The following is a 72,089-nucleotide window of genomic DNA, read 5'->3' as shown; positions in this document are numbered from 1 at the left end:
TGGTGAAAACTGTAAACGTTAACTAAGCGGTATACTTTTGTGCCAGGGTATTAATTTACACGGAGCCTGTGAAGGTAATTCTAACACCCTTTCATGCCACCAGCTTGTCACACCTGCAACGCAGATAGAGCCCTTCTTTATGCAACTCGCGAATGGGAGTTACATTCTAAGAACGGATCACGGATGTTGTGGCCTTTTGCCAGGAAAAGCGTATCTCGTAAGCGTAACTTCCATGGTCAAATGCTGTATGCAAGCATTGTTCCCGAGCGGGCCTGGAGACATAGAGACTCCCATCTGGCCTCGTCTGCATTTCTATTCTATACGAATTGATACTTTAAGCAAAATGAAGTCTGTGCTTTTGCAGACAACAGTGCCCATAACGTCATCAAAAGAGACGTATGATCTCCTAGTTGCAAGGACAGCTACGGAGGTTCATGACCTTTTATCAACAAATTGCCCGTGGCATTTCGTAGAAATGTTGAGCCAACTCCTTAACATGTCTAGTGCCACAGGCATCCCAGGCATATTTAAGAAGATTTTTACGGGACTGCTAACACCATTTCAAGCAATTCTGGGAATCGTTCCAAATTTTGTCCACTCTGTTTTTGGCGGCATACCCCTATTTTTGGGACTTGTAGCAGGGATTTTATTTTTGACCCTCCTGCTTCGTTATGGCAAGCCACAACTCAGACATGACTCCTATGGGAATGGAAGAAACAATCCTAGCAGTGCGCTACCGGGACAGAATAACTAGAGTCCTTGGATTGGGTGGCTGAGAGATCTAAACATGACCTGGTTCCTTTCATTCAGACCGATATGGCAAAACTGCATCATACCTGTACTTCGATGTATGCTATGCGGAGATGAGTGCGTGTTGGACACCTGTCTTTCACTTCCATCAGCAGTACCAATGGATATCGATACTTTGCTCAGTCCGATAACGGCTCACGCATTGTGTTGTCCCCAACGGCTACCAATCCTGATGACGGCATTCATTGAGACTCCTGTGCTACGACTAGGTGGTAACAGTGGAGCGAGTGACAAAAGCAACATCACCCAGGTACGACCTTCTGTGAGCATTGCTGATCCAGCCTTTGATGACAGCAATCATTCTCACACCTGCCAAGTTACAGCACTATCGAATTTGGTCGAACTGTCACCTGATTTTGTAGACCAATTCTTTAGGAGCCTGTCTGATATGATGTTCTCACCCGAACAGAAACAATAACTTTAGAGAAGCATTCCGACACACAGCGTTCCCATGAACTCTGAATTCGGCCTTCAGTTTTGAACAACAAAAACTGCTAAAAGCGTTGGAACTCCATTTTCCCCGTTCAGCAAGAATTCTTTTGAATTGAACACTTTTTAATATTCACCTTTTTTCTGGCACGAAAAATTCCTTGCTTAAAGTAAAACTATTCATAAAGAACAGAAGCTTATAATTCTATTTCTAAATACATCTAGAGACATAGCAACTTTACACCAGCCTCTAGCACATTTTATTGCAATGCATTTATATGTGATGAAATTATCTCGCCCTTCTTCTGTATTCAGAGATATTTCATGTGTAATTCTTTTTGCATAATCGTTCATTGATTTCATATGCTATAATTTTTGAATGATTTCTATGCTTCAAAAACGTACAGTACCTAAATTTTCACGTATTACAATATACGCCTATTTCAAATGCATATATGTATTTTGGGGTGGGCAATGTTACACATGCATCTTATTGCTCTACTTTTAGTAATTTGATGGACATGAATTCGTGGAGTGGGTGTAGTGTTCTAATCTAGGACCCTGATCGATATTGTGACCTTATGCCCCTATTCGGCTATAAATCCATTTATTCCCTATATTGGCATAACAGTTCAAGTGCAATATTCAGAAACTCGTCTCTGGCCTCACACGAACAGAGCCACATTTCAGAATCGCTTTCTCTGCCACTTCCTTTCCAACCAATTAGTGCAATGACATAGCAGAAGTTACTATCTAAGATTCCTAGATTAACACTCCGAGTTCTTCAACAAGATAAAAACTCATCAACCTGGAAATCCCCGCTTGCTGTGTTTTGATTAGTAATAGAACTCTAATGAGCACTGATAGACGATCACTTCCTAGTGACATCTTTATTGACGTCTTATGTCCAAAAACGTACGTCAAACAAGGCACCTTTCAGGTATAAATATTACCAACGTTGCCTTAAGCAAATGCTGAAGCTGTCTCTCTGCTGCTGAAGTTGCTGTTATGCTGATGATACCATAGCTGCTATCGCTACTGCTATCGCTGCTAACTAGCGAACGATGGTGTGGTGAACTTAGGAGCTGAACAGCCGTCCCCTCCGAGAGCCCAGCAGATGCAAGCTGCCCGCGGACGCTGCCCCTCCTCCTCGACGCGCTGAGAGAGATGCTGTCTTTTCTCCTGCAGAGAAATCCAGCTCCGGCGTTTCCGGCCTACCCTTGCGGGTGACTGGGATATCGACCCCCTGAAGGAGATACCAGACCTCCATCATTCTATTCCAGAGGTATGGTGTTGACTAAACGCTTAGAAAGAATTCTTGAAGCAAACCTTTGCAAAACCAACTTAACTTAAAGCTACTTACTTACTCCCCTCCCAAGTATTAGGCTTAGGTCAGGTACACTGGGGTAGGCGTAGTTAGAAGCACCAGTTGAGTATTTTAGCCTAATGTATATATGAATGTATATATGTTTTATTCATTTTAAACCATTGTATGGCTAAGAAACCATATCAATGCTTTTACAGTATTATTTCGCAATACTCATCTTACTGTACGTACTTTTTATAATAACAAGTCTTGCAATTGTGGCAATTCATTTCTCTTGTACGAGAAGAAAGACTGTTCAATAAATGTTACCCTTTATTGAAAACGCCCGTCTCTCTAATCTCTACATATTGTGAAAGTAAACTGCACAACCACTAACAGTAAAATATCTGTCTATTGTTTCACACGACCCTAGAGATTGACTCTTGATCTGAGGAGCAAAGTTGTCATGTTGCACGGTTGTTGGAAAACTGAATCCCTTCTTGGCTGTGCCAGGGAAGCTCATCACTTCCTATTCAGTCAAGAAAGTTTCCAGTGATCTCTGAGCTAGTTGGTAACAAACCCAATTAAGTTTAGCATAGTCAGTGGAGGCCTGGAAGATCCGCACTTCTACGTCGATACTACTGTTTATGTTATTCCAATGCGCAGGGCCTATTGGGAAAATAGGAACTACACTACAAGAGCAGAGCTTTGTTTCTTTTTCACAAAAGCACATGGCTCCCACTCAGGGGGTCAAGAACATGTCTTGAAGTGGCAGGCTGATGCATACCAGTCAGCTTCACACCAGAGAGTTGGTAATTTTTCAGGGGGCATCTCTAAGATGACCTCTAAGTGAATTTTACAATAAATCCAAGAGTGGCATCATGGTGGGTTTAATATTCTGAGAGGTTTCATATCAAACATCCTAGCATTCAGTAAAGCCATCATGGAGCTGTGGAGTTCGAAATGACAAACTCCCAGACCATGTAATGTCTAAAAATGAACTTAGACACTGTAGGGGAATATTGCTCATGCAGCCATGCCCTCGCCTGCCATATAGTGCACAATGCCTTAGAACTGTGAGGCTTTCTAGAAGGGTGACTTTCCTATGCAACAGGCAGTGGTTCACAGACATGGCACACAGAGATGAGTTGCATGTCAACTCTGTCTGTAATAGAAGTGTGTATGTGTTAGGTGAGGGGTCCCTTAGGGTGGCATAATATATGCTGCAGTCCTTAGAGACCCTCAATGGTCACAATGCTCTTGGTACAACTGGTACCTTTTACAAGGGACATGTATGTGAGCCAGAGGTGTGCCAATTGTAGAAACAATGGTACAGTTTAGGAAAAAGAACACAGGTACTGGGGCCTGGTTAGCAGGGACACAGTACTCACTCAGTAAACGTTGCTTCGGATATCAGGCAAAAAGTTGGGGGTAATGCAAAAGAATCCCCTTTTTTTACACCCAGTGAAGATGCTAAGTTTTGTTAGGAAGCCCAGAGTGGGAGAAATTCAAATGTTACACATAGGGAATGTCTCAGATCCTTTTCAAACCTTCATCCAGTCAAGCTTTCTCCATCGGGACTTATCATGTTTTTTAGACCTTGAATTCCTCCTGCAGGACACAGCTGCAGATTGGAGCCTGGTAGACTAGTGGAATTAAGAATGGGCTTGTCCAAATGTCAGCTGACATCCACCAATGACAGGGGAGGCCCCTTTGAAGATAAATAAGATCCTGAGTGCAGCCCAAATTACCATTCTGCCAGAGGAACAGAAACACCTCCCACACCCAAGCCTTTGTCTCCAACTTTGGAAGCAGGTTTAACACCTGATTCAGGGTTAAGCATTCAGAGGGCTGCAGCTGAAGACTAATTTTATTTTATCTCGGAGAGGCTTTAGGCAGGGAAAATGTAACTTTCTAAAAATACCTTTCACTTAACATTTATTAACCATCTTACTTCACCAGAGATATGGGGGTTTATTAAATATTACAATTATTCCAAAAATGACAGCCATAGGTATGCCGTAGCCGGAGATAGAATTATTAAATTCCATATTGCATTCCTAGTGTTTGCCTATGAAACAGCTATCCTTGATACAATAACAATAGATTTTAGGCCTTTGTTACTGTAAGTATATGTGTAGCATAAAACCTATACATTTCCTACTTTTAAATAACACACACACAGCCTTACAGGCAGTAAGGCCTTCTTAGGAGTCAGTTACTAATTTTTAAATGGAAGGTTTGGAGCTGTCAAAATTGTTTATTTATTAACAGGTTGTATTTCAGTTTAACTGGTTTGCTGCGGCAGACATTCCACCGTGGTGCAGAAAAAAATTACGCCTGTGCAGTTCGGACAGCCCGCAGCCATCCGACACACACACCCACCGTGACGACAGATGGCCGAGGGCCATCCGACGCATCAAAGTGGTTATAATATGCTTACATCAGGATACCATAGTAAGCATGAAGCCATGTTTTACATCATGATAGTAGTTGGTGACACAATGGGTCCTGGAACACCCTCATCAAACATGTCCTCATTTTTGGACCCGGGCCTTTTTGGCTGGTTCACCCCTGAACTTTTTGCTTTTCATGGCGACCTGGCGTTTGTAATTTCTGGTTTGGCGCACTTTTTCCCTGTGTCCCAGGGTAAAGTGCGTGCCTGTAGTGAGGTTGGCCTACCCTCCCATAGGAATGCATGGGGAATGTATGGGACCATGTTAGTTCCTGATGTGTGGGGAGTGCAGGATCGAGTTTGGTATGTGCGGACTCATGAGATTGAATGCTGGGCAATGATGTGTGCGGCGTGAATGTGTCCAGTGTGGAAGTGCCACTTCTAGACATGGATGTGCGTGTGCAGTGATTGTGCTGGCGTGTGATTGGCTGGAGCTGGCTGGCGAGCCTGGCTCCAGGAGTCTGGATGGGTCTGCCTCGGTGGTGAGTGGGGAAATTAGCATGCTGATGTGAGGGAGGGGTGCACCTGGGACCTGAATAGGGCTGGGCTTTGCCCACACAATGCTGGCTCCGCACCCTGTGGTACGTCTTATGACCCTAGCCTGGCCACTGAATAGGAAGGGTGGCTGAGCACATCACAGTACTCCAAAACAAGCTGCAACTGGTTTTCCCCCCATCCTGCACCTAATGACAAAGGATTTACCTGTATAAAAAGGGGCTGTGTCCCCAGAAATGTTGTTCTCTTCTTGGATCCTTTCTTGAGGGGGGCTGCTGCTTCTGCCCACCAGGAGGACCGCCACTGGGGAATTGCCTCCCTGCCTAGGAGGACCCTGTGAGCTGGATCATGGGCCCAGCCTTGCCCACCCCTTTGCCTTGCTAAAAAGACTTTTGATGGACTCTGGGGCATCCTTTTGCTGGGGAGCGCTGTGCCCTTTACTCCTTATTGTTGTAGCACCTGGGGGCGCTCTGAAGGCAGGCCTGCGTGATTCCCAGCCTGCCTCAGGGGATTCCCCGGCGTGGGGATCCCCCTCCATGTGGTAATTTCCAGCACAGGTGCCAACCCGGCTGACCCTGCCGCGTATTGCCCCTTTCTTTTGCACGGTGTATACTGCCTCTTCACGGGAGCCTACCCCGTGTTATTTAAGGATTTACTGCCAGGGGAAAATCCCCGCTGCGGCCCGAGGCAGAGTTTTCCCTTGTGAGAAGGCAGCCACCGGCATCACCCAAAGGCCGCGCTGGGATTGGCCCAGCCAGCCAAGCCTCCAGCCGCGTCATCGGGGAAGGAGCAGAAGAAGCAGGAAGCTGACGGGAGCCCACCCCATGCTCCTGCACTGCCGAGTGAATGCTGCCGTCCCCCCCTCGGGGCTCCCAAGAGTGAGGGAGAGCCCCGGAGAGCCGAGGAGAGACCGCGAGCACAACTGTGCATTTTCGGTGCCTTCCCCTTGTGCGGAGTTTCCTTTGTGGGGGGCCTTGGATGTTGTTGCTGGGTGTGCGTGCAAACACTTTACACATTGCCTCTGATATAAGCCTGACTGCTCGTGCCAAGCTACCAAGGGGGTGAGCCGGGGTTATCTTTGCGGGTAACTTCCTTGCCCTGACTAGAGTGGTGGTTTCTGCCTGGCTTCGGCGCAAGCCTCAGCCAACCAGAAATTCCCATTTCTAACCCTCATGTTTTATCAAAAAAGAAGAAGGGTCTGGAGACGGATGTGGCGTCACTCCGCGTGGTGACTTAGACACAGTTAATACCATGAGGTGGACGTGGAAGGGTCTAAAGAAAAGAGCAAATAATTCTGTCCTCTATGCCCCGTCTATATCTTTGGCACAAAATCCGCTGTTGCCGACTGTGGAAGATGGAGCCAGAAGTGCGTTGGCACTAAAAATGGGGATCCGCACGTTTGCGGATTTATATCCAGAAGGTACGTTTAGACCCCCATCAGAAGTTGTGGACGATTTGGCGGTGCCGTTCTCAGAACTGTTCTTGTATCGTAAGCGCAAGGCCACATGTAGAGCACTACAAGACACTTTCCTCAGTCTGCCATCCACATTGTCTGCTTTAGAAAATGTCCTTAAGTCTGAATCCCCACGCGGATTAATTGCACGCATTTACAATAACATGCAACATTCAGCCCCACTGACGCAACCAAGGGCACTATAGGCATGGAATCAGGAGCTGCCGGAACCGGTCATAAAAGACCAGTGGGTTTACTACTGTGGCCAGCTTACTGCCCTGTCGCTCAACTATAAACTTCACTTAATACATTTTAAATACCTGCACCGGTTTAATAGAACCCCTGTTAATTTACACCGCATGGGTCTGAAGGAGGATTATGGTTGTTGGAGATGTGGTTCTGCTTCTGCCTCTTTTCACACATGGCATGGAGCTGTCTACAGCTTGAGACATTCTGGGTTTATATCTTTACAAAAATACACGAGAACATAGGCACATAGTATGCTCATGACCCCATTCAGGGATTGCTGGGCTATGTAAAAGATACACCAGCAAAAAGAAGGAAGCTACATGCTTTGCTGCTTTTATTTACTAAAAAGATGCGTGGGAATACACTGGGGGGGGGGGGCGGAAAACCAGCATAATAGAATGGTTCAGAGATGTAACATTCAGACTCTCACAACTGACCACGTTTTGGGAATTAATGCCATCAGCATCCAGACCTAAAGATATATGGGAAGCATTTGTGACATTGGATCGTCAACACCATGGGGAGAATGGTGAGATACAGGAGACAGCAGGAAATACGCTGACAGACACTGTGGGCTCCACAGAACATGTGGGCAACGAGATGGGGAGCACTACAAGCGGGGCAACCTAGACAACTGAAACCGGACTAAAGGCAAGAATAAGATGGGATGGGAGTGTTAATTCGAGCACCCCAGCTACGCCCATTTCTGTATATATTGTCTTTTGATTGTATTGATTTTTAAGGCTGTACATTGTGTGAACAACCTATAACTTGTTTATAATTCGAGGTGGAATAAGCACGTATTTACTACTCACTGTTATGATGATACACATGAATGTAAAAACGTGATGTATTAATTAGCAACTGGCACGTTGTTTGTAATGTTTATGACTTTGTTTGAAAAATACCAATAAACAAAAATTAAACAAAAACAAGAAGGGTCAAGGCTAAGTATGGGCGGAAAATCCGTTTCGCTCGCGGATTTTGCGGATTTTCGGTAAATTCGCAATCCGCGAGATTCGCGAATCTCCCGCAAAATCCGCAAATCCGCGAGCAGCGGATTTTATGGCTTGCTCGCACTGTTCGCGTGAGTTCGCGGCTTCCCAGTACAACTTCGCGCCCCGCGAATAAGCGCTAAATTGCAGAAATACGATCTTAGCAAAACTGAAACTACTTACCAGGTTCAAAAGTTCAGGCTCATCATTAGTAGCCATTTCCTGTAGTGCTTCCTGAGGGGCCCCTCCAGAGTTCAGTTGCCTACTTGCAACTATTATGTGACCCTGCTCTGAACCTCAGAATAGTTACACATATGCCACAAAGGTCCTGAATTACAGCTAAGGGAGACAAGCAGGAGCCAGGCTGGAAGTTCAAATCCATTAATCAGCCCCTAATTCATTATTGTCAGTTGGGGCAGGGCAGGTGTTGTAACTAATTTTGCAACAATGAAAGCACTTAGCAAGTGCAAAAGATCACTAATCAGGAAGCACTAAGGAAGCAGGTGCCAGCTAAAAAAATATTCTGTGACACATTAATCAGCCCCAAATTAATTCAGGTCACTTGAGGCAGGGAAGGTGTGCTTTGCTTTGCCACAATAATGTACACTGACTGGACAACCAGAGGGTGCTGTGATGAAACAGAGGGTGGCATGGGTGGGCCAGAGGGTGGCATGAGTAGTCAGAGAGTGGCAGTGGTGACAGAGAGTGGCAGGGATGAAGAAGAGTGTCCCAAACAGGCTGGACACGTAGAAACAACAAGTTCGCAAAACTTGCGACCCGACAGGTAAGTTCGCGTTTGCGAAATTGTACAAAACCCTCGCGAACTGGCAGAAACCGGCGCGAACACACAAAAAAAAAAAATCCGCAAATTCGCGAGAATTCGCGGATTTTGCGGATTGCGAGTTCGCAAATCCGCAAAATTCGCGAACGCGAGATTTGCAAAATTCGCCCATGCTTAGTCAAGGCACACAAATCCTGCACTCATCAACACAGAGTAGTAAGAGTAAAAATGGAATACGCAGTGGTGCAACGAACCAGAGATGTGACCTTCCTACACCTCTTAAAGGAACTTGCTTCCCAAAACATACATCCACGAGAGTAGTTCAGCACTCATAATAAAGATCAATTGTGTGTACACCACAAGTCTTCAGTCCACAAAGCACAATTACGAATGGTAAGACATTGTCATCTCAATGAACAAATGTGAAAGTCGTTCCTACTTCCAAAAAATCTTTATTCGTCATCTTTTCTGAAAATCACAGCACACAATTAGTATCTGCAGGTTTTCTCACGCGCAACATAACATCATTGTAAAACAATATTTTGTGCGAATAGAATGATGTCGGAGTACAAGTTTAACTTTTCTTAAGGTCTTGCACCTATTGACCAGCCAATTTATCAACTGTACGCAATAATGTATTTTTGGATTGAACAGCTGTTTCTTTTCAAATTACGCTAATTTGTGCTTAGAATTGCAAGTTGGAATCAGGGCCAGCGCCAGGCATGGGCAGTGTGGACAGTTGCCCAGGGCCTCGTGCTCAGCTGAAAAACAGGAGGCATGCTTTACTGTGAAATTCCACACTTTCACAGTCAGCCCACCTTCTCCTCCAGGGCCCCCTGCCCACACAATCACAAATCAAATGCAAGATGTCCTGAGTGGGGAAGGCACTGCAATATGACCAGCAATTATGTTGACTCACAGTGTCAGGGGCAGGGTAGCACCTCTGTTAAGTATGGGCCATTCCCTTTATGAATTTTGTTTCTAGGCAACAGAAGGCCCCTTTGTTTTCAGGACCAGCTACACCAAGGAAAGAAGAAGTGGGTGAGGGGAGGAGGGAGCAGCCAGGTCAAATGGCTTTTGTTACCTTTTGCTTCACCAATAGCAAAGATTTGCTTTGATGGAAAAATGCATTCAAAATGTATGTAGAACTGCAGTGGTAGGGCAGTGTTTTTAGGAAATACATTGTTACTGCCTTGAGGCCCAGAGGAGGGGGTCACCATTTCCCATGGCATGTGGGCATTACAGCAAGCTTGCAAGGTTCAGGTGTGGGGGCTCCCATCCCTGGGCCTCATAGCCATTACTCCCTTTTTCCTTTCCTTTACTTGTTCCCTTGTGAAATGGACATTTTTCACTTCCAAAGTGCAACCTCGGAACGGAAATAAATAAAAGGTTAACAATTTGAAAAATTACTAAATAAAGCAAGACAGAGTGGGTCGAAAAGGGGACAGATTGATTTTATTCACCCCCAAAACACATTAGCGCCACTTTACCTAGTTTACTAGTGAAGCGCTATTTTTGTTTTCTTGTCTTTCGCTGAACTGCATTGTTTTCCCTAGGTGGGGAAATGCACCATTCCTGGATGTACTGCAATGCCTGCTTGATGTGTGTATTGGAGAACAAACTGCATACAGCACCTCTGTATTCACAAATGTTGCCTTTTTAAACCATACTGCTTATGATTTGTTAGGATATAAGCAATGTACAAAGAAACGTGTTCCTTCTTACATTTCACATGTGTTACTTATTCTTGCATTCCCTATGAGTGTTTGCTTTTTCCAGAATGTAGTCCCTTTTTTTATGCAGAATATTGCTTTTTTCTAGTGCATATTTTGAATTGAGTCGCATTCAGGTGTTTATAGCAGGGCGCAATTGGGTCGTAGTTGAAGGCAGAGTGAACTTCTCCCAGTGGGGCAGTATTGTGTTCAATGGGGGAGAGGATGTGGCACTATAGTCAGAGATGTCGAATTTGGATCTGGGGATCCAGGTTTAGCCTTCATGACCAGTCCCCCAGACCGCTGTCATGAGGCAGCACAATCCCATGGTAGGCTTTAGAAGGCCCAGCAAGACCTTAGAAGCCCTGATGTCTTAGCTTCAGCAGGTGGACCCTAGCGGTGGCAAGTGTAGGTAAACCTTGAAGGCCTGTCCACCACAACCCCAATTTAAGCTCACCTGAAGTCTTGTGTGCAGGCCTATAAAGCAGCACACTCTAAAGCAATAGTGACTTTGTCACTGAGCTCACAGGACCCTTAAACAGGGAGGATCTAAGGCAGTGTGACTGGTGAGATCGCTCCGAGCATTGACTTCGGGTGCTGGCATCATGTTTGCAAGTATATTATGTTTTTAGAATTAAATCATTTTTTATTAGCAGAACACTCAGCATGAAAATGCACGACAGTGTCGCTTACAACCCAGCGGGCAGGCATAGTCACAGTCAAGGTAAGGAGGCAAGCAGGAAGATCAAAACTCACTCAATCAGGTAAGTACACAGCATGTCGCCTGCATCCCATGCAGGGCTGGCCACATCGGTAAAGGGATGAGTGGTAGGTCTAGTGTCCACAATAAATGGGTAACAGCATAGTCCAGAGTGCTGCGGGATGTGGAAACAGCAGCCTTCCGAAGCCTGAAACAAGCCATTAAGTGCTAGTGGGTCTGCTTTCAATGGGAGGAACAAAAAAAAAACAACATCCACACCCCAGCCCTTCTCTCTCCAGTGAGCAAAAATCAAAAAAAGAAAGAAAGCTAGCCTGCAGTTAATGCTCGTGGTACTCTACAGCCCTGAATTGGACCTTAAAGCCTGCCAACGTTAGCTGCACTACTCTGCAACGCTATCTCCTGGAATCAATTGCAAAATCCAGAGATAATTAGGACATGTCAGTTCTCGGAATTCAGTGGATAGAATGGAGATGAAGTGGGCCCAGAGCTTAGCATATTCTGTTTTATGTCCAAGGGTAGTCATTGACAGCCGCTCCATGCCTCAAAGGTACCATAGTTGGTGCAGCCATTGTGAATGCATTGGGATCCTGTCTGTTTTCCACCCGGCTAACAGTACCCCCAAAAGGGTGTATGAAGGTATGGTAAGGTTGGTGTGATATGTGGGTGGTGGGATGGGTAGAGTGAGCGTGAGTATCAAAATGGGTGTATGCACGAATGGTGGTGTTGAAGGGCCCTATCTATATTGTCAACTATGTTTTCCCAGTATCGTGTGAGCTTCGGACAGTTCCATAACTAGTGAAGGAGGGTGCCAGGGCTACCGCAGCCATGCCAGTAGAAGCCGTCACATTGAGAGTTCCACCTGGCTAGGCAGGCTGAGGTGTGATACCTGTAGGATACAATTTTAAATGCCGTTTCAGCGAGTCCCATGGAGTGTGTGGTGTGGTGGGCTGTGTAGAAAACATCCTCCCATTCCTTGTCTGATAATGTGCGCCCCAGCTCTGCTTCCCAGCTCCTCTGACCCACTGAGCGAGCCTCCTCTGATCTATGGGAGAGGGGCGTGTAGATTTTGGAGATGAGTTTGTGATCTTCTTTTTTGTAAAGGAGCCATTTCTCAAACGGTCTCATTGGCCTAATGGCCAAAGGGCACGTTGTGGTGGTCAAACAGGTATCATAGGCGCTTACACTCAACCTCTAGCGAGCGCTGACCAACCCCCCTATACTTCCCAGGCGGGAAGTCAGGATTAAAATAAAACGGGGTCATCGGTGATGGGAAGGAGGTAAGAGTAGCCCTCTCGGAAACCCTGTCCCAAGCAAGCATGGTAGAGCAGGTAACTGGTGAGAGTACAGTCCCCAAGCATGGTCAGGGCATGGGCAGGCATGGGCAGTGGATTGGGCATGGGCAGACCGCGGAAGCCAACCCTCCCACCAGATATGATGGCCTGCTACCATCTGGCCCATGAAGACCCAATACTTCTCCGTCATGGGACGGTTCCACTCCACAAGGTATCTCAACAGAGAGACCTGAAAATAGCGAGAGATGTTGGGCATTGCGAGGCCACCCTCCTTTTTAGGGCGATGCAGCAGGGAATTCTGTAGGCAGGAAGGAATTGGGCCCTGGACGAAACAATCAATCTCGATTTGTATGTGGTGAAGCATGTGCTTTGGGTGCTGCAAGGAAAGTGTTTGTAAAAGACATAGGCCGGAGGAAGTACGTTTATTTTAACTGCAGCCAGCCTCCCGAACCACGTCAGAGGTAAGTGTCGCCAATGGGTCAGGTCTTTGTGGATACGCAAGAGGAGGGTCGTATAGTTCGCCTCAGGCTTTTATAAAGAACCAGCACAAGATACCTAATACCCTCAGTCACCCAATCAAGCGGGCTTGCAAGGTATCGACTGTCACCAGAGCAGCAGTAAGATTGAGAACCTGGGACTTTTACATGTTTATTTTAAAACGGAGACCTGGCTAAAAGCCTGTAGGTCATCCATTATCACCGGCAATAAAACAAGGGGTGGGCTATCAAGATGGTCTGACCCAAACGGGACCCCGTGTGCTAACGGGTTGTCTCTGAGTCTTTGAGCAAAAGGCTCCATGTATAAGGCGAAAAGTGAGGGGGAGAGAAGGCAGCCCTGCCTGGTCCCTCTCCCCACCGAAAAAGCACTTGAAAACAAGCTGTTGGCCCAGACTGCTGCAGAAGACGCACTATATATGCTTGCCTTTAAACGAACCCCTAGTCCAAAGCGTTTGAGAGTGGCAAAGAAGTAAGGCCAGTGCACGCGGTCGAATGCCTTCTCTGGGTCGACCATCAGGAGTAAGGCTTCTTCCTTGGAGCGCTGCACCTTGTCAATCAAGTGACATATCCATTTAGTATGTTCCCCATATTGCCGGCCCGGGATGAAGCCGGACTGGTCCAGGTCTATTAAACCAGGCATGAGGGTGTTCAGCCGATGGGCCAGAATGCTGGAGAATGGCTTTACATCGATATTCAGCAGAGTTCCGGATCTTTTACCGGCTTAGGGATGACTGAAATAGTCGCCAGCAGCATGGAGGCCTTAAGGGAGCCCGCCTCTGCAAAGGAGTTGAATAAGCGAGTGAGCAGCGGGGCCAGTTCAACACAAAAGGTCTTATAAAAAAGGGCGCTGAAGCCATCGGGGCTTGGCACCTTTAGAGGCTTCAGAAGGGCGATAGCAGGGACCACCTCCTCGATACGAATGGGAGCCTCAATCCCCTCCGCCTCACCGGGTGGAAGAGGAGTGATTGCTGCTTCCCGGAGATCCGGCTAAGTTAGGGGAAGCATCACAATATAGGGACTCGTGGAACGATCAAAATGCCAGCACGATCTAGGCATCATCTGTGACCAAGGGCCTGTTTTTACATCACATCGCTGTGATAGTCTGTGCGGCGCAATGGCTGCGGAGGCAGTGGGCGAATATAAGACCCCCTTTATTAGAACCCACATAGTATTTGTGCTTCAGCGGGATCCCGGCATGTTCAGCTTTGTCAAGATCTAAATGCTTCAGTTGGATGTGCTCCTTCTCCATCTGTCACCACATTCTGGGGAGCCCAGTACACATGTGAATGGTTTCCAAGTCCCGTCCCTTAGCCTCTATCTCCGCACGCTTGGTCCACCGAATCTTGTTTTCATAAGCTGTTTTAGCGATGAAGGCCCCCCTCACAACAAGTTTAAGTGACTCCCAGACCGAAGACAATGGTGTGGGGCCGCCATCATTAACCGTCAGATAATCAGTCAGGCGACGTTGGATCTCACCCACCACCACCGGCGACAAAGCAGTGAGTCCTGCAGGCGCTTTTGCGAGGTAGGTGTCTGCGTCGGTGAGAGGCATAGCGTCAAGGTAATGTGTGAGTGGTCCGAGAGGGAGCGTGCTTTGATGGTAGAGGCCGTAGTACAAGCCCAGGCAGCTTGAGTGACAGGGAAATGATCCAGCCAGGCGTAGGTCTTATGGGCTACTGAATAGTATGAAAGATACTGTGTCTGGGTGTAAGCCCCGCCAGGCATCTGTGATCACCATCACTCAGCCATTCACTCCACCACACAGGCATGGCTCCTGCATCCCCAGACCTCAAGTCGGAACGGTCCCGCTCTGCGTCCATGACTAGGTTGAGATCCCCACCCACCACCACCATAGAGTCAGGTGTATGAAGTACTTCAGCCAGCGCTTCTAGCAGGAATTCCTCTTGGCGCGCATTTGGGGAGTAGATAGAGGCAATAGTGATGTGTGTGGACCCAATACAGAACTGCAACGCTAGGAGGCGCCCCTTGACTTCTGCAACAGGACCCACCAGCGACCCCTTAAAGTGTTTTGAGTGTAAGATAGCCACTCCACCCCGTTTGCTCCTCCCAGATGACCAGAACTGCTGGGGTAACTCCCTATGATGCATGCGGGCGGTGCCGCAGGGAAGAAGGTGGGTTTCCTGAAGAAGGCGCACATCACTCCCGAGTGTTCGAGTAGCGATAGGACTGCCCTCCGCTAAGTAGGGTTATTCAGGCCTCGGGCATTAAAGCTAACTATCTTGACCTCCATCCATGAAAGACACCCCTACTGCAGCCAGAGCTAAGGCTACTGGGGATGTACTGGAAGACTAGGCTCGGGGAATAGCTTGACAAAACAGTATTAAGGAAAAAAACAACTGGAGAGAGAACCCCAACCACCCATGAAAGAAAAAAGCAAACCATGAAATCAGAGAACAATACCCTGAACAAGGTTGTAAAGTCCATCCGAAGATCGTTCAGGAAGAGTCGGAGTCAACTAGAGGAAGAGAAGTAAAGGGAGGTTACCCCACTACCACCGGGCCAGAGTCGAATAACCAAATCCTTTAAGCTTTAACAGTCTATTGTTAGTGTCCAGGCTGTCCCCTGCGGCATCAGCCAACGTCTGCAAGACAGCTCACCACTCCCTGTGGATGTGGCGGGGTCGTGCGAAGACGGCCCACATCCCAGGCCCGCAGGGACCCTCGTCCCTGGGATCTCTGTGAGCCGGACCTTTGGGCATCCAGTTGAGAGGGAAGGTCATTGATGTCGAGGTGTAGTGTTTTGCAAGCGTCAGCCAGGGAGGCAGCCTGGTGTAGGCTCCCATCAATGCAGAAAATGAGACGGAATGGGTGGCCCCTTGCATAAGAAATAACATGAGAGTGCAAGTGAGTAGTGATGGGGCGAAAGTCCCTTCTCTTTTGCAGGTTGGTAGTGGCCAGATCTTGGTACAACTGGGAAAAGTGGTCTCGAAAGTGAAGACGCTAGCTAGAACAGGCCGCTTATGAACGCAGAGCAAGATGTCTGAGGAGGGACGGTTCGACCGCCGCGAAGAGCCCACACGATGACAGTGATCGATCTTGATGACAGAATCCGCTGGTGCATTCAGGATTGTGCGGGAGAGGTCTTGGACGTATCCCATGGGGTCCTCCCCCTCCGCCCCGTGGGGAACCACACGAATGCGTATGTTATTCCTCCGTGATCTGTTCTACAGGTCTTAGGCATGCCCCTGAAGGTCCAATTGCTGGTCGCAGAGCCGTAGCACCTTCTGTTGGAGTGCGGCCACCTCCTCCTCCCTGGCGGTGGCGTAGTCTTCCAGGGATGCCACCTGCTCCCCTACATCGTCAACATTCCTGCAAACCTCTTGCAAGTCGGCCTGCAGATCTGTCTTGATAGGCAGAATATCTACCCCCTGGGAGGCAAACAGTGACTCCAGGAACTCCCTGGTGACCGCAGAGTCCAAGCCATCGCCACCTGATGTCGAAGCTGAGCCTGAGGCATCTTCGGCCGATTTAATGAGAAGGTCTCGGACAGACCGCTCCTTCCTGGTTTTGGCAGTGGCCATGGTGAGATTCCAAGCTGAGGAATAGCCAAGGGGGGTAGACCGCACAGGCTAGGCGAAGGGGGGGGCTGAACGGTGGGTAAGGGCACAAGGTCTGGCAGATGCATCACAGAGCCCCAGGGTGTCCGCCTGAAGTCCCCAAGACTGGTGAGGATGCAAGAAGGCACGGCCTCAGAGATGGCCATGGGCGCTGGCCATACAGTGAGTCACAGGAAACCAAGTCCCAGTCCTGTGTAGCGTCCCGAGGAAAGCCCTTTTATAGGGATGCGCTGGGCATGCAGAGTAGGTAGTCCAAAAAGCAAGGGTTCCAGACGTGTCCCTGAGCTTCCAAGGACCCCCAGCACAGTACCAGGGGAATAGAAAACAAGTCCTCTAGACTCCACATGGATGCCCCCACCAGCAGGTCCTCTCAGTGCGCACCCTTATACCTGCACACTACACCCTCCATCTCTCCATGCACCACAAGGCGGGGGGCAGCACCAAGTCACTTCGGGCACCAACCGCTGGATCAGGCCCGCAGGCAGAAAATGGAGGCAGTCCAGAGGGCTCCGCAGAAGGGGAGCCCGGCTCCTGCGCGCCCCCAAGCGAGGGCCCAGCCAAATCTCCTGGATGCATGGAGCGCGCAACACCTTCCACTCCCCCGCCTGGGATCCACTGCTTCACAGCATGGGGCAGCAGGTCGGAGCTGTCGCAGCAGACCAATCCTCCGCAGGCCGGGCACAGCAGGACCTCCTCCAGCCCAAGACATCTACGGGTCGCGCGGAAATGCTAATGGGGTCGCCAAACTCCTCTCTGGACGGAATCAGCTGTTGTTTCCGAGCTCGCTGGCTCGTGCAAGAGCTCCAGTCGGGACCCCACCACCGGTCCGAGGCCTCAGCAGAGCGCTCTGGCCAGGAGTAGGCCATCGCCCTTCGTCGGTTCCCCGGGCAGCACCCAGTAGCGCAGGAGACCGGGACAGCATGGATTCTCCCGGTGGGGAGGTGCGCCGCTGATCTCATCACTGCCAGAGGTCTGCTGTCAGGCCGCGTGCCAGGCCCAGCATGGCCTCGACCTCCACTCCACAGCCCAGCGGCCGGTGCAGCAAGGCGCTCAGTGGGCAAAGGGTCTCAGCACCAACATCACTCGGTTACAGTCCCACAGGGGTGCCAGAAGCAGGGGAGCCAGAAGCAGTGGGATGCTGTGGTAAGTGCTGCTAGGCCCGGCGGGAGCAGAGCACAAGGACAACACGTCTGCTCACTCCGCCATCTTGGCCACGTCCCCTATTATGTTTTTAAAAACACTTGCTACCTCCTTCCTGGCCTCCAGCAATTTTTGGCAACAATAAAAATGTGTCATGATAACTCCGGTGATTAATGTTCTTCCAAGACAGAGATGGAGTGTACCGCAGCGGATTAATGTGGGTGCTGCAAAGGACATGTACCATGCAGATCACAAAGTGTACATAATGTACATAGGTCAGTGGATTACTGCTTTTGTCAGTGAGATCTTTTTGTTACTCGCAGTCTATAAGTCCAAATCCTAACATAGGACAATGAAATATTTACTGTCATCAAAGAGCTGCATGCGAACTACAAGGTATAAATTAGAGCATTATCAATTCAAATAATCTTTATTTCGATCATAAAAGATCATAAAAGATGTACAAGTGATTTTCATCAGTAAAAAACATTATAAAGTGTGCTATACATTTTAAAAACAATTCCCCAAACTCATGGTTGCTATCTAGTTGCTAAAATGCATTTTAGTTAAAAAGAGGACGAATCTGTAACAAGACTAATATGCAAGGCAATAGTAAGGAAAAGTAATCATGCAGCTATAGTGTCCTTGATCATTTTTGTGCGTAATCGCCACATTGCCGTCAGGAATTTTGCTATTACGAACACTGTTGGTGCCGATAGGTCTGTCTTGAGGACTCTTGAGGCCGGAGCATAAGTTCGGAAGCCCAAGTTCTTTAAATAAGGGACCAACAAATAACTCCTAATTCTGCTGTAGGCTCTGCAGAACAGGACCACGTGAAGATCACTTTCCAGTTTATAGTTGCAGGCTGGGCAAACCCCTGAGTCCAGATTACCTGCCCAGGATTTAGTAAGGGACCTCAAGGGGAGAGATCCATACCTCCACTGCATATAGATCTTCCGTACGAACACAGCTGTCATGCCATCTAGTACATATTCAGGGCTGTAAGAATCTTTTGCCTTAATGAATGTGTCGGTTAGGGATCCTTCCTGGATAGAATTCAAGGATTTCTGAAGCATAACGCTATAGAATAGATTTGAAAGTTCTTTTCTAGAGAGCCTTACGGACACTATTTCTGGCTTGGACCATAGCTCTGGGACTCCGAGGGTCGTACACATGTCCCTGATGTACATTATCCACGGGATTTTGGTGGCATAGGTTGATCTAAGAAGTTCCTCCAGTTCATTTCTGTAGTGTACCAGATCCTGGCTGCTCCACAAGCGCCTCCAGTAGGTCAAGGGTTTAAGGCCCAATTCCTCCGTGATTGGTCGTAATGCCAAGTCCATTCTTAGGGGGAGAAGAGGAGTGCTCGGGGGAAGTGCAGCTAATTGTCTTATAAAGTTATTTCCTGCAACCTGTATGGTATGTAGCGGAATGTGTCCCCAGAGCTCACGCCCATAAGTGATACCCCCCCCCGGGCTTGAGCTTTGTAAATATGGATGGCGGTGCCAGTGGACGAAGAGGAGATTTTTTGGCAATTCTTGTAATGGCACTTGCCCTCTGGACTAATTTTGTGGTTGCTTTTGTTTTATGTGGCAACCATGTCAGGTTCTGGTTGAGGGTTATGCCAAGGTATTCTATTACATGAACTTTTTCCAAGGTTGTAGTTCCTAGGCGAGGATTTGGGCAGCTTTTGGGTTTGGGGTTGAGAATCATACATTTTGTCTTAGAGGGGTTTATTTCCAGGCCCCTTTCGTTACAGAACCCCACAAACCCATTCAGAACCCTCTGAAGCCCCATTGGCATTTTTGACAGCAGCAGGGTGTCGTCCGCAAACATAATCGCTGGCACCCTGCTGCTGTTCAATTGTGGCGCATCGATGTTATGGATCCAGCTCAGGTGCTCTATCACCCCGTTCACGAATAAGCAAAACAGGGTCGGCGCCAATACGCAACCCTGCCTTACCCCTCTACGAACGGGGAATCTGTTATCTCAGCCTGCCGCCCTTTCCATATCTAACTCGGGCATAGTTGTCAGTATGCAGCCTGATTAAGATATGGAGAATATCTCCTGGGACACCCAACTCAGCCAACACCACCCACAGTTTAGCCCGTGGGACTAAATCGAAGGCGGCACGGAGGTCTACAAAGACCGCATACAGTGTCCCGCCTTCGATGAGCACCGTCTTCCAGTAGATAACATTCAATCTGAGTATTTGGTCGACTGTGGAGACTCCTTTTCTGAATCCCGCATGGAGAGGGCTTAGGATGTCAGTCTCCTCTATCCAACTTTGCTGCCTGTTGAGTATTAGTCCGCCAAATAGCTTCTGGAAGACATCAATGAGGCTGATTGGGCGATAGTTGGCTGGGAGCAGGGGCGACCCCTTTTTAAAAATCGGGACCACCTCCGCCCCCAGTCAAGTATCTGGTATTTTCATTCCCCCCAGCACTGCATTGAATAACACCATGAGGTAGGGTGCCCAGATTCCAGGTTCATGCTTGAATAGGTCACCCGGCACCCCGTCCAGGCCTGGTGCCTTTCCAGAGGACAGCCCTGCTATCGCCAATCTAATCTCTTTTACAGTAAAGGGATCAGAGGTCTGTCTATCAGGGATGGTGGGTAATGATGGTTCTGTCCCCCATTCTCTAGCGAGTATAACAGCTGGAAGTGTTTTTGCCAGTCACTTGCGGCAATGTTAGGTTCAATTGCCGTGGGAAGATCTCCACATCCGTGATTAATTATTCTCCAGAATCTACGGGAGTCTCTTATTGCTAAGGACTCCGATAGATTCTCCCAGTGCTGCACATCCCACTCTATCTTAGCGTTGGCTATAAGTATTTTATAAGCCCTCCTTCTGGAGCAGATCTCTTCCCTCGGTCCTCCTGCTTTTATAATGTATAGGAGGTCACGTTTTGCAGATCGGCAAGCAGTGTTAAACCAAGTGCCTTTGTTCAATCCCTGGGTTCTAGGAGGTCTGGTGCAGAAAAGGTCAGCTTCGAGCTTTCTGATTAATTGCTCGTGTACCTGTGCGAGATCCTCGCTAATTTCCTTCATGGAGTCTAGGTTCCATAAATCAAAAGCCTCCTCTAGGATTGGATTGATTCCAGCGTAGAGGGTAGCTCGCTTGTCTTTGTTGGAGGCAAAATTTTCCCATCTTATCCTCTTCCTATTATATCTAGGAGGTGTCCTTCTCTAGGCTTTTGCTCATTTAACACCCTCTCCTCCAAGCAGTGGATGACATAATCTAGTTCTAAGGCATTGTGATCACTGTCCTCTCTAGGTGTTACTCTAAAATCCACAACCCTTTTCCAGGCATGCAACTGTACCAAGAAGTAATCTAATCTAGATTCCCTCCCGACTTTATTGTACGTACATTTGCTCGGGATGTCAGACCTAGTGCGGCCGTTACAGGCTCTCAGACTGAGGTTCCGTGACGATTTGAACCCGTGTTTTCAACATTGTCGTAAACTCATAATTTTGGTATCAGTGAACCGCAAATTATCCATTTAGCATATCCTGGTGTTTTCGCTATGCTACGAGCAAGAGCACTCCTGTTATAAACACATTTCTGATTCACCCATGGCATCCATCTTAGAGTATGGCAGACATTTTGTATTCTTGCCCTCACATAGTCAATGGACACGCAATGACCTCTGATCAACCCATTTCACTTAAGGACACGTAAGCCTTAGCCGGCGATTCACCTTGCTAGTGACACGTGCACCTTAGGACAGAAACCCTGTGGCCGCATGACTCGGCAGAAGCTGCCTCCCCAGCCTGAGGCCAGTCCTGCTATACTGGTTCTCGTGTTCGTTGGCCTGATCATGATTAGGCGGCCGAAGCTGGTAGCCTTGCCCATTTACGACCCACAAACATCTCTTATCCTGCTTTTCTATCTTCTGCACCTGGCTCTGCTCCTTTCCTTCTGGGCCTTTATTAGGGGGAGGTAACGAAATTTACGATGAGGCCGTCCGGCTCTTGAATGAAAAGTTGACATGGGATTATGATGGAACAGTGGGAACCCCTCGTTCGTAATGTTTTGACATCAGATAATGTTGACGATTCTTGTGTAACGCCAAATATTTATTGTTTAGGACATGAAGGTTTAGAAATGTACTAGCATGTGAAGAATGTTGCCCCAAGCTGAAAATTTAGTATTTAAGGAGCAACCCACTTTGTACAAATCGAACAGGCTCCTAGATTCTGCCCGTGTATAGTTTCTGTGACTTCTGTGTCCCTGCAGTAATAAACCTTTGGTCTTTGACGCCACCATCAAGAAGCCCGTGTTTCTGTTTATTTGTGCACCGAGACAGGTAGAACTCAGGGGTCTTCGGGTGTTGTCCCTGACACCTCTGGACAGAACCAAAAAGTCCAGAACTCCAAGACCGTGAGTGAGATTAAGTGTATTTATTTGAACGGCCAGCGGTGTCCATGCTCTAGGAGGCGGAGCCTCTGTTGGAGGAACCTGCCAACTTGAATCCTCCTCTAGGGAGTGTCCATCAAGTAATCCAGGTAACGGTTCAAAGTGTGAATTAAAGTCCCCCCCTATTAGGTGTGGTATGCCTTCTGGGATGGTTTCTAGAAGTCAGGACAGTGCCTCAATGGTTTTGGAGGTGGCAGCTATTAAGAATGGCCTGGAGTAAACATTTATTACAAGTAATTTGTAAAGTCCCGGCCATTCGAGGAGAACAGCCAGTATGTCTTCCGAATCCACGGTGTATCGTGAAGCTGAACAGCCTAGATCCGAAGCCACCCAGATTGCCAAGCCTCTCCCTCCCCATGTAGCTTGTATCGAGAATGTCTCAAATCCCCTATACATGAGCTCCTCCCTTGCCCAGGTCTCTTGGAAGAGACAGGCACTTTTGGAATTGATTATTTTGGCCCATGAGTCCGAGTCTATTTTATTGGCCAGGCCTGCCAGATTCCATGAAAGCAGTTTTAATGTTTGAGGGACATGGTGCCCAATCCCCTTCGTGGTTTGATTAGCCATTTGGTTTATGTGGACTGGTCGGGATAACCTCTGTATCAGCCCTTGTCCAATGGAGGAACCCTCTAAATTAGTTTCCCTTTCTTCTCTCTGTTGAAAAAGACCTGAATTTCTAGTAGCAGAGTTCTCCTCCCCGTGGATAGAGTTTGGGGGGATTTTAAGCACCATCATCATGCCCTGTTGTTTGCCTAGGTGCCCTTTCTTCAAAGGCCAACTGTCAGTCCACCATTTCAAGGCAGTCATATCGGTTAAAGGTCGGTAGAAACGGTGGCTGGTAGTATCTAGGGGGCCAAGGTACTTCTCTTTCGAATCCACCCCTTCCCATTCCTCTTCTATTTACAGTCTCCCAACCTTGGGGGTCATCATAGGTTGGCGGGTAGTCAAAAGGTGTTTGCGTTTGGTTATAGGGAATTCTCCTCCCTCCCTGATTGCCCCCCCCAATTTCCCAGTGAGTCGTGGTGGTGTCCCCGTCTCTGGTCATTGGGTATATGAGTGTTTGTTGGGTAGAAGAACGAAAGAGGGAGTGGGTGGATGTTATTTCCCTCATCCTCTAGAAAGGAACCACAGATATATGAGACTGTTCCTGGTTCTTTAAAGCTCACCAGTATACAGTCGCCACTGATTGTTTTAGGTCTCTTTCCTACCCACGAGACTCTTCTTACCATGCGAATATCGCTGGTCAAACCTCTGGGAAGTGGTCTGTGTGTGGATAACCAGTTGATTACTTTATTTTTTAATGAGGCCCCTGTCTCGCTTGCAGCCGGTTTTAGTTTGGGTGCCCCAGCTAAAATAACGGTATATGGAGCTACCTCTGGCGGTAGATTAACAGTAACTGTTTTTTGTGATTTTGGCACTGTGTTATTGAAATCCTGGGAATTTTGATTGGTAGTTGATGAAGATTTTGGTGCACTTGTGTGTTGTAGCTGGTAATGCGTGGTATCAGTGACTGCAGATGTTTGCTGTGCACTAGGGGGTTGCTTGTGGGAGACACCTACTGGGGTCGCTGGTATAGGTGGTTTGACTTTTAGGTTTGGTGGTTGGTGACTGACTGGTTTAGAGTTTTTGGTACCAGTTAATGTTGTTGCGGCCTCATTGCTTTTGGCAAGTTTCTGAAGGTCAGGGTTCTTTTTATGTTTCGGGTCTGTGTTGGAGGCTATAGGATAAGGAACCCCAGGTTTCTAGCTATCCATAAGCTGTGAGGAAGTTTTCTCAATTTTGATTAGTCTCGCTTCTATTTTAATCAGGCGAGCTTCTAGGGGACTTAAGATTGACTTAAGCAGATTTCCTATGTCTGCTAGTGTTATGTCCTCTTCAGCTGACTCGGTGTTGTGTTTTAGTGCAGGAGGTGGCAGTTCAGTGGTAGCGTTACTGGCTAATTCCAGGGGAGGGCCCTTCATTGTCACTGGTGGAGATCTATCCTGTATGGTATTGTCGATGCTGGATGTATTGTGTGTTACCCCTGACTTTGTTTTTTTTGCCTTCCTTTCCTTATTGCTCTGTTTCCCCATTTTCATTTTTTGTATTGCACCCTCCCTTAGACCCCGATCTGTGTTTAACAACCCTGTTAAGTTTGCGGTGTTTGTTATAGGTGGAGATTCTTCCCTCGGTGGAATAGGGCTTTGTACAGTTAATTCAATGTCTTCTCCCATATTTGTAGAGTTTGGCGGTTGCGTTATTTGTGTCAATGGGAGTGAGAGACGACTCATATCTTCGAGGTCACTTAGGGTTCCCTCTGAGAGATCTATGCTGATAGGGGGCTGGACCCCTCCACAAGCTCCAAGCTGCGAGCTGTCTATATTCTGCCTATCCTCTGGGGTTTTTGCCATCGCTAGGATGCCCATCGACGATCTCCGGACCCACTCGATTTCTTGAGAAATGCGTCTTTCTAAGAGAGTGATATCATCGATCAACAGAGATCCCGCCTTTAAAAAATAATTATCAATTTTACCTTGGGCAGGAGCGGGCGTCGTAGGTCCAGTGACAGCCAAATTGGCTTTGCTCCTCGTCTCCATTTTGCTCATAGTAAGCAATATGTCTTGAGGATGCAGGAAGGGGCCAAATGGTGGGATGAGGGGGGAGAGGCAGAGAAGGACAATCAAGATTTAAAGGGGTGGCCCGGTCCGGTCTCTTACGTTCTCGAACGGCCCCCGAGCTCCGCCCGCGTCGCGGTGGTGTTCTGGTCGCTTATGACCGTGTAGGCAGTGGGCGTGGCCGCCGGGGGAAGAGGCACCAGCTGCGCTAGCTGAGGAATTCTGGTCCTCGCAGTCCCCCGGTCGGTAGCCTGCTCCTATGGATCCCCGCTGACCTCTAGGCTCTCAGCCGGGAGCGGTGACTGCTTCTGCCGATTGCAGAAGACGCTCACACCAGCGAGTGCGGTTTGGTGGGGAGGCGTGCTGTTCCTTGATACGGCGGTCAAAGGTCTGTAACAGTCCCAGGGCTCAGTGGCAAAAGCAGCGTGTGAGCGGCACCAGTCATTGACTGGCCACCTTGACACAGACTACCGAGGCACTGACCACCGCTGTACTCGAGGCGCCCTGCTGCCAACTACTGCCAGGTCCGGCCAGCCGTCTAGCAGTTGATCAGCAGCATGTGTCCTGTGGCAGTAGAGAGTCACCGATGACAAGCTCCCTGTGCATACCACTGCCTGGTCACGCCTGGAGTTAGTGCCAGTGATTAATGTCCCCCCTGCCTCCTACCGCCTCCTGCTGCCGCCGCCGCCGCCGCCTCCAACGCCTACACTGCTTCAGCGGTAACCAATCCCGGAAGCTCCCGTTGGCCCCCAGCAGTGGCAGCGGCAACGCGGTTAAAAGCAGGGCCTCTATGGACTCTGCGACTTCGGCCTCCCGATGCGCCAGCAAGAGGCAAGTGGCACAGGGCTAGAAAACGGCAGAGCAAGGTAGCTGGCCGGCTGGAAGAGCCGCTAGAACGGCAGTGGACAGACCGCAACCCACGCCGCTGCTGCTGCTCGTCTGCTCAGGTGCAGTCTGCTCGAGTCTGTGCAATCTCGAAAACCCGGAGAGCATTATGGTTTTTTCCCCTGTCTTTGATTTTCCTAATGTTGTAAAAAGGGTTCATTTGGATCGAACTCAATTCTTGTTATTAAAGAGAACCCCCAATCGTGGTATTACATTCTAAATTCAGAACTTGTGTTTCTCCAACCAATCACTAATTAACTATACTGCCTACTAGAATGCCTGTCATGTGACTCCTACACCTTGTAGTTTTTGCCTTATGTAACATTTCCTATACAGTAATTTAGACACGTATGATCGTTTGTCTCTGTGTAATGTGAGTGATATGAAGTTCTCTGATACCCTAGACTGGTATCAGTGGCGCAATAAATCAAATTACATTGATCTGAGCGAGAATGTGGTCATGGAGACATGAGGGGCACTGTAAGAGTTTGGTAGTGAGGGAATCCGTGGCAGAGAGAGTCATTGGTGGGCACCAACAAACATAGTCGCAGAGGTCTCCACCAGCGCTAAAGCTGGCCACTTCCATTTCCTACAGGTCTAACACCAAATCAAAAACATTGATCTTAAAACCCCTTGAATCTGCAGCATACCTTCAAGTCAATGTATGATTTAGCAGTGGTCTCGGTTGTTCTAAGTCTTTTTGTAATTTATGTACAATCTTTATTTGTTTGCAGTGGTGTCTTTTTTATTATATGTGTTGAGTTTTTGCTCTTATCATAAGTCTGGCCAGTAAACAGCCCGCACACAAAAAAGATTGTCCTATGACTCTTTGCATGTGCTTGTGGGATACAGGTGAGAGGAGTTAAGTTAAACAAATTATTATGTATTAACGTCATCCTAAGGTAGCACAATAAAGGCACGGAAAGATGAGGGAGCCTTTTGAAATTTGCGATTATATCCATGGTGTGAGCGGTTTTCTGTTGTGTCATTTTATATTTTGAATGATCCCGCCCCTCATTACCTCTACAGGATCTCTCCCCATTGTGGATAGAACTGGAATTGTTATAATGCACTCATCTAGCAACAATCAGTTAACTTGGAGTAAAAAATATCCATCTTTGTGAGACCTACACCTAGGTTTTCCATCCAATGTGACAAATGTAATCCATGTAATACAGTTTTAAATATATGGACTTATTTCATCAGTATATTTATCTTTTTGTCCAGGTTACTGATATCCACCTTAGGTCTCTTCAGTGATGCCAAATCAGATCAATAATCCTGGGATGTCACTTTCTGTGATGTCATTTCTTGTGATGTTACATGCACAGTAGGGGGGGGGCCAGGAGTGCTAGGACCGGCCCTGGTTCCAATATCTTTTTATGACCATGACCTTCATCACGCATCTGAGACACCGAGAGCTGTGCCACCTCTCAGATTCTGTTGAGCTGTTCGCAGTGGGCTCTTCGGCTATTGCATGCTGCTCAAAACGATGCTACGGTGCTATAAACACCGCTTGTTTTGCCGACTGACAACCTTTCCGTTAGCGTTAAGCCTGTCTGTTCTCAGCCCCTCGGGCTGAGTGCTTCAGCGACGCATCTTTATTAGTCATCAAACAGAGGGGCACTGGGGGATGAGAAGAGCTCCCGGGGAGCGCGCGCAGCCCTCGACTCTCCCAGCCCTTGCCTCAGCAGTATGAAGCCTGATGGATAGATAGATAGCCCGGAGCAATCATTTCCAAAACCAGGACCTATGCTGTTACAGCTTGCTGCCAACAGTGAGAGAATACCTTAGCAGAAAAGAAGGAGGGAGGGGACCCCGTTTGATGTTACATCAGAGAGCGCGAGAGAGTCTAAGAGAAAGAGAGATGAATAGAAATATGGCGGCAAAACGGGAGTCATCGTTAATTAGATGAGGTATACATACAATTAGGGATTTAGATATGTTAGATCATCGTTTTGCATACATTTAACATTTAATATAAAAGTTATAGTTTTCTTTATGCATCAAAAATAATGTCAAATCGAGGAACAACATTTGTTTATTGACGAAAATATCACTTTCGAATGTTATAAAATACCACTCACACCCATGGGCAGAAACACATTTTGTGTTCAATTACTAAAACACTCAAGGGCCATGAGACAGGCCTTAGCTAACTTTACATCCATAAGTCATCCCTGTGCCTAGTCCTATTACGACTAGTAAACTAGAGACAGGCAACTTGTGGCCACACCATATAATATAATTTAACATGAAATCTCCAGTGGGCGACAAGTATAGGACGGGCACAGTAAACAGACATCTCCTGAGGGTCATAAAACGATGTACTCACCCGCCCAAGCTCCCAAAAGATCCTTCGGGTGTCGAACAAACTGTGACGTAACTGCAGCTATCCAATATCAGTGGGAGATGCTCTACACAGAAGCAAGAAGCACACGTGTACCAGCTGGAATATCGGCGAATGGCACAGGAGCACCCCCCCCCCCCCCCCCCCTACACAGGACAAAAGCAGCTTTATGCTCTGCAAACTGGCAGCGGGCAGAATGTCAGCAAGTACAGCAGCAGGAACAAGGGCAGTAGGTCCTATGAGCAATAAAGGAAGGAGAAGCAGACGTCCCTTAAGGTTCTAATAGTCTGAGCATCTTTTTCTTAACTCATCCTTGTTTTGAAACCTACAAGAACCAGCTCACGCACGTTGGCTCCTTCCCAACCTTTTACCCTTTAAAAATTATAGCACTCACGCAGAAGAATGTCATAAAAAGGAAATACCCATACCTCCAATTTAAAACTCTCCAGTGTGTCTTAAATTACCATACACATGCAGGCAGATCTGAGGCGTCAAAATCTAATGGCAAATAGTGGCCCACGGCTTCCTGAATTTCGTCACTCCAGAAAATATTTTCCAATTTGTTTTCGGCCTGCAGTCAACCCACAACTCCTTACTCTTGTTCTGAACATCTTCGATCCTTGCTCACATTTAGGTACAGAAGAGGAGGAGATGTGGAGTGCCTAAACTGGTTGCATAGTTTGACTAGAACTTACTGTTCTCTCTTGCATAATGTTGATGTTATTGAAACTTGTAGAGCCCACTGTCACCCTAGGGTGTCCTGACGCTAGCTCCCTGATCGTGAATTACTTTATTGCTTAGTTGCAAAAAAGCCATGTTGTTAATGCCTTTCTGAAGGCCAGCACGCTCGGGGCAGCCCGAATGGTAATGGGTAACTCATTCCAGGCCTTGACTGTACCCGTGAAAAAAACGTCTTCATCCCCAGTTGGCTCTTTCAAATCGGGGGACCACTATGGTCCTGTCACTTGCTGACAGAAGGGCCCTGTTAGGTACATACCAGTCAAACTTCTGTGCGAGATAGTACGGGCCTATATTGTGAAGTACCTTATAGACAACAGTGATTTAAATGTTATCCTATTTCTCACTGGTAGCAAATGCAGTTTCTGAATTACAGAATTAACTGAGCAAAATGTGGGAGCAGAAACAGAAGTCTTGCAGCCGGATTTTGCAATGCCTGAAACTTCTACATATGTTGTTGCTGCATGTTCATATACAGCCTGTTGCAATTATCCAACCGTGACAAAATCAAGGCAGACATTAATGTTTTTTGAGAATCTGGAGGAACAAAAGATAAGATCTTTTTGATGATTCTTTGAATGTAAAAAGTAGACGTTGTCAGGGAATTGACCTGATTGCTGACGGAATAGTTATTATCTATGATCACTCCCAGATTTTTTTCTTTCTCTACTGGAGTGGGCAGTGATCCCAATTCATCTGGCCACCACCCGGAGACCAAAAGAATGGACTATTTCAAAAAGTACAACCTCTGTTTTATTAGAGTTAAGATTTAGGCAATTACTACTCATCCAAAAACTAACAGCTAGCATGCAGTCATGGAGAAAGATTCCAGTATTATTGTGTTAGTTACAGACAGCTTACAAAAGTCCTATAGTCAACAGGGTACCAGAACGCACCACAGGTACCTCCAGACCTAAAATACAGTTGTTTTCTGTATGGGGTTGGGTACCTAGGTATTGGCAGAATAGATCCTGCTTGTACGGCCTCCTTATGAAGACAGATTATTATTTAAAACGGGTAAGGGATCACCTGAAAGCATAAGGCCACCACCTTCTAGAGGTTGCACAAACTAAATCAAATAAGCCTGTAAACATTCCCTGGCAACAGGACACAAAGCAGGCTTAAATCAAAGGTGAAATGCAATGTATTTAAGCAGTGCAAAAACAGTACAAAAAGCAACACACAATCCAATAAAACCCCACAACCAAATTTAAAATGAAAAAAAAAGAAATTGTATAGACAAAACAAGTTCAATACACGATATATCAAATTTGCACCTAATTGTACATTTAAGGTACTTTCTGTCTCTCAGCCAGAACTACCGTTTATGGGTATTAGGTGTCAGTAAATTTGTAAGTTACATACTCATCCCACATGGTACCTCGTGGTATAGTATACCACAACAATGATGAGATTGTTCCCTGAAGCAGTCTTTGACTCCAGGGGAATGACAATGTCAATTCCCACCCTCTCCAAAAAAAAGTTCCCACCAGTGGAAGTAGTATTTAGGGATATTTGCATACCTGTCTTAAAACCATCTTGATAAGTGACAAAGAGGTGACAAACTCCTTTATATGCATAAAGGACCAGTAGAAATGGTTGATAAACTTCTCACATCTTGTTCTGCCCCAGATACCCAGCCAAGGTGATATTGTGCCCTAACTTTAGCAAGGAGTCCTGAAAGCATTGTGGAACTACAACTTTCTGGCTAATCCCTTGTTAGGGCCCGACCCTTACTATATAGGACATCATCCTCCCAGTAGGTCATGCAGGACTCACTGGTATCTCCCTCGTCCTTTGCTTCACCTTAGTGCCTAAGGGCTTCAAGTATTGGTCATCCTCTCTGAGCTTTTCGGAATTCCCCCTGAGAGGATGCATGTTAGAAATTAGGTCTCTAGTTAGCCGAGGTTTGCACACTGTGCAAGTAGGGAACACAATCCTAGTCAAGGTAAGTCAGATGTACAACCTAAATTAACCTGTGCTCACCCTCAGGCAGCTTGGCATTGAGTAGTCAGGTTTAACTTAAGAGGCAATGAGTAAAGCATTTGTGCAATCATAGTAACTCAGTGTAAACACCACAAAAAGACTTCACACCCTTTTGAAAAATAAGAGAATATTTATCTGAGTAAAACAAGATCAAAATAACAAAGAGCCAATATGTGAAAGTCAGGGTATGAGTTTTTAAAGATGATATCCTAAAACTGTGCTTTAAATCAATAGCGGTAAAAGGTTACTTGAGGTTGCGCTAGACCAGGACAAGTCCAAAGTTCAGTCCCACCACGATGAAGGGCATGTCGGCTACAGGCTCCTTTCTGGTATGTTCATCACTCTGAGGGCTCAGGGCACGCGCCCCCATCACATGTAAGCATGCAAAACACACTTTATAGTATTGAGTTTCAACACTCTTGGATTATTATTGGCAAAAATTTAGGTGTGCAGACCCACCTTCTCAGCAATAGGCTCCAGGACTCAGGCATGTCCAGTGGACAAAGTACATTGTATGGAGCAAGGGTCGATGTCAAGAGCCCAATGCTTTCCCGGCAGGTCCGGCAGAGGGTTCCCGCGTCATCGTCAAACCCTGTTGCAGGTGCTGCGTTGATATTAAGCCATGCTGACCTGCATTGCTGAGCCCTGCCAGTTGTAGAACCACTGTGTTGAGCAGCTGCTGCATCATCATATAGCATCGCTTGCCATCATCTGACTCTCATTGTCGAGCTGCACCAGCTGTAGAACAGACAGTCACTGCATTGGCATTGAAGGGCGCTGCATCAACTCCGATCTGCGCATGGTCACTGATTCATCAACATCAAGGTTTTGGAAAGCAGGAACCAACTTTCAAGAGCACAGGACTGGATTTGGTAGCATTGTGCAGGGAAGGACTACCAGATGGCAGAGTCGAGGTGCTCTTGCAGGGTTTGGGAAATTCTTATATGGCCCTGAGACATCAGAATAGGGACAAGCCTTATGAGAAACTTGGGTTCAAGGATATAGCGAGCAGGCCCAGTCCTTCTCGCTCCAGGGTAAGAAGCATCAGGCCAACACAGCAAAGCAGTTAGCAGAGTAGCAACCCCTCCTACAGCACAGCAGCTCTTCTTCCTGTCTGATTGTCCTTGGTTCCAGCAAGGGTTTGATTTGATGGTGTCATGGGTCCATTACTTATACCAGTTGTACCTTTTGGGGCGGGGAGACTTCAAAGAGGCCTTTAAAGATCAGAAGGTCCCTGATTTTCCTGCCCTGGATCCAACACTCACTAAAGGGATGAGTGCAACTCTGTGTGTGGGGACAGGCATAGCCCCATTCCGGTGCAAGTACCAGCTTCTCCCTCCCAATATACCTCAGGAAGACCCTTCAACCTAGGGAGGAGCAATCAGGATGGAAATGTCACACAACCCAGACATGTAATCAAAAACAGGCGAAGGCATAGATTTAAAATCCGACTTCACAGTAAGTTGTGATTTAACATTTTGAGACTAGAGACACCAAACTCCAAATCTCAATCTCCATCTTTTCCCAATGCTAAATGATACTTAAAAGATGTTTTAGGGCAATTTCAATGTTAACCTATGGGAGAGATAGGCATTCCAATAATGCAACATTCCTTTTTCACTACCTGGACATATACAACTCAGAGTAATATGTCCTACCAAATACACTGCATCCAGCCCATAGGGCTGCCTAGGGCCCACCTTAGGAGAGACGTGTGTGTAATAAAAGTGAAGGTTTGGGCCTGGCAAGTAGGTTAACTTAGAATCTCAAGTACAATGCTTACCTGAAGCCTGTGTGAACAGCAAATTCATTTAACATGCCAATAACAAACAGTACACTGATGTTATTTTGTGTTTCTTCCATAGACTTATTTCATTAAAAATTGAAATTTGAGAAATGTTTCCCAAACATATCATATATGTACTACATTTCATAATCATGTGCACATCATTACATAAAAAAGAATATAAAAATTCTGCTGTTTTGTTGTACAGGTTCCGCTTCTTGACGCCCAATGCATTTCAGGACATGGGAACTCTATTGAAAAACATGAAATATATATTTATATATAAATATGTAACACATTTTGCAAACAAAAACTAACTTCAAAAGTGTCAGTACACAGCATTGAATTTTTAGTGCCCATCTCCAACCATTCCATATCATGCTTGCGAGACAATTAATAAATAGTGTGGAATGATACATCAACAGCTGTTGCTATTGACTCCATCACCAAATGCCCGATGTATAACACTGGGTGAAGCACTAATACCTTAGCGGAGGCCGTCGAATCTCTCGCCCCAGCTCGTCAACACTATTCAGCCAGGAAGCGACCTTCGGCCCCCTGGTTCTCGGACTCCCTTAGGACCCTTAGACAGGGCTGTAGGAGGCAAGAAAGACTATGGAGATCACACTTGGACCCCATAGAGAAGGATAAACATAAAACCCAATCAAACAACAAGAGAGTAAGGGTATAAGTATTCACTCTCTTACCCCTAGTCTTAATATTAATCAACAACAAACCAGTGAAACAGCTGAAAAGTAGGAAACCACGCAAAAATCATGTGAGGGACAGACATGAACAGCGAAAGGAAAAAGTGGTGAAGCAAACACACAGAATGATAGTTAGAAAGAACCCTCACTCACCAACCTGGTGGTGACATGCTTCATCATTGGGTTCCCACTGGAAGGACCTAGCGTCCTCCCAGTGTGCTACAAACGCTTGTTTACAGCGGAGCTGGTTCTTGTGTGTGTTGAAGTGATAAGGATAACCCAATTGTGCCCAGTGAAATGCAAAAAAGGGGGAAAGCAAGGATAAAAAATGCTAGGTTGTGACTGTCAACTATTTTATTAATAGTCCAACTAGCCCTGGTTAAAAACAAGTGATGAGTGGAACCATAGGGAAAGTCTCATTAAATGGAGACCCCTAGTCCTCAATAGATATTAAACAAATTTGGTCAACATGTTTCTGCTAACGGAGCCCGAGTCGCTCAGCATTCATCAGGACCAGTAGTGTAATCCCCCGGCGGTCTGCACGCGCTAAGGTGCATCCGACCAAGAGGATATTAGTGTGAAAAAAATGTTAAAAATTGATACTTTTCTTATGTATACTCACGGCTAATGCCGTAAAAAGACACACTCAGCTAATTGCTGGGGCCAAATACCTGTAAACAAAATTATGTTAGGCATATTAGAAACACTTCATTGATAATGTTCAAATCTTTCGTGGAATACTTTATAATGTCACTCCCTTCACCAAATTCCACAGTTCCCAGTGATCTCCAGTGAAGAACAGATGTGAAAATGTACAAAGCACACTCTGCCATGTTATTAAAGCAGCGTATCACAGTGTCTGTCGAGTGCCTGTTAACATGTGGCAGGCAGGGTATTCGAAATCCACCAAAATTAATGATAAGGTGAATGAAATGAGGTTCAATTTAATTAATTTGTCCTTAATAAATAGAAGATTTCTTTTGCAATAAAGAAAGAAGCACTTATAAAGTCGAGCCGAAAATGCACTCGATTACGTTTGTTTTTGAAACAAGGAAAAGGAAAGACTTCTCAATGAACTTACAGGAGGCGTTTTTTTATCGCATTGCATGGGCCGACACGGTAGGAAGTTATCTTCACGCCGCGTTCTCTGTGTACAATAAAAACACAATATTTGCCATGAAACAGAGAGCCGGATATCGAGGGATTATTGATATCGCGGACTGGCAAAATGGACACAGGACCCCAAATAATGTAGGATTTTTCACTTACTAATACGCAGGCGACTCCCCGCAGGTTACCTAACCTTTCTCCACCGCGACTCGAATGACAGCCAAAACTGGGCGCCGCGGTGAGAGATAGCATTGTTTCCGCGTCATGTGACCACGACACGTGACGGTGGAATAGTTTTGTCTACCTCTAAATCTTAAAGGAGCCATGTGTTATTACCAAAACGGTGCACCCAACTTTATTGGTAAAATGTACAAAACATTCAGGGCCAGATGTAGGTAGCCTAATACCGGTCGGTAACGGCCGAATTCAGCCGTTACCGACCGGTATTTGGGTTTCCAGATGTAGGGGCTTATATTTTACCGATTCTGTAAAGTTACCGAATCGGTAAATTTACAGAATCGGTAAAATACCGATTCGATATATTTACCGATTCGGAAAAACCATATGTAGGTGGCACTCCTAAGAGTGCCACAGGCCCTTAAAAATAGGTAGTTTACCACCCAATCCTATTGGGTGGTAAAATACCGAATTCAGGTGTGCATGCACATTTGTGCATGCACACCTGTGCACTGTGACACACAGACATGCCGTAAGGGCATGTCTGTGTGCCACATTGCACACAAGTCCAGATTTGGGGTGCTAGAAGGTGTCAAAGTGACACCCCCTACACCCTTGCTGGATTCGGTATTTACCGATTCTGTAAATACCGAATCTGTATTTCACATTGATTCCTATGGGCTTCAAGGCCCATAGGAATCAATGGGAAATACAGAATCGGTATTTACAGAATCTGTAAATACCGACTCTGACAGATTCGGTAATTTTTTACCTACATCTGCCTCCTTCCTATTTACCGACTTTTAAATACCGAATCGGTATGACTCGGTATTTAAAAGTCGGGAAATAGGATTTACCTACATCTGGCCCTCAATGTTTTGTGTATGATGTTAACTCAACCGCCCAAAGCTAGATTAAACAGAATGTTAAAAGTTGTTGTATTCTTATTTTACATGGAAACGAGTGCCATAGTTGACGGTAAAAGCATTACCATCCATCAGAGTTAGTTGTATTTTACCACTATAAATAGAAAAAAGGGGGGTGGAATAGTCTGATCTCCTCAGGATTAGTAAGCCCAGATGTGTTCGCATGGGGCAGCATAATGGTAGATAGTTTTGTGGTGCCAGTAAATATCTAAAAACTTTTTAGCTTAAATGGAATAATATGGCTTTGTACTTTTGTTGTTTGTCTTGCAAATAGACTTCGGATGTTTAACTGATGGTCAGAGTAAACCAGTGTCGTGGACAGTAGGGTTCACAGAACCAATGATTGCAGAGTAATTCAATGTCAGTATGAGGACTGACAGAAGAAGATGAGTTGATATAGACCCTATTATCGGGTAGAACAATATAAATATATTAGCAGACAAAAAGAAATGGGCACAGATACCAAAGCTCATTATCACGATTTTCCACTGGGCAGAAAAGCAGTGTTGTAAATGGTCTATGGCAGTGTATGTCTGTTTTTAGCAGAATGATAGATCAGAAATGTTAGCGTCTCAGTACAGAGCCCCACGGGATTTCATCGTTCAGTCCTATGCGATGACTTGACAGACGATGGATCCACCGCTGTTCCTTCTCAAACAAGATTTTCTCATCTCCCACAACATGTTCAAGAATCGTCCAGTGCATGTCATTAGGCGTGTGATTCATCTCAATGAAGTGGTTTGTGAGTTTTGTTGCGTTCCGTTTGCATCGGATACTACTCCGATGTTCGCAGATCCTGAGTTTAACACGTCTGGTGGTCATTCCCACGTAATTCAAAGTACACGTGCAAGTTATTAAATATACAACGTTACTTGTGTTGCAATTAGTGTGGCTGCGTTGCTCCCACTGTTTGCCAGGTTCGATATTCAGGAATTTCGTATGGGTGGTCAGGTGGCAAATACTGCAATCCCCGCAGGGGAAATGGCCTGTCACTGCTGGGAGCCCCCAGGCATTCAATACTGTAGGTCCTTCACTTCTCTGTTTTGTTACCGGGCGGGTGTGGACCAGCGAGTCTTTTAGACTTGCTGCTCTTTTTTAGGAGAAAAGAGCTTTTTCCCAATCCAAACGATTGCTTGTCACGATCTTCCAGTTTTTTTGTATACTCCGACTCACCACATTGGAGAATTGTAGAGAATTGAATGTTGTTACACATGTCAGTGGAACTTTCTGTGATGTGTTCTTGGGGTATGATTCCAAAAGGGCATCTCAGTTTTGATTAGTCGCTCTCTTCCGACTCTTCTGTACGATTCTCCTAGGATAGCCTTGTTTTTCCAGTTTTGCCGTCAAATCATCAGCTTGTCGTTTAAAATCAGCTGTTTCACTACTGTTCTGCCTTAAGCGGAGATATTGTCCATAAGGGAGATTCTCCCTCAGGGGGCAAGGATGAAAGCTGGAAAACAGCAACAAATTATTTTTAGATGTCGGTTTGTAGTATGTTTTCGTTTGGATCAAGTGGTCTTGTTTGTTGATCTTTACGTCGAGGAAGGTGATACTCTCTCTGGCGTATTCATGAGTGAACCTCAAGTGAGGATGACAGGTATAGATCCATGTGTAGAAAGGGAATAGGGTGGTTTCCTCACCTTTCCATATCATTAGGACATCGTCGATATAACGTTGAAGTAAGACGATGTTGGCGGAGAATGGGTTAGTGGGGACCAGAATGTGTTTTTTCTCAAAGTTGTAAACATACAAACCTGCCACCGAAGGGGCAAAAGTGCTGCCCATGGAAGTCCCTGTTGTTTGGAGGACGATTTGGTTTTCTTATTCAAAGTAGTTCCTCTTCAATGCGAAAGTGGCACAATCCACAATGAAGCCTCGGGGAACTTTGTATTTCCAAGTGGTTTGATCTAGAGCTTCTGCTACCACTTTGATAGTCTCATCTTGTGGTATGCAGGTATAAAGGCTTTCGATGTCCAAGGTGACAAGGAAGCTTGGTTCCTCTGGTATCTCAATGGTACGCAACATGGCAAGGAGGCTCTTCGTATCTTTGATATATGTTTCTGTGGATTGTATTATCGGTTTCAAAAAGAAATCGCAATATTGGGAGAGAGGCTCTAGTAATGACCCAATACCCGAGACTAATGGGCATCCTGGAGGTGGCAAGATGTTTTTATGTGTTTTCGGTAGAGTATAGAAGTATGGTACTTTACCACCAGAGGATGAGAGGAAGTCAGATTCCCGCTTCGATATCCAACCTTTTCCTTCAGCTGTAGAGACTAGTTCTAGAATCTCATTTCTAAGGTTTTCTGTTGGGTTTTCTCTCAGGGCGGCATAGTTGATGTTGTTATTCAGTAAGCCATGAGTATACATAAGAAAAGAATCAATTTTTAACCTTTTTTTCACACTAATATCCTCACGGTCGGATGCACCTTAGCGCGTGCAGACTGCCGGGGGATTACACTACTGGTCCTGATGAATGCTGAGCGACTCGGGCTCCGTTAGCAGAAACATGTTGACCAAATTTGTTTAATATCTATTGAGGACTAGAGGTCTCCATTTAATAAGACTTTCCCTATGATTCCACTCATCACTTGTTTTTAACCAGTGCTAGTTGGACTATTAATAAAATAGTTGACAGTCACAACCTTGCATTTTTTATCCTTGCTTTCCCCCACTTTTTTGCATTTCACTGAGAACGATTGGGTTATCCTTATCACTTCAACACACACAAGAACCAGCTCCGCTGTAAACAGGCGTTGTAGCACACTGGGAGGATGCTAGGTCCTTCCAGTGGGAACCCAACGATGAAGCATGTCACCACCAGGTTGGTGAGTGAGGGTTCTTTCTAACTATCATTCTGTGTGTTTTCTTCACCACTTTTTCCTTTTTCTGTTCATGTCTGTCCCTCACATGATTTTTGCGAGGTTTCCTACTTTTCAGCTGTTTCACTCTTTTGTTGTTGATTAATAAACATAAAACCCTCCTTAAGGGCTATAAGGCGGCAGTGCTGGCGGAAAAGAAGGCGCTCTTTACTAAACTAACTGGCTCACTTACTTCCCCCAGAGACCTGTTCAATATAGTCAACACTGTATCCCTCCTTCAGGCTCCCGACCCCATGATAGCCTCCCAAGATCTATGCGATCGGATTTCCACCTATTTCCACACAAAAATCTTGGATATTTACACTGATTTGGAAACCCTCAACCTCAACCCTGTTATCCCTCCCTCATCTGTCGTAACTTTGGAAAATCAAGCCACTCGGTTCACCCATTTTCCCCCTCTTACCCCCGACCACCTTAGTGTGCTCTTGGACAGGCTTAAGTCCGGCTCCCCGCTTGATCCCTGTCCTGTAAAAATCTTGAAAGAATGCAGGCAGGTACTTATGCCCCCTCTGGTGGAGGTCATGAATCTAGCTATTTCTGAAGGGGTTTATCCCCTGACGTGGAAAACGACCATTGTCAAACCCCTTCTGAAAAAGCCCACACTGGACCCTGGGACTTTAAAATACGTTTGTCCCATCTCCCTTCTCCCTGCCCCCGCTAAGCTCCTGGAGGCACATCTTAACCACCACTTGAGTGCCTTCCTCGACAGTTCCAGTTCCTTAGACCTCTCTCAGCATGGCATCCGAAGGGCACACAGCACCGAGTCAGCACTGTTAGAACCGGCTGTCTCTAGTTGGCAGAGGTAGGTACTTCTGACAAATAGGGACACACCTTTTCTAGTCAGGGCAAGGGGATCACACCCTTTGATAACCCCTGCTCACCGCCTCGGTAGCTTGGCAGAGCAGACAGGCTTATCTCAGAGGCTGTGTGTTAAGCATTTATGACCACATACAGTAATAAAGTGAATACACTACAAATGGACACGACACAGTAGTATTATAAAAATAAGGATTTTTATATAAGGCTTAGCACAAGACCAAATAACGACAAAAATAGGCACAATCTTAATAAATACTCTTGGAAGGAAAAATAATAGTTCAAATGTAGTTTCTTCTGTCGCACAAAGTCTTTTCGTATCAAAGCAACTCTTCTTCCTGGAAACACAGTTCTTAGCAACAATGTAACCCACACGGGAGTCACACGACGTCGAGGCAAAGTTAATCCAAAGGTTTGGCGTCGACCGCGAGGAGCGCGATGTCGAGCCTGGAGTCACACGGACCCCCAACAACACAGTACCTTGGAAAATGAAGCACAAGATGATCAGCGGCGTCGAGCAATCCGGCGTCGCGTCTTCGGTGTCGATCAGGCCTCAGTAGGCGTCGTTGTCGATGATGCAGTTGCAAGAGTGAGCAGCGCTCACGGCGTCGAGAGGGCACGAGGTCAACGCGATCAGCAGTGGTGCAGACACGAGGTCCCTTGGAGCTGGAGCCGAACTCACTACTCACTGGCGTTGCTGCTGGCGTCGATCAGGCCCGGCGGCCGGCGTCGAGGAAGCGGGACACTTGAGCCGTCACTCACGGTGTCGAGCTGGATTCGGCGACGTCCGTCGGCGTCGAGGTTGCTGGTGTCTTTCAGAGGCGCTGGATTCACAGGTTCTAGCAAATAGCACTTGTAGCAGATGAAGTCCTTTAGCCCTGTGACTTCAACAGGAGACTGGCACTCTTACAGTCCTTGGAGATTTTCTTAGCAAGCGTGAGAGTACACACACAGTTCCTCTCTCCTGGTTCCTTGGCAAAAATAAAGAAGCACTGCAGGATTCCCCCAGCAAACAGCACACTGGCAGAAGGGGTAGGCAAGTCCTTGGATCAGCAGGCTTCTTGTCCTTGGTTTCAGGGTTCCTTGTCAGAAGTGATCTAAATTCTTGGTTCAGGGGTCCTTCTCTTATACCCCTTTTTGGCCTTGATCCCTTTGTCCATGCAGGGGAATTTCCCAACATCCTGGGTCTGTTGTGGGTGGAGCCAGGCAGAAGCACCTGGCCTATTCACTGAGCAGGGCTGGGTCCTCAGATGCCCAGCAGGAGGTGGAGCCAGCATTGTCACTGGCAGGAGCAGAGCTATCGGCCTCCTGGTAGGAGGTGGGGCTAGGATCGTCCATGGCAGGCACAGAGCCATCAGCCGCTTGGCAGGAGGTGGAGCCAGCATTGTATCAGGCAGGGCAGGCTATCAGCAACTACTCTCCCCCCTACTCTCAACGCAAATGTCCCACTCATCCCACCCTGACTCACTCAGACCTCTGGAGCCACCCAGCTCCTGTCATACACACGCAAGACCAGCAGAAACCAGAAATGGTTAGACAAGAAAATAGACACTTTCTAAAAGTGCTATTTTCAAACCCAGAGTCCAAAAACCATCCACACAAACGAATGCGTAATTAAACCCCGAGTTCAGGGATACGAAACTCGACATTGCACCATGCTCCCCGAGCCAGCTAGGATCATAGCATTAATAATCCCGGCGGCCCATTCTAACTAATGGAGAGCAGGTTACCTTGCAATAGTGAAAAACGAATATGGACGTAATTCACTATTAGGACATGCCAACTTAGTCAGGCGTGTCCTACCTTATACTTACAACGCACCCTGCCCGCGGGCCTACCATAGGGGTGACTAACATGAAGTCAAGGGAAGGTTCAGGGACTGGCAAGTAGGTGTACTTGCGCACCTGCGTGACAGTACCAGACTGCACGTAGGTCTCGCAATGACCGACCCGTAGACATTCTTTTACGAGGCCGCTCTGGTGGGTGGCACAACACGTGCTGCAAGCCCACGAGCGGCATTTGTATTTACAAGCCCTGGCACTCCTGGTGCACTAGACTAGGGACTGACAGTAAACCAAATAAGCCGAACATGGAATTCAATCGATACATCAATTTAACATAGGGAGCACTTGCACTGTGGCACTGATCAGCAGTGGCACAGTGCCCAAAGCATTATACCAGCAAAACATCGTAAAACAGTGGAGGCAAACAGAAAAAATGGAGGAGAGACTCAAGCCAATGATGTCAGGTCTAACAAGCACTCACTGTTGTTGTCGACAGCATTCGGGCCAAGGTTGATAGTGGCCAAACGACTCTACTGGTGCTGCTTGACTTAAAGGCGGCTTTTGATACCCTTTCTCCATCTATCCTTGCCAGCCGCCTTAGCAGGATGGGTGTAGATGGCCCTGCACTCAGCCTCCTCACATCCTTCCTTGACCAACGGCAGCAAAGGGTAAAGCTTGGTGACTTCATCTCACCAATCAAGCCTGTGAAGTGTGGGGTCCCCCCGGGCTCCTCTCTGAGCCCTACGCTGTTTAACATTCATGTGGCCCCACTCGCCAGGCTTGTAAGGCCCTTTGGCCTAGAAGTTCTTTCCTATGCCGAGGACACACAGATCATGGTCTCCATAACACAATCTATGGATATTACAGCCCTTAACTTTAAAAATTGTATGGAGGCGGTCGCTGACTAGATGTTCAAGATTTTCCTTAAATTGCCTGGGGAAAAAACCGAGGTCCTCATCTTTGGAGCCAAACATGAGACATGGTCAATGGACTGGTGGCCCCCTGCCCTTGGCATCTGCCCCACGCCCTCTTCCTCCGCCCATAATTTGGGTGTTATCCTGGACACCACTCTTTCTCTCGAGAAACAGGTTAGCAGGACAGTCTCCACCTGCTGTGGTGCTCTGAGGATTTTAAGCAAAATCACCCACTACCTCTCCTTTGAAGCCTGCAAACAAGTCACAGTGGCTCTTATAGCTGCCAGGCTGGACTACTGCAATGCACTTTATCTAGGCATTAACATCGGCCTGATCCAACACCTTCAGATTGTGCAGAATGCAGCTGCCTGGTTTGTCATGGATGCCCCGAAACACTCTTCGGGTTCGGCCATCAGGAAGAACCTGCATTGGCTCCCCATGCAGGGCTAGGATAAACATTAAGGCCCTCTGCCTTACGTACTGTGCCTAGAATGGCACTGGGCCCGAAGACATTCGGTCACTTGTGTCCCCTTATGTCCCGGGCAGAGCACTTCGCTCCTCTAACAAAAATCTGCTCGCTGGTCCTCGAGTCTCCAAGGCCAGATGGGGCGGAAGGGCCTTCCGAGTTCTCGCCCCCAGACTCTGGAACACCCTCCCTGATGACCTCAAGGGGCTTGCTTCCCATGCCCTTTTTCGCAAAGCACTTAAGACCTGGCTCTTTCAGGAAGCTTACCAATAACCTGCTCCCACTCCTCTTCTGAACAAACAGTTTTACAATCTTAAGCGTCTTGATGCCTTCGGGTTTAGTTGCGCTCTACAAATTTATTTTCAATTCAATTCACTACGCTACGCTCACGTAGTTTGCGAAGTTTGCGCAACTTTGCACTATGCGAGCTGCACGTAGCACAGTGCGAACACGCGTAGTGCAGCGAAGCGTAGTGCAGCGGTCATTTTTTGCTTGTTCGCGGTTCTCAACGTCATGTTCGTGACCACGAGCAAGCAAAATGACATCCCGGCGAGATTCTCAACGCGGGGAGGTCAGGTTTCCCATTGCGAGTGGTTATGCATGCTCGCAATCGCTTGCGATGAGAAACTACCAGTTCACGTTGAGAAAGCTGCAGCTCGAGTAAAAATCTACTCGAGCAACAGAAAACCACAACTCGCACTGGGCAAGATGCTGTTTTCAATGATTGCACAGTGCCGGATGCTTGTTCGCACTGTGCAATCATTTAAAACACATCTTGCACAGTGCGAACATGCTGCTACGCACCTCGCGTAGTGCTACATGAAGTTCGCGTAGTGCGAAGTGCACTTCGCGTAGCTTCGCGTAGTGCTACTTCGCGAACTACGCCTACCCTTACCGATGTACATCTCCTGTCCATTCAATATCTCAACATCGTCATGCGCTTTTTTCCACGTGCGTCAAGTGACAAAGTGACCTGTGTTCAACCAAAAATTTCTTCTTGTGTCTGCTGCGTGCAATTTACAACTCAGTCAATAAACCCAGAGTTAAACACTACCACTATGATACTTACAGCTATAAAAATACTCTGATTTTGCTTCTTTTTATGTTGAAGATGTTTCACGATCCTGAATGCTAAAAGCAACTTTATGAATAGTACACTTTACTGTGAAAACACCACACGTTGTAAAACACATAGTAACCATGCCTTCATACTAGCAACACCACAATCATGCACCTTGAACCATCCTTATTTTCGATATAATCTGCAACGAATATAATACACCGCTTTTACATTGCGTGTCTATCTGCCAATCCCATGGTGTCACTGCTACTCCCACACCTCACCTTCATCCATTCGCTTACAGAGCTAAACAATGCCAATCCTTCTCTATGACCAACATCTCATCTTGTGTAGAAGCTTGTGCTCTTCCACAATATGATACAATAAATGCTGCATAAACCTGGCGTTTTTCACATGAGACATTGATGACGGTCTAAACGATGACGTGAAGATTGGTTGTGCTTGTGCGCATCATTTTGGAACGTATCCCTGTATCCCAACATTGATACTAATGACTGCATAACATATTCATATATCGTCTATGTACTCACTCGCAACTCAAGTCTAACCCTTTAATTTCTCAAAATCACTGAACACTCACCTCAATTTCTTTAAGAACGTGATTTATTTTACTAAAGGCATTGTTAACTCAGTGAGGTTCTCAATTGTAAAAGTGTTAAACTGCTGTCCAGTGTCTTTCTTTTCTGTTTGTTATTGAATTCAACAACATTGTGAAGACTACATTCACAAATCTCATTCATTTTTTTAGTTTATGTTGTGATCATGGGATTCATTTTGTAAAATCGTCAATCCATCACTTGGCCTTTAACCATCCTTACACATTATGACAAAATGGAGCCTAGTTTCCTAAATCTAACTCATTACTAAAAATAAAAAAATTGTTGTTACAACCCAATCAATTGTACATGTTAGATCTACATACCATGCTATAATGAATGTGACTGTGGTGTTCTCTACCCTTTTTCTTATGTGCTTTTACAAGTAACAACTTATGTCCATCATGTCATTACAACCTAACGGAGTCATTGTATTGAGTTTTTTCTTTCAATAGCTCTTGTTGCTTTGCAATAATTTTGTTGACTGATCAACACCTTGTTCTGTTGTTACTGTCTCTAAAATTAGAAATGTCAATTGGGCAATATTATATTGCTTCTTCACCATTAGCATTAAATATTCAAGCCCTCTGCTCATGCAGTGCACTTTACTAGAAACTTTGAAGTACATTAAATATGCCAATTGTGGATAAGCCAATGTTACCACGTTTTGAGTACAGAGCATATGCACTTTAGCACTGGTTAGCAGTGGTAAAGTTCCCAGAATCCTAAATTAAATAAAAATGAACTCAACAAAACAGGGAAGAGAAAGGCAACATGTTTGTGGGTGTCCTTGAAAAAAGGAAACATTTCAAAAGTGCTCCTTCCTCTTGAAACTCTGAAATTTCATGTACTTGTGCAAGGAGGGTCTCTTTTTCTCTTTTAGAGCAAGGACTTGGAATGTTGTTCCAGACTCCTAGTCTCCTTGATTTCCATGACAGGCTGTTTTTGCCTTTATCGCGGCAGCACGCAGTCAGGCAGTTCCAACATTTCTGCATGGATCCTAATTTCCACCTCCGGCCAGACAAATGTTTCTAGGTCATTTCCTAACAGACAGTCCTGTTGCATGGCAGCTTCCTTCAAAGGGCAACCAATGTCTCTTTACAACAAGGTGACCATTGGTAAGAGATGTTAGCTCACCTCACTGGTAACATTTGTTATCTGATCTCATGGAAAGTATCTCAGATTATTTATTCTGGGGGTACCAACATGGCAGCTACTATGGTGGAAGTGGTGCCATTGTCTTTTTGTTGACAAGCCATGTTCTGTACTTCTTGATTCCAGGATGTAAGGTGGCCAGAGTTTCAACTTCTGTCCCACCCATGGAAACTAAAGTGTTGTCATTGTAACATCTGGTTTCCCAGGCGTTTGCAACACAACAGTAATTCCCTGGATCTACAAACCAGTGGCGGGTTTCTTAAACCAACCACAGTCTTCCTTCTTGTGCCCAGAATTCTGAAAGTCTAGGCACACTGTAGCCTTTGTGGTGTAGTGCATCTTGTTGCGCTTGTACCCACCCTACTATTTCTTCATAAAAGGTGTTAGGGAATCCCCTCCCTTCTTAGGATTTAGGGGTTCTTTGTAGAATTCTTTTTTTATTGCTATTGCTCCCCTCATTTTTCTGGGAAGGTTTGGATTCCTACTTCTTGAAGGTATTCTCTGCATCTTGTCAGACAACCAAGTGCTTACCCACTCATCAATTTCCTCACCAGGCCAGCTGGTAAGTCTCAGATTTGTATCTTCCTGATGCTGGTCCAACTCTAAATGAGAATTACTCAGGGCATCGTTTCACTTAAATAAATCATCTAGCCATCACAACATCAGTGGTGCCATTTGAGATTTCATGAGTGATGTCATCAATATGCCATACATCATTTCATGAGTGATACTTTGAGGTCATAAGCAGTGCATGGTGGGGACGCAAGTTATAATTAGGTCTGCTAATAATTTTCTGTGGTGTTTTTAGTTTAAAATGTTAATGCTGTTGCTGACATATTCACTTACCTATAACATTACTTTATTCTCGTTGTGCATGGAACTGTTTTTTCCCATGTGCAGGGAGTCAAAATACTTAGCTTGGTCCCCGTGTAACGTCGCGACGGAGTCAGAAACCCTGCCAAATAAAAATAAACATTTATCTACTAATATTCACACTGACAGAACCACTCAGAGACTCATGCACCCACTCATGAGTACAGTCAGAAACTCATGCACCCACTCACAAACTACCTCAGACACTGATGCGCCCACTGACTCAAACACTGACAGACCCATAACGGAGCCACTCAAACACATATGTAACTACTCAAAAACCCACACAGACACTGATACATTCAATGACTTACTCAGCAACTAACACACCTAGTCACAGATACACTCACAGACTCATGCACACACTGAGAGACACACTGAGACCCTGATGCACCCAGACACAGACCCACTCAGAGACTTACACAATCACTGAAAGCCCCAACCAGACAATGATACACCCACCAACATATGTACTCAAAGACTCATGCACCCACTGGAGATGTACTCAGATACTTGTGCACCCACTCACGTAAGCCATCAAGACACTTTCTGCCTTTCAAAGATCTACTCTAAGACTCATATGCCCACTCAAACACCTACTCAGACACATACACACCCACTTAGAGACCTACAGAGACACTCATACACCCATGCATAGACACACTCAGATGCTTTTGTACCCACTGACTCATACACTCAGGGCCACATGCACCAACTCACAGATACACTCAGAGATTCACATACCCATTTATAATCCCTCTCAGATACAGAAGTTGAGTTGACCAATATGATTAGAGAGGGCAGTGACATACTCCTTAGTCAGTCGCGTGTTGCCCGAATTAAAGCTTTGTTGCTGGAGTTCTTTGGCCAGGACCTTGCGACCAAGTATCTGCAATATCGCTCGACGATGTTTGAGTACGGTGAAAGATCGGGCCGGGTCCTTGCCAGGCGACTCCAGCAGCGTGGCCTGGCTAACTGTATTGGTAGCATTCGGGATTCTCAGGGTGTTGTCCAGGATACCCCGGCAGGAGTGGTTTCAGTCTTTTCAGATTTTTATCAATCCTTGTATACTGGGGAGGTTAGTGACCAAGTAGTTGACCTTAGGTTTAGTGCTTACATAGAGGGGCTCACTACCTCAAAAATTTCGTACTACAATAACGAGGCTCTCTCTGCGCCTATCACATGTGAAGAGCTAGATACAGCGCTAAACTCCTTGGCCAGCGGGAACGCAGCGGGTCCCGATTCTATCCCTCTGGAATTCTATACTACATTCCGGGATGAGATTAAGCAGACACTGATACACCCACTGAGAAACCCAGTCAGAGAACCACACACCCACTCACAGACCCACTAAGACTCTGATACACCCACAGACACATGTTCTCAAAAACCCATACACCCAGTAAGAGATGTACTCAGATACTTATGCACCCACTCCCATAACCCATCCAGACACTGATCCAGCCACTTACAGACCCACTCTGAGATGCATATGCATACTCACACACCCAATCAGACACTTACATACTAACTGACCCCCCCCTGAGAAACTCATTTACACACTCACAGATACACTCAGAGACTCACACTCCCATTTACAAACCTGTTCGGACACAGATGCACCAAGTTACAGACCTACTGAAAGAATAATATAGTCACTCACAGATCCAACGAGACAGTGATACACCCTCTGACTGACCCATTTAGACACTCATGCACCCAGTCACAGACCCAATCAGACACCGAAACACCTACTGACAGATGCACTTACACACCCATGCACCCACACATGCACTCACTCAGAGATCTTTCCAGATAGTTATGCATGCACTCACATAACCCTCTCAGACACTCTTGCACCCAGTCACAGACCCAGTGAGGCGCTGATGCACCAACTTAGAGATCAGCTTAGACATTGATGCAGCCACTCTCAGACCCACTGAAAAACTGTTGCCGCCACTAACAAACTCACTGAGAAAGTGATATGTAAGAACAGCCTCACTCAGATTTATGCCCCCACTTCAACACACAGAGACTCAGAAAACTATTCACAAAATCATTGTAACATATATAGATGTTAAATCAGAGTTTTAAATCTTAAATGTGTTGTTGTGCATTGAATTTGTGCTTTTGCTTTTTTTTTAAAACAAATGACTTAAAATGTATATTATTTAGAGTTGGGCAATAGGGCGGCTCTGAAGAGAGCCTTGGTGTTCATTGTGAGTGTGTGACAGCTACATATAAGAGCGGGTACAGAGTTTCATTGTGAGTATTTGATAGCTACACATAAGACCAGACATAGAGTTTGATGTTACTGAGAAACACCCTGTTGCCTTCATTGGTAAAGTGAACTCTAGCACTTCTATAGATTCCATGAATGTCAAAGCGCAGATTGTTGTTGCAGGTAATGCCAATGTTATGGTCTCTGATGAATGCAGAAGCAGCTTCATTAACATGTTTCCTGGCTTTGACAATCTGAAGACAAAATTCAATTGACCACTTCAATTTCTATCTTTGGCATATGATAGAGTACACCAACACAGTCTGAGGTAAAATAGTCATTAATTCTGCAAAAGTAGTCTTCACTAAGATTTCCAATCCTATCATAGTCATTGTGCCTAGGTTATTGCTATTGCCACCACTGTGCACAATCATGAGGTGAGGGGTTTGGGAATCAACAATGCTTTTAACCAAAGGCAGAATTGGTACCACTTTAACCCTCTCTGTCCAATACATTTAATGTCCACATTAGGTGAACACAAATTTCTGTCAATACCACTCTTTCTAGCACACTCTGGCACAGAAGACATACCTATGACCTAGAACTCACACTCTGACCATTGTGAAGGAAGTAGTAGTAGCAATCAGGAGAAGCCTGCAGCTGAATTTGACAGTTGGTAGAATGAAAGGTATCTAAAATGGAGGAGTGGACCTAATTTGAGAGCAGGGCATACTTGATTGGGTGCTATAAAAAAATTAATACCTACAAATATGTTGAGACTCATTAAGTAGAGTAAGTAGATTCGTGATTTGCTGTGTATAAATGTTTCCTAAGTAACACTACTGTGTACCTGCTTACATTTTGAAGTAGTCAACCACACCTGATACAGTTGAACTTGAAGCTGGTATGCTCTAGTTAGAAAATGTCTGAACGTTTGACTTAGCGGTACAGTAGAGTGTTTCAAAGCTTGTTGCTATGCCTTCTGAGGCAAAGTAGTGTGGGGGTAAGCCATCAAGATGCCGAACCAGTTGCTGGCTTCAATCCCCAAAATAAAGAGAGCCCGATCAGGGGGTCGGATTGTCTCTTTCAATGCAGCTAGGTTATGGAACTCCTTCCCGGAGCAATTGCATGCAACTGTCAACCACCTATCCTTCCGGAAACAGTTGAAAACGTGGCTCTTCCAGAATCTTCCTCAATAAGGTTGATCATGGGCTTGGTCCTTACTTGTAGTGAAATAGAGCGGGGATGCCTAAGGGTAGCCAGGTGCTCTACAAATGCTAAATATTAATAATATTAGGGAGTTGCAAAACTATTGTGGAGTTACAAGGGGGCCGCTTTGGGCGCTACAATAGGATTGCGATTCCTCCCCAAGACACAACCAGATTGGGCTTCTTATCGGTAGGATAAGAAAGGGATAAAACCCTTCAATTTGTTAACTAAATCAGTATCAGTGGAGGAAGGGAGGGATGGAAAAATTACCATAGCTCGTTCTTTCTTTACGTGAGAAGACTTTTTGAGTGAATGATGAAGTCCACTTGTGTCCTGAGGTCCTCAGGACACAACAGCACCTCATCGCCCCACCAGCAGTGCACCAGAATCCTATTTTCCAGAGTGGTGTAAAAGGGGCATGGCTTTGGACCACCTGTCTGCAACTCAGCTCTGTCCCATTTACTGGAACTGACTGGTGGGCTAGATGGCCCCCAGAAGCTCTCAGTATTCAAGGGGACCTAATCCCCAATTTACAACGCGCCAGGGGGTGTGTTTGCACACTTGTAATATCAGGTCCGTCCCCTCCCTGCACCACTGTGCAAACGTGCCCTCTAGCGCATTGTAAGTTGGGGTATTAAATTGCTTTCTCGGGAGACGTTTCTGATGTTCGGCAATGCGGATTTCGTGCTCGGGGGAAATATTGTGCAAACTTCAACACGTGGTCGCACAATGGTGCTACCATCTTGTTTTTCATGTCTGGTTATGGTTCTGGAGCCTGTTTTTCAATCCTCCCTAAATCTTTCCAAAACTTTTTTCTGATCTCCTTTATTTAATATCTATACCTCTCTCTTCCCAAGTGTATATTTTCCATTTTTTTTACTTTTTCTGTTTTAATGCATTTTTGTACTGTTTTTCTATTACCTGCTTTTTTTTTACTTCCCTTCCTTTTCTCCTGACTTAATTTGTTACTGCTACATTTTCTTTTTCGACCCTCGCACCCTGGAACCATGGCCAAGACTATGAAGAGTGCTTCTTCCCATTCCCGGGAAACAGGAAGAGCTGCCTTCCGCAAGGGGTGCAGTACCGGGCCTTCATTTTTGAGGTGAACATGGCTAATTTGTTTATTTTGTGCAGTGGCACCTCCCCAGCAGGTGGCAGGCCTGATTCCGATTAAGGGATCCAAGAGAGTCACCGCCAGTGAGCAAGGGTGCTCCGGGCAGTGTTGCACTGTTCTGAGGTCGGGCCCACCCATAACCAACTAATGCACCGGTGGTCCGACATCCTGAACCAGGAGCAGGACCTATTGGACTTGCTAGGTATTGATGTTGTGGGGCTTGGTGAGTAGCTAATTATATCACTATTGTGTAGTCCGTTCTGTGTTATTGCAAATATAATTTTTTTCAGAAATAGCAAGAACGCTGCTGCTGCTTATATGCAGGCAAGTTACGATTAAAAATCATATGTTATGTGATTGTTAATCTCCTAGATAGATGTTCAGCGCTACTAATCTTACTTCTTTGCAACTTTGCGCTCACTTGGGCTGATTATGTAAGAGAGGTTAGAGAACGTAAGTCAGGTAATGCAGACTAGAGAGCCTCCATTCCTTCGTCCTGTCACTAAGATAGTGGTAGGTAGGTAGTTAGTTACTCAGGGGCTTCTTAGGATGGCGGGCAGAGGAACATTCGCGGTGATGGCGATCGCAGAAAATGTCATTTTACGCACTTATCTGCTGTCCTCGCCCCCTGCATATTGCAATGGGCAAACATAGCACATTTCCCATCCCCGCGGTAAGATGTGAACTGCCACAAATATGTGCCCGCCACGACAGCGCTGGGAGCCACTAGAGACCCACCGCTGTGTGGAATGATGTCCCATCCGGTTTACACATCAATATGCCCCAAACAGCCCGCCACACTGCAGCAGAAAAAAAAGACCCAACCTGAGATGGCGGAAGCACAACAATGGAGCGCAAAACCAGACTCCAGGTCCCCTGCACCCGGTCCGGACCGCAATAGATAAAGCTCTACAAGCCTTTCCGGTGCTGTACCTGATCCTCTACCAGCAAATAATGCACAGTCGCAGATAAGGCTGCTGTACGCAATCACATAACTCCTCACATAACCACAACACACAACTCCTGGACTGATATATGGTTCCTGTCCACATCAAACACTCTCCTGGGGACAGGAACACATCCCCAAGTGTACGCCCACATGTCCTAACTTTATGAAAAGCACCCCTCTGCATCCGGGTCACCCATCAACCACAAAATCATTGCAATGTCCCAGTCACTTCACTGCAGCGGTGCAGACATGGGAAAACCTGCGCAGAATGTAGTAGGCAGGGCCAGCGGCAGGCATGGGCAGTCCATAGGATTTACAGGGCCCCACCTGCACACTACTCCAGCCACACCCATTTGGGAACATGGTGTGTGCTCCTCCTGTGCTCCCCTGCACAATTCATCTGCCGGGTGTAGCCAGACCTTGCACCACACACATCAAACAACCAGGGAACCTGTCTTAGAAGGTGGGGGTGAAGAGGAACACCCGCACAGAACTCAGGGGCGGGGCATTCATCCTCCCCGCACCTATCCTCTACTCATGTCAAGAAAACTGAGTCCAATCACAAAATGAAGACTCACACTGCATATGAACATCCACTGAACTGTCCACACTGCTTGTCAAGTCACTCAGACACACCCCTTACTGACACACAGCCACATTCACATACCAGATGTCAGCAGCAATGGAGGACAATAAATGGGCTAGCCAAAAGTGAAGTGGGCGGTGCTGGAAAGCCATAGAGCAAGCCACAAAGCAAGTGTACATCACATGCAAGAGAAGGAACATATCACGCCACCCTTAGGCCATCAAATCAGACATGGGTGGTGCAGTGAGTGAAATTAAATCAAAGTGACCCCTGTTTAACAACTCATGGATACATCAAGGCAAGCCCTGCTTAGGCACAGGAATGATAGGAAGTGTCTGAACTCAAACAGTGATCTGCCACACATCTGTGTCAAATTACTTGACATGTGTATGTCATCAGTACAACACACATGGCTCATTGTCACACTCCCTGACTGTCAAACCCAAGTTGGATCCTTCACACATACCCCTCCTGTACCCACCTCTCCCCGGCAGCACTCAACACCAGTGTTAAACACACAGAATGGTGCAAATGATGTCCTGTGAGTACCCTGACAACCAATCACACTACTTGGGGTGCATCTACAAACATCACACGACACTCAGGGATGCCTGATCCAAAGCATACACAAAAACAATAGCCAAACACAAACCTCTCAAACACCATACACAGAAATCCAACAAGCCCACATATGGCCACCCAGACATTGGAAACACAATAGGGCCCCAGACAGTACAGGAGTACACAACATTGTCACTCAGGACCAATGCACAGACGCCATATCCCAACACAAACAAGAATTGCATAATCTCAAAACAATCATGAAAACAAACTGGGATCAATGGGACAATAAGCTAATACAGACAGAGACACCACACCACCCATCAAGTCAACATGGTATCATGGTGTACCATAAACATCCACCTGCACAATCCTGAAAAGTGACAGGTCAAATGTAGGAGGACATAGCACTAGTGTCCACTCAGAACGGGCCCAGTAACAAGAATAAACCTTGCTGAGTGACTGACACACAACTAATGTACACCACACCAGCAACACACATCTGAAGTCATTAAAACGCATGCTATCACAACGCATGACATAGCAACGCATTGTTCACAATGCAAAAACCATTACAACAAATGTTTCTACAATGCATACCATTACAACGCGATGTAATTAGAAACTATTAAAAGTACCATTACAACGAAAAACAATACTACGCATACCATTATAACGCAAAAAAATATATCTTTTTTAAATTTTGTAAAGTAACTCCTGGGACGGGATGCAGGGAAAATAGGGGTTTTGCGTGGGGAAGTGTATTAAAAAATGTAACACAACTAAGCACATGATTGTGATATCACGAAACGTTTTTACGGAATTAATACTGATGTCTTAAAATTAATACGTGAGTATTAATCGAGTAACAAACAATATTTTTTAAAAATCAAAACAACAAAAGGAAATAAGATTATTATTATTATTTTTGAAACAGTAAAAAATCATATTAAGGTCATATTAAGGTAAGGTAACAAGAAAATAGAGATTAAACCATGAAAAGAGCCACCATTTTAAAACCGTCGAGAAGAACAATTCCTACAACAGTTTTCATGACAAGAACACTAAGCCACGAAAAACAAAATGGAGGAGCAAATACTGTCGAACAGATTAAACAGAACGTTTACATTAATACATTTAAAATATAAGTTCTCTCATAAAATGAATCACAAAAAAACACGAATAACAATGAAACTTTTCCCGTAAATTATGGTGTCACCAACAAAAATCTATAAATAAGGGAAAGCCACCATTTTGAAGCCAGTGGTCAACAGACTACCAGCGAGAGCAGACGGATTTCCCAGATACTCTGACGATTACAGACAAACGAATACTCAGCAAATGCCATACATCAATTCTCCAAAGAACAAGAAAGTATAACACATATAAGAAAAAATAATTACTTTAAAAAAATGAATATTCTAAAAATGTTTTAAAATAGATTCATCATATTTTACAGTGTTTAACACATTAGAAAATCGAAACAACAACAAACAGAATATTGAAAATCAAATAACGATATAAGTAGTAAGTTCATTATTTTAAAAAAGATTTTAAGGAGTATATCACAAAAAATGGATTTTTCTTTTAAAAATAATTCAAAGAAAGCATTCATATGAGGCACTGTTCTATATTTAACTAACAATCTTGAACAAACAGTGTTTTTAAAAATTGAAAAGAAGAAAGCCAAAAATAAAATGTTTTCTGTAAAATATTAAAACATTAACAAAGCTAAACCATGTCACGTTTTGATAATTTCAGCATATTAAAACTATTATTCAAGAAACCTTTTTAGAAAAGATTGAAGAAAGGACACCTACAATTTTTAAAGACATCTCTTTGAAAGATAATGAAAGATGATACTGAATAAAAAATATAATGTACAAAAGAATGTTTTTTTAAACGTTTTTGTATATTTACCAGTATAATTTGACAACTGTTTGAAAGTGATAACTTTACAAATGTGGAATGAAAAATGGAGACTCAATTTAATGCCAAAATATCTAAAAGCAGTGTATCCATGAACTAATGAAATAATTTTTAATCCTTAAAAAAGAGATTTAATATTTAGAAAATAAACAGTTTATTATACCTATATCCCACTACAGATATCTACAAAGAAATATCCACTATAAGAATACAACAAAAAGACCAGCTGAAGACCTTCTTCTTCTGAATATGAAACCATCTACAATACATCGAAACTAAAATACTAAAGATAAATACTAAATAGAAATGTTGAAATAAATCAATTAACCACTTTAACTCCTCATAGAGTTACCTCGCAAATAAGCAGAAAAAATATTTTCTTTTTTAATTTGAAACAGCTAAACGAATTCAAGTGTCAACAAAGCAACCAGAAGATAATCAAAGTACATCTACAAAAACAAGCAACCAACTTCTAAAGAGGTAAAAAAAAAAAATCTAAAACATTTTTAAAAGCTAAACACGAGAAACGTTATGAAGCAGATTAAAATTTAAATAGTATGTGAAATATAAATAAATAAATTAATAGAACAAAGGGGTGGAAAAGTAGAGAAAATTCTTGATAGTGTAGAAGTATTAATTACTATTCAAATCAAGGGAGGTATATTAGGAGAGTAAGTGCTGGTTAGAGAAGGAGTAATAATAACTATTCTATATGCAGGAGGGTGTAAAAGTAGGGTGAGTGCTGTATAGTGCAGGAGTATTAAATACCATTCTAACTCCAGGAGGGTGCAAAAGTAGGCTATGTGCTGGATAGTGCAGTAGCATTAATTACTATTCTAACTCCAGGGGGGTGTAAAAGTAGGGTAAGTGCTAGATAGTGCAGGAGTATTCATAAGTATTCAAACTCCAGGAGGTTGTAAAAGTAGGGTAAGTGCTGGATAGTGTAGGAGAATTAATTACTATTCTAACTCCAGGGGGGTGTAAAAGTAGGGTAAGTGATTGATAATGCAGGAGTATTAATTAGTATTCTAACTCCAGGGGGGTGTAAAAGTAGGGTAAGTACAAGACAGTGCAAGAGAATTAATTACAATTCCAAATACAGTAAGATATAAAAATAGAGTAAGTGCTGGATAGTCCAGTAGTATTAATAAATATTCTAACTCCAGGGGGTGTAAAAGTAGGGTAAGTGCTGGATAGTGTAGGAGTATTAATTACTATTCTAACTCCAGGAGGGTGTAAAAGTAGGGTAAGTGATGGATAATGCAGGAGTATTAATTACTATTCTAACTCCAGGGGGGGTGTTAATATAGGGTAAGTGCTGGATAATCAAGAGAGGTGAAAGAAACACTATTTTAAAAAAACAAAACCTTAAAAAATATAATATTTTTCTTTAAAAAAAGAATTCTTTTCAGATAATGTCAACAGATAAGACAGACAAGTATATAACTTCAAGCAAGGGAAACCGACTATTGAAACATGCAGGGTACATATATTGCAAGGAGAGAATTACAGAACCAAGAAGACATTGGAGGTGCGTGCAATATTACTTAAGCCATTGCCAAGGCAAAGCGGTTACACTGGGTGACACAGTTGTTAAAGCATCTGAACATAACCACTCTGCCTCAGCAATGGATATTGAGGTAAGAGAAACAATTAACAAAATGAAGAATATAGCAAGCACCTCCAATGACTCCTCTGGTTCTATTTTAAGGGAGGTTGCTCAGCATGTCCCTACTCATGTTGGTAGAAGTATGCCAATCATACCTAATCTGAGGAGAATTATTCAAAGACAAAAACAGGCAAGTAACCCACAAAGAAAAACACCTCAAACCTATTCTGAAATTCAAATTCCTCCTGAACCCTCTGTTTCTATTTCTAACAAACCTTTCATCTTGCATGATAACAAAACCCCTCAAAAATGAATAATTATCTTCAGCACACCCCTTAATCTAGCCAAGTTAGAGAATAGTGAAATTTGGATGATGGATGGGACATTTAAAAGCACACCCCATCCATTCTCCCAAATATACGCTATTCATGCAAAAATTAACAATACAGTAGTCCCCTTATTTTACAGTTTGCTACCTGCCAAACAATCCACAATGTACACTGAACTTTTGACAGTGATTAAATAAAAAGAACAAACAGAAGTCCTACGAATATAATAATTGATTTTGAATTCGCAATGATAAATGTTATAACAAAACGTACACGGATACCCAAATTCACAGATGTTTTTTCATTTTTCCCAGGCATTTTGGCGTAAAATACAACAAACATCCGTAGTTGTGGATTATGCATCGGATAGCAAACTGCAATTCGAATTAAAAAAACGAAGTGCACTTTGCTTCGTTCCTCCTGATAGTGTAGATGAGTACTACACTGCAATTACTCAATCAGATTTTTACAAAACAAACGACGAAAAATTGGCACCCTTACTAAATTATTTTGAAGACACATGGATTGGACATCTAAGCAGGTCGGGTCGCAGGCGGAAGCAACGTTTGCTTGTGGAGTGGTGGAACTGCTGCACGAGCTGCTTAGGAGGAGGAGCAAAGACAAACAATGCCATAGAGGGATGGCACAACTCCTTCAACCACACAATTGGAAAACCTCCCCAAACTTTTATCATGTTTTGGAAACTTTGAGGAAGGAACAAAGTTTCCAAGAAATGAGAATGTCACAAGCATTAACAGGTAGTCTAAACCCACGCATTTCTAAAAGATCAAAAGAAATGTCAGAAAGACTATTGGGTGCATTACAACAATTTTCGTTGTGTGTTGCTTGAGAGTACCTGGATAATATTGCTCACATACTACACTACTAACTCTACCTACACCAATACTTTCCTTTTTTTCCCTAAATTAAATTAACAATCAAATTAAATTAAAACAGTCTCGTATTCTAATTATTTATAATATAAATATCTTATTTATTCAACTATTAATAATCTAAGCATGTAAATAATTTGTAAATATTGCACTTACCTTTATGCTGCTCCCATTTGCTTTTGTTCCATCCCGCATCTATTTTCAAATGAACTCAACAATGATACACGCGGCATGGGTTATAGACAGCAATGGAAATAAATGAAGGACAAAACATTACATTGAAGTCAATGTAAAAGCTTGAGAAAATATGAAGTCTTTTTAAAAAATATTTTAAAAATATCAAGTTTTTTGTAAACACATTTTAAAAATAAAGTACAACATTAAAAAACTAAGGTAATTTTTTTAAATTGAAAAAAAAATGAAGCATTTTTTTAAAAATTAAAAAATAAATGTAGTATTTTTTCAATTTACTATCCATACTTTTAGGGGATGATAAAATAGATGAGTTTGAGTAAGAATCTTGTATAGTATTATTAACTATTAAAAATAAGCAGAGATTATTAATATGTTAAGAGTTAAGTAGTAAATGAATTGTATTTACTATTTTAATTACATAGAAGTAAAAAAGTGGTGTAAGTGCTGGATAGTGTAGGAGTATTAATTACTATTCTAACTCCTTGGGGGTGTAAAAGTAGGGTAAGTGCTGGATAGTGCAGGAGTATAAATTACTATTCTAACTCCTGTGGGGTGTTAAAATAGGGTAAGTGCTGGATAGTGTAGGAGCATTAATTACTAATCTAACTCCAGGGGGGTGTAAAAGTAGGGTAAGTGCTGGATAGTGTTGGAGTATTAATTACTATTCTAACTCCAGAGGGGTATAAAAGTAGGGTAAGTGCACAATAGTATTGGAGAATTAATTACTTTTTCTAACTCATGGGGAGTGTAAAAGTAGGATAAGTGCTGGATAGTGTAGGAGTATTAATTTATATTCTAACTCCAGAGGGGTGTAAAAGAAGGGTAAGTGCTGGATATTGTAGGAGTATTAATTATTATTCTAAGTCCATGGGGTGTAAAAGTAGGGTAAGTGCTTGATAGTGTAGGAGTATTAATTACTATTCTAACTTTTGGGGGTGTAAAAGTAGGGTAAGTGCTGGATAGTGCATGAGTATTAATTTCTATTCTAACTCCAGGGGGATTTAAAAGTAGAGTAAGTGCTGGGTAATGCAGGAGTATTAATTACTAATCTAACTCTAAGGGGGTGTAAAAGTAGGGTAAGTGCTGGATAGTGCAGGAATATTAATTACTATTCTAACTCGGGGGGTGTAAAAGTAGGGTAAGTGCTGGATAGTGTAGGAGTATTAATTACTATTCTAACTCCAGGGGGATTTAAAAGTAGGGCAAGTGCTGGATAGTGTAGGAGTATTAATTACTATTCTAACTCCAGTGGGGTTTAAAAGTAGGGTACATGCTGAATAGTGTATGAGTATTCATTACTATTCTAACTCCAGGGGGGTGTAAAAGTAGGGTAAGTGATGGATAGTACAGGAGTATTTATTACTATTCTAACTCCAGGGGTGTGTTAAAATAGGGTAAGTGCTGGATAGTGCAGGAGTATTAATTACTATTCTAACTCCAAGGGGGTGTAAAAGTAGGGTAAGTGCTGGATAGTGTAGGAGTATTAATTACTATTCTAACTTCAGTGGAGTTTAAAAGTAGGGTAAGTGCTGGATAGTGTATGAGTATTAATTACTATTCTAACTCCAGGGGGCTGTTAAAAAAGGGTACGCGCTGGATAGTGCAGGAGTATTAATTACTACTCTAACTCCAAGGGGGTGTAAAAGTAGAGTAAGTGCTGGATAGTGCATGAGTATTAATTACTATTCTAATTCCTGGGGGATGTGAAAGTTGGGTATGTGCTGAATAGTGCCGGAGTATACAATTACTAGGGTAAGGTATTCATTACTAATATAACTCCAAGGAAGTTTAAAAACTATAAGGAGATTTGAATTAGGGAATTAGGGAGGTGTAAAAAAAATACAATAACTTTTAATTATATCAAATAAAAAAAAACGTACCCATACTTATGTTGTAATAGCATGTGTTGTAATAGCATCTGCGTTGTAATAGCATGCGTTGTATTAGTATGCGCTGTGAAGGTACTTGCGTTGTAAAAGATTCATTGTAAAGGTATTGCGTTGAAAAAGTTGCGTTGTAATGGTTGTTTCCCCATCTGAATGTATCACAATGCACAAACTACTCACACACAATGTCATGCAAATAGAACATCAAACACACAGAGCATGTGTCAGCAGAAAGAGCCAGCATAGCCCAAACACTGCATACATCCACATTAAAAACACAGCAGATGAACATGCCAATCCATCACGTTGCCAACTCAGCTGGGCATCAAGGGGATGCAAACCAGGCAAGTACAAGGCAGCATACACTGACAGTGCTGCATGCAGGCCAAGCAGTGTGTGCACACCAACCAAATCACTAGCACACACTTCTCAGTGCCCTAAACATGTATTCCCACAACACAAATAAGCAAAGCTCACAGACAACATCACACTCAGGAATGGTAGCAGTACCTCAGCAAACACACTTACAGCTTACCTAACACCCACAGATGCACAACTCAGGGACACCCAGATCAGAGGACTGCGCAGCACAAACACTTGCACTGCACATGAGCAACCCTGACTGCAAACCAGTATAAGCAAACCACACATAACCATATGGGAAATTGTTCCGAATAGCATATTGGTCCTGTGCACAGATCAGTACCACAAAGCATAATGTAACACATGAATGTGTGGGAGGCTCACACACTGGTAACCCAAGGGGTAAGTGACCTGAGATTAAAGTGGTGTATACGTCAGTAGTGAACAGGTCAGGAGTACACTGTACACAAACACATAGCGGAGTCACTCAAAATGGGAAGGCATAAGAAGCACATATAGAGGATGGTATGACTCCATATCCAACATACCATACTGGAACCAAAAATGGCTCAAGTAACAGCAATGTCTAAGAAAACTCAACAAACTGTAAAAAGACACATGGCTGATCAACAAAACACAATACAGACTTGACATACTCACAACTGGCAGCAAAAACAAGTAGGTGTCCCCCAGGAGTGCAATGACACAGAGTTCCCCCCTTGATTGAACCCTTTAGGAAGTATGATATAGACCTGGAACCCCTGGACCTTTCATTCCAGTTGCAACATGATATAAAGCAGTGAACCTTTGTTGAATGCCAGAAGCGGCTAAGTAATTATTCATTTTGAAAGATTTGTATTGTACATCATTATCAGATAATATACATTTAGGAAACCCTTCTCTCAAGAAAATATCATCTAAAAATGAAATCACAGTTTTAGTATTCATAACATCAACAACACATACTTCTAACCACCTCAAAAATTTGTCCACAAGAACCAAAATGTACTTCTGGAAGTCATCTTGCCATAAGACTAGTCCCATTAAATCAATGGCTACTACTTCTCATGGACACTTTGGACAATAAGAAGAAGCCAACGGTGAATTGAATGTTTTAAGAGTTTTATCAGACATCTCACATTTAATGCATGATCTAACACATCTCTCTACATCAATGTCAATTCCTGGCCACCAATAGAGCTCTTTTATGTGGACTTTGGTGCGTGTAATACCAGAGTGGCCTTCGTGGAATAAATCAATTATTCTATTTCTTTCTTTGGTAGAATTACTTTATCACCTTGTAAGACCACAGAATCATTTAAGCTGAGTTCTTTGCGTACTTCCCAAAAACCTGTAAGCTCATCATTAACAATTTTTTTATCCACACTGTTCCAACCTTTCACAATAAGTTGCTTGAGTACCAGTAAAATTTGATCAGAATTCTCTGCTTCAAGCCACTCTTCCTTACTGACACTACTTGGTGTATTATCAACTGAAATAGAGGCAACAGAAAAATAATTCCAAGAATTGTTATCTAGTTCACTTAATGGAAGAGACATGCAGCTCAAAACATCAGTAGTAAAGTTTTTGACACCAGGTAAGTATTGTATATCACACATAACATCCTGTAACCGCATAGAGAGTCTAGCAATCCTAGCAGTGGCATTAGTTAATACCTCAGTGGTGAGTAGTTTAGTAAGGTTAAGTAGTTTATTGGCATAGTTAGTTAAAACAGTTGCAGTACAAAAAGTATGTTCAATTAAAAACTATCACGTACATATATAAAACTCTTATATCTAAAACCGTGCTAAAAGAGCTTTCTAATTTGGTGCAAATTTAGTTAAATAAATATCTAGTTAGTTTTGCCAACTTGAATTATGTGTTCAAATTGTCCTCAGACCCCTGCACGTTTGCACATATTTTATCTGACTAGGTTCCTATTGTATGAATTTCTGGCATTTTGCTACTGCATAATCTCAAATATTTTACTGTTCTGCAGTTCAATTGTGGATCACTGGGTACAAAGCGTGCCACCAGAGCTTGCCTCCTGGTGGGGATCCCTCGTTGATGGAAAGGTTGTTTCAAAAATGTATTTCGTGCTGTTGTGAGTTCTTTACAGGAGCATAGTAGATGCAGCATGTCTTCTTGATCCAATCCACATAAGCGGCACATAGAGCCTGCTTTGTTGCGAAGTCATGGAGGGAGATGCTGGGCGCAGGGGAGCAATCTAAATCTATATTTGATAAAAGCCATTTTTATGTTTTTATTGTATCCCAGGTTGAAATAGGCTTGAGCGCCCGGCTTCATACATGTTTTCAGGGTCATCCAACCGTGGGCTCTCTTTGAGAGTGCGCCCTTGTCCTCCAGCCATGAGAGGAGTTTCACTGTCTTTTACACTAATTTTTTGAGGGTTGGGGTAGTTGTCAGTGTTTTCCAAAGTTGGTTTCGCTGCAATTTATGTAGACTATTATATAGATATTCTGCAGCTGGTAGTGTGGGGTGCAATTGTAACTCCTTCCACAGCTGTTCATTTAGCGTACCCTGTTCGGCTCTTCGCACTTTGTCCCATGCAATAATAAAGGCCCCTTGTCTAGCAAATGATTTTTTCAAAACACCGAATTCAAGTCTGATTTGCACAGGTGAAGTATATTTCAGCAGCCCAAAAATAACCCTATATGCTGCTGTTACTGTGGCATCGAGTGTGTTTGCGTCCCTGCCTTTCTGTACCTCGCTACTGTAGGTGATTGTTGGAAAAAGTTTTGCCCGAACCACCTCCACGAGCGGCAGGATCGATGGGACAGTTGGTTTAGAGTTTAATGTTTTTAGGGAGATTGCTTGTGCTAGACCTTTGTGCCTTATGCTGTTCTTCTGTGCCACAAAATGGCTTCCAGTGTCCAACTTCACACCCAAAGATTTGTATTCGGTTGTGTCCTCTATTCTAGTTTCTCCCCACAACCAGGCAGCGGTTTGTCAACTTTTTTTCACAACTGTCATTGTTCTTGTTTTTTACAAATGGATTGTTAGGTCATTAGCTTGGGAGAAATCCCACGTTGTGTTTAAAAGATGTTGTAGCCCTACTTTTGTTTTGCTAATCAGGACTATGTCATCCCCAGAGAGGAGACAGGGAAGTAAGGTGACTCCTAGTTTTGGGGTGTGCGAGTTGCAGCTAGTTATCAACGGGACTAGATCAGCTTTATACATATTAAATAGAGTGGGTGCTGAGACTCAACCCTGTTTCAGCCCTTTTTCCGAGGGTATACACCTCAAGAGGTGCGTGCTGTTGCCCAACTTCACCTGTAGCCACATATTTGTGTGCAAATTAATTATTAGATTAAGTAAGGGCTGAGGCAGCCCCCAGCTGTGCATTTTAGACCAGAGCCTGGTGCTACTTACGTGGTCAATGGCAGCTTTATAATCAATAAAGTATATATGTAAAGATGACAGTATGACCTCAGCCTTTTTCATAAGCATAGCCATGCCTAAAATATTAGTCATTGCCCAACCGATTTTGCAGGGGAATTGTTGTAGGGGAATTGCAGATTTTTCTTCCACCCATGCCTGAAGTTCCTCTAGTAACAGGCTGGCTAAAAAATGTGCTTTGTTATGTAATAGTGCCACCAATCGGTAGTTTTTTGGTTCCGACTTCTCACCGGATATATGGATTGGTGAAATTATTGAACCTCTCCAAGAACTAGGCAGGGTATTCAACTTTCTAATTTCTCTGAAAAGTGGGTCCAGTGCTTCTGCCCAGAAGATTGCATCCTGTTTGTATAGTACTGGAGGTATTCTATTTGGGCCAGTAGCACCGTCCCTTTTCCTATCTGCTGTTTGATGGCTCCTATATGATTTGTTTGGAAGTCCTCAGTTGGTAAGTCCGACCTTAGTTTCCCAGAGTCGGCAGGGTTGGTTTTGGCCGAGGCCTTAGGTGTCGTATGGCTGAGTGCTTCATTTTGGCATGCTTGACCATGCACTCTGCAGTCTGTGCCTTTGAGGAAGTGGGACCTGAGGTGATTTACTCAGACTTCCTCTGAGATGTTCGAGGAGATGCCATTGTGATTGTTGTGGATAAATCGATTTATGGTGCTCCAGAATCTCGTGCTGTTATTATGTTTGGCATTGGCATGAAGTTTGATCCAGAGGTCTACCTCCATAGCTCAGTTCACATCCCTTTTTAGTTTTTTGAGGATGGCCCTTTGTTTTCGTAGTGCTTGTAGTTGTATTTTGTCACTGGGCCTGTACCGGAGGTGTCTCAGTAGTTGGCAAATCCTTTTTTTTTGAAAGCTTAATTTATTTTTTTGCGGAGTAATGATATGGGCTTTCTGCCACTAAATCTTTGCTGGTTTGGTGGTTTGTTCTTAGTCGTGTATGATTCCATCACTGATAGGAAGTTTTTCAATTTCTCAACTTCACAATCTCCGACCCTCTCAGCGAAATGTGTTTTGTGGTTTCCAGCATCACGCTGCCTGCAGCTGTTTTGGATTTAATACGTCTTAGGTTGATGATGGCAATTAGTCCTTGAAGCTCCCGACCGCGTTCGAATGTTGGGGTGACTGTTCTCAGTTCTATTTCTATCACCTTTATTGCCAGCTGGAAAGATGCAATTTGTTGGAAAAAACCTTATGAGACAAAAGTGTAGTCTAGAATTGAGCTTGTGTTTGTGGAGCTATATGTGGTTACAGGAAGGTTATCTTCAGGCAGCCTCAAGTTGAGATATTCCAAATCCTCCAGGGTTGTTTGCCCAGTCTTGGTTTGTTTGCATGATTGAGGTTTCCCTTGCGGCGGGATATTCCAATTTGCATTTTGCAAGAGCACTTCTTCGTCCAAGGAGAAACCCATTAGATTATGGTTTAGGTCTCCGGTTAGGATGAGGTCAGTTGTAGGTCCCACTCTTATACATATTTCTGCAAGATTGCGCATTTCCTTTGCTAGTTTGGTTTTGTATTTAGTTTGAAAATACACGTTAATTATCATGATGTTGGTGTCCCTTTTGTTTGTCGGTGTTGACGAGAAGGACGCAATAACTGCTAGTGATGATTGCGTTGTAGGGCCAAAGATGCGAGTCGAATGGACAATTATATTTGCCACGTAAGTGACCAGCCCTCCTTGCAGATGTCCGTATTTTTCCCCCCTGGTGGCATTTGTATAGAAGTGCAAAAATCCTTGGAGATGAGGAGGGTCTGTTATCCATGTTTCTTGTAGAACCACGATGTCGAAGGCCCTGACATAGGTGACAAATTCCAGGTCAGCTAGTTTGTTGGCGAGTCCATTTACATTCCAGGAACAGATCTGAACTATCCCCTGTTTGTTTACTGTGTTTAGTGGGTGAGGATTGTGTCAATCTTTTCTGTTGTTAGTGGTTCTCGCGATCCATCTTGAGGCTTCTTCCCAAGCTTGCAGTTTGAGAGGATCATTAAGGCTTCTTGGTTCCTCTGGATGATGCCTCATTTGCGTACTACAGTGCCTTGTGGCTCCTCTCAGCACTGATGTAGTCGGTCTAAGGGCGGCCGTCCCAGGTCCCCTCAGAGGACCCGGGTGAAACAGATGGGGATATCCTAGTTTGAAATACGGGGCAATTGCTATCCCCAGGACTTTAGGATGTCGCTTTCTGACAGTATTTTATATGCTGTTATTTGAGAGGTCCATGTTGCTCTTGTTTTTTCACCTGCCATTATATCAACGCAGTTTATGAATTCTATTGACTCCAAGTCTGTTGTTTTTGGATTGGTGTCGTTACAACGCAGGCTATTACAACACCTGCTGTTACAACGCGGTTTTTACATCGCATACCATTACAACGCATAGTGCTTTTAAGCGCTGGATAGTGAATTATTTAATTTACTATTCCAACTCCAGTCCCCGTGGATAGTAGGGAAGGTGTTGGATAGTAAATTAAATATATTCCCTATCCTAGAGCGCCCCCCAGCGCAATGCGTTGTAATGGTTTGCGTTGTAATGGTTGCGTTGTAATGGTAGTGCGTTGTAATAAATGCGTTGTAAGTGATGTTTCCCGTTGTTTTTATGTCTCCCAATGATGTTATGTGAGATAATAGGCACAGTATGTTGCCTCGGTTCAAGATGTCGTGCCTCCCTTTAGAGGTATATTCGGGTATGAACGATATCACATGTGTTTCCCTTGTCTTAGCCCGATTAGAGGCGTCTTTATGATTTTTAAGACAGGCCGGCTGACCTCATTTTGTGGACATCCCTCTGACATTTGATTTCCTTCTATGAGGCTTAAATTTCCTTGCCATTTTTGTCTCTGGCTAGTTGGAATTTGTTTTTGAGGTAACTGAAAGTTTTTGGCAGTTGGTTGTGAGGCTGTTATGTCTGTGAACAGGAGCTGGCTGTTCTGTGCATTCTCTTTTTCCCTTTTGGCTGTGTGTACTCTGAGGGGTGTCCAGATTCCCCTGGTTTCTGTTCCTCCTCACGGCGGTGTTGTTGTGTGTAAGTGGAGCTCAAGGGTGTCAAAGTGTCCGGGATCCTGGTTTTTCATTGTGGTTAGGGTTCTCATCCCTTTTTCTCCTTCAGTTCTGGTATTACTTTGGTTTGCAATAGAGTTTCCAACTAGGTTGGCTCCAGCCTCCTCCTGTGCTACCTCAGGTGCACTGTTTTCTTGCTTTCTGTTAAGATAGTACTGGGAGCCACTAGACATATTTGAAGTGCTCTTAATGGTAATAACTTCTAATTTGGAGTTATTCTGTTCCGTTATCCTTTCATGCACTGACGATGTCCCAGTGGGCTGTTTCTTTGTCCTTTCTTGCGCAGATGGCGCCCTAAAAAGTCATAGGGAACCGTTCCTAATGGAGTTTTCTTTCTGAATATGACCTTTCCGTTTTACTGCACGTCTTTGTTTTGAATTTATTTCAGTTCCCATGTGGCTGCCTCTGCCTGTTGTAGCGGGTAGCTATGGCTGGGAGACAGTGCTGTGATTTTTGTGCTGTGTCTTTTGTAATGTTGATTTCCGGTTGTTTTAGTTAGAGTTGGTGTTGGCTCATTGTTGGCATTCACAGGCTCGTAGGTTACTACGTCTTCCCAGTGTCCAGACAGAGTTTGCTCGTTAGTAAGCTGTGTGTGTGTGCATTGTTTAATGACATTTTGACTTGGGTTAAAACATCTGTCAGCGTTGCTGGAAGGGTTGCAAGTTTGTCCACAATTGGGCTGCACCCACAAGGGCTCTGCATCATCATATTCAGATTTCCCAGCTTGCCATCGATTGATACGGTATAGACAGCCAGGGTGTTCAAGAGGGTTAATTGCAAGTCCATTTTGTCGGTCTGATATTGGCGGGCCTCTACCAGGAGTTGCACAATTTTAAGCAAGCTTGCCCAAGCTTCCCCATGGTCGGTTCCTTGCACAACCTCTTTGAGGTCAGTGGCCTCACTGCTTGCTTTGCTAGTTTTGCTGCCAATGTATATTCTTGGGTTACCTCCTTTTAGGTTAACTCCTTGGTTGGCTCCAGGTTCTCCGGGTGTGCGAGTGGGCGGCTCATGCTGCCCTACTGCCCCTTTGCTCCCGTTTGTTTTTGGGTTCGCTCCTGTGCATGTCCCCCCGATAGTTCTTCATGTTCTGTGCCGAGATTGTCCCTTGGGTTTATGGCTAATCCCCCAGTTGCCTTCAGGTCTCCTGTGTTAACTACCAAGTTGCCCTAATTAGTTCCAAGCCGAGGCTTTGCTGTTGGATTGTCTAACTTGCAGATGGTTAGTGACTCTAATAATACGCTGTTTCCCCCATCGTTTTTGTGTTGGTTAATAGGCCAAGGCATTGAAACCTTAATAATGTTATATCCGTTTGCGGGGTTGTAGTTGCCTGAGGCTTCAGTGCAGTTTGCTCGTTCTTCCCTAGCACCATTGGTCTCGGTCTTATTTCCCCCCGTCCTGCGTGGCAGTTTGAGATGCCTCTGAGAGCAATTCATCGTGCTCTTTCTCAGGGGTCTTGAGATTCCAACTAGCGGTAACTATAGGGCCATGTGGGGTTGTTGTTGAACTGTCCAACCCTTGCCTTTCCCCCTTTCCTCCTTGAGCGATAAACCATTCTGTGCCCTCCTCCTTACGTCTGTCCTCTTGGCGGGAGGGCAGGATTGGTGTTGGAAGGCCCGCAAATGTCATAAGGCATGAAAGTAGGGTGTCACCTGCATTTTTTAAAAAGCTGAATTTGGTATTGATTTTAGGCTGAAATAGGCAACATTTTGACAGTTTGGTCACCAATGTATTTTGTGATATTTCAATTATAGTACTGTCTTCCTGCAATGCCAGTCTGGACTTAACCTGCAGTTCTCCCTCTGTGCCTTAAGGTGTTTTCAGCTTCCTTTTCCGTTTTGTTGTATTGTTAGAGCCACTGCTGGTGTTACTTGCTCTAGTAGAAGATTTGGGCCAGCCACGCATGCACCCCGATCTCCTGCTTCTGGTACTGTGAGGTCCTTTCAAGCAGTTTAAGTGATTGAGTGTTTAAGCTGTTTTTCCTTAGGCCTTTTAGAGGATTTTGTAGGCTGCTGCAGATTGCGAAGCTTATGCCGCTTATGCCGCTTGTGCTGCTTATGCTAACCGTGTTGATGTGAGCAAGCCTCAGCTAGGCCTACTAGTGCAAGGGGTTCGCCCTTCTCTGCACGGAGTCCTCAGACCATAGGAAGAAGTCGGCAATGAAACTGGAAAATACAAAAGCAAAGTTTATTAAACCTTTAAAGGTGGTACTACAGTCCACACAACACCCTTCAGTATTGTATAGAGTAGCACACTGAACTAAAGCACATGGCCCCTTTTATACACAATGAGGGGGCTCAAAAGAAGGCGGTACAGAATACAAGAGCAGCTTTATGACCATACAAGGATATTTTCGAAAGCACAATCGATAAGTGGGCGGAGTTAACAGTCTTCAGAAACTAGTAAACACATTCCTATCTGGAACAAATTAGTAACAGCCGCAGACCCTACTGGGAATGTCTGGGAATGCTGGAAGTGGGGGATGCTAAATATAGCCTGTTGCCGGGCAGACTTCAGGCGCAATTACGCGCCGGAGTGGTACTATACCTGGCAGATATTGGCAGCCATCGGCGACCCCAGAACACTGCCTATCCCTGCTGACGAGGGTTGATAACCCGAAACACGTGTCCAGGGATGGCGAAGACAGCGAAGATAGCAAGATCGAAAGATGATGCATCGCGAACACTCTACTACAATGACCAGAGTCCTTAGGGGCAACTTCCGCCGGTGTGTGAGTAGTGTGCGACCCCACCCCTTTTTGTAACTTAAAGCTCCCTTGAGCAGCGGGCTGACGAGCCTGGGATCCCGCACCTACGCACCGGAGTGGTACTATACCTGGCAGATATTGGCAGCCATCGGCGACCCCAGAACACTGCCTATCCCTGCTGACGAGGGTTGATAACCCGAAACACGTGTCCAGGGATGGCGAAGACAGCGAAGATAGCAAGATCGAAAGATGATGCATCGCGAACACTCTACTACAATGACCAGAGTCCTTAGGGGCAACTTCCGCCGGTGTGTGAGTAGTGTGCGACCCCACCCCTTTTTGCAATTAACAAGGAGGTAGGACAAAGCACATGATGAGCACATGGCAATGTAAGGCATACAAAATGGCCGCTACGAATACAAAATGGAGTTGGTTCATTTGCTACGATAATGGTCAAATACAGCATGTCTTCTGCTAATGCTTAACCTAATCGCCGTTGATTTACAACAGATGACCCTTTCAGCATTAGCTGAAGACATTCGACTTCCTGGGATAAGCTAGATACTCATCCCTTATATCAATGACCATCATATCAGCTATCTTCTTTTTCAAGTTATTCTGCATTTTGACTTCTGCAACATTTCTTTTGGTCCGTATGCAGGCAGTAATATGCATAGAACATATCATCAGACTACACTGGATACACATACAACAGGTGAAACTATTGCAAATATTATACATAGAGCAGTCAGTACTTTCCAGCCCCAGGCAGAAATTAGAGTCCAATGCCATCCTGTAAAAGTCCACGTACTATTTTCTGTATGGAGGTCTGCAGCGATTTTATGAAGTTTATTAATCGCTTTATACACTGATGGTGCGTGATCTGGAATAAACACGCAGCAACTACTACCTATAATGCGACATGCACCACCTCTATCTGCTAGCATGATGTCCAGAACCATTCGGTTCTGTAAAGCGACAATTCTAGCAATTTGCAACTCTTCGGTGAGGTTTCCTAGAGCTGCAGCTGTTTGATCTGTAACAGCTTCTACAACTCTAGTTAATTGTCGCACTTTTCTGCTATTTAATGCAGCACCCACAAAAAAGTTAAAATCTATATATTGTTGTAGGCTAGTATCTGTTTGGTCCATATTATCAGTATTCAAGGTCCTCTTATATCGATTTACAGTAATAATGTTGAACAATTTAAGATCTTGATGATACAATGGAGGTGCCAGAAACACAGGGGGCAACAAAAATGATACGTAACAAACTCCTGACCACCCAGCTGGCAATCGATAATATCCACGATTTCCACACAAAAATTAGGTGTTATGTGGAGCTAAAAAGGTACTATTATTCAAACCATCTATATTCAAAACAGTAATACAATCGCTAATGCCAACAGGAATATGTCCAATCCTCTGTACACATAATTCTGCTTGCGTTTGAGTAACAGAAATAACAAAATGTTCAGCATTAACAGAGTCTCTTGTGTTGGTGAAGATATATGGCGTTGAAATATTGTCCGGTCGATATTCCTCCCGCACCCATTTAGTTCCATTCGTTTGGGGATACCCATCTTTGTCTTGATGACACACTTTGTTCAACCGGAAAAGCAGTCTGCTCACTCTAGGCTTCCTAGTCGCAAAAAGCAAAGTATACCAGGCTCGACAGGAGCCAATATGCGAAAAAGGGAGAGGTATAAACGGTGTACCTGCTTTCTTTTGATGTGCAGGCATCATCCCACAAATTCAACAGTTCATGGCGTTCGTAGAAATGTGGGTATGATGTAACTTCTGAATAAAAGTGTTATTAAGGTAAGATTGTCGATGCTTCAATTCTTGATATGGGAGCGTAAAGAAATAATGCTCCTCTGGTGTTGGTGTAGTAACAACAAACAACTCACAAGCAGGAGTTGTCTCCTCAACAGACCATGTTATTGTTGCCACGATCACCAGGACAACAATAAACCCTACAGCGCAAAAAATCTTCTTCTTTTCCATTTTAATCAAAGCACAAAACAATTCTTCCTGAAACTAAAGTAGTTGGCAGAGCTCTTACCCATGTGCAGCTGTTGATTTCTTCACCACGGGCCAAGACGGGTGTCACTACTCTAGTGCAGGGCTGATCCCCCCCCCCTCCCCCCTTGCCACATTGACTCTCCATTTCACTAACCCAGGGAATGCTCAGATAACTTTCACACGCACTGCAGACTTTTCTATCAGTCTCAAATTTTATCTCATTGCTCCAGGGACTGTCTGGTCCGGGAAGAACTCCTCAGATCCATCAGGTGTCACATGACAGCCTTTCTCCGCAGTCAGAACCTCTCGATGGTCGGTCAACACAGCAGGCTCCACCAAGGTAGGAAGTACTCGGCGACAATAGGTGCTGTGAATCCAATTTTTCCGTTACGTGACTCGAACTGCTGTCCTCGTGGCAAGTAGCACTTGCTCTGGCCCACACCACCTTGGCTCCAAACTGCTCGATCTCTCTAAGGACTTCAGGAGAACCAAATCACCAGGTCGGAGATTATGGCCTTCAACTGTAGATCTATCAGGAAGTGCTTATTGAACCTGTTGATGAACAGAAGGAAAGTTATCAGTTAACTATGCCAAATAGTCATTCATTGAGACACAAGGTACAACATACACAGAACTTGGTTTAGTAATTCCCCAGATATTCATAGGCCTTCCAAACAAGATCTCATAAGGTGTGAGACCTGTTCGAGAATGAGGCACTGATCTAATAGACAACAATGCCAGTGGCAACGCATCTGGCCAAGTCAGAGAAGTAGAAGCCTGTATCGTGGCTAATTTCAGCTTCAGAATAGCATTGTATCTTTCCACCAATCCTGCTGTTTGTGGGAGGAACACTGCATGAAACTTCTGTTTGATCCCTAAT

Source organism: Lissotriton vulgaris, chromosome 4_1 (genome assembly GCF_964263255.1).
Source record: "Lissotriton vulgaris chromosome 4_1, aLisVul1.2, whole genome shotgun sequence".
NCBI lineage: Eukaryota > Metazoa > Chordata > Amphibia > Caudata > Salamandridae > Lissotriton > Lissotriton vulgaris.
The sequence above is the reverse complement of the archived record's forward strand: the minus strand, read 5'-3'. Positions refer to the sequence as shown.